This window comes from Chelonia mydas, chromosome 2 (assembly GCF_015237465.2).
Source record: "Chelonia mydas isolate rCheMyd1 chromosome 2, rCheMyd1.pri.v2, whole genome shotgun sequence".
NCBI lineage: Eukaryota > Metazoa > Chordata > Testudines > Cheloniidae > Chelonia > Chelonia mydas.
In genome coordinates this window covers 130,165,380-130,237,468 of record NC_057850.1, presented here as the reverse complement: position 1 = coordinate 130,237,468, position 72,089 = coordinate 130,165,380, and the positions used below count along the sequence as shown (strand labels likewise).

Genomic DNA, 72,089 nt, shown 5'->3' with positions numbered 1-72,089 from the left:
ATATTGTGTCCAGTTCTGGGTTCCACAGTTAAAGAAGGCTGTTGATAAATTGGTGAGGGTTCAGAGAAAAGCCATGACAATGATTAAAGGATTAGAAAATATTCCTTATAATGATAAGCTAAATGTATTTAGCGTATCAATGAGAAGGTTAAGGGGTAAATTGATCATAGTCTATCTACAAGTATCTATATTGGATGATAGAGTGCTCTTTTGTCTAGCAGACAAAGGTATAACTGATCCAATGGCTGGAAATTGAAGCTAGACAAAATCAGACTGAAATAAGGCACACATTTTTAACATTGAGGATAATTAAGCATTGGAACAGTTTACCAAGGATTATGGTGGATTCTCCTTCACTAGATTTTTTTTAAAATTAAGATTAGATTTCTCCCCAACCCCCCACCCCCTGCGCCAAAAGACATGCTGTAGTCCCAACAGGAATGAATTCAGGAAAGTGTTATGGCCTGTTTTATGCTGAGCACCAGACTACATGATTCCAGTGGTCCCTTCAGGCCTAGTAATCTGTGAGTCCCATGCCCAGGAGCAGCAGGTAGCCCTAGCAGAGTTGTCCTTCATTAATTACAATCCCTTCCTGTAGTGGATAGGAATAGTGTAGTATCACTTTAAACATATCAAGAGCCTTCTGTGTACGTCTATGTTGCTTCAGTCATTTTTGTTCTCCTACTCTTGCCCCTTTGCTAGTGCTTTTATAATAGAGAGACCAAAACTGAACACAGTATTGTATTTTATGATGTGCCGTTAATTTATGTTGTTATATTGTCAGAATTTCTATCCCTTTGTTTACGCAGCCTAAAGTTTTTGTATTGCAGGCTCTGTGCACTGAAGAGGGTTTTCAACGATCTGCTTACAACCATACCTTTTTTCTGAGCAGTTGGTTAATATAGAACCTATCAATGTGTTCAAATTGTTCCATCCAATGCGCATTGCTACATCGAGCTTCTCTGCACTGAATGTCATCTGCCATTATGTTGCCTAGCTTTCTTAGGTCCTTCTGAAGTTCTTTGATTCCTCTGTAGTCTTCAATAAATGAAATACTTTTGTGAGTCAGTTTAAGTAGCAGCTTTCGCATTTGCATGCATTATTTTATAACTGAATAGGCAATTTTCAAAACAAAGATCCAGCGTTGCTGCTGGGTAGCCTGATATTGTGCTCCTGTGAACAACTGTAGCTTTGCACAATTTGCATTGCATTGCATTTTTGCAGGACTGCTATTACTCACTGGAAAAACTCCAACATTACAGTGGTCTCCATTATAAACAATTTCCATTTACCAACAATTGCCACAGATGACATCTGAAATGTGACTAGAGTGTCCTACTCTAAATACAGGGGAAAACTGTGGTATCTCAGACACTGGCCTGTGGTAATTGAGTTGACTTTCTGATGGTGACCCATATGTTGCATTTCGTGTCACAGCTACAGCTTTTGTCCCTCACATAGTTGGGGGAAGGGGGGTAGCTCATATCAAAGCCTGTCTGATTGGACGTTCAGCAATACGTGACAGGATTCTGTAGACTAGATGTGCACATTTGTTTATGTTAAGTCACCAGAGCATCATTATCCATATTTTTTACAGGACACTAGACAAGCGGTTCTTGATATGCTGCCTTGGCTTTCAGGAGATTTGTGTACAACTGAATGTGAATTGGGGAGTCATCACATTCCTAGTCCCTATGACAAACGGAATGGCTCAGTATTGTTCTTGTGCCATTCAGTTTGAATTAGATCCTGCAGCAGTGCAAATTGAAATCGGTGGAAAGGAACTTTAAATGGATAAGGATGTTAATGTACAGTACATTTTTAAAAATGAGGAAAAAAAATCCTTCAAAGGAAGTAAACAGCTCTATTCCATGACAACAAAATTTCTGATTTATTTGTAACTATTACTGAATGCCTGCAAATGTAATTTAAGAAAAGTCCAAGAGTCTCTGGTCACATACAACCTTACGAAATTAAAATGAGTAATTACCCCCCCCCCCAAAAAAAAAAAAAAAAAAGACTGATACAAAAATGAACAAGACAAATCAATATTAATGGGCTAGATTCATTAGTGCCCTCTGGCTACTTTGGTATTGAACTTTGCTATTTTCCAGCTTCCCGCTGTCTCATTTTACACAGATCACATGGCATTATATGATGCAAGTACCTGAATGATGCTGCCTGATGTGATGTGATGTGCCAATTTATGGGATACTGCATGTGAATACAAACTTTTCTGAACACTGAAGTTAAAAATATTGCAGAGGATTTTTCTGATCATCCCTTCGTCTTGTAAAACAAGCCAACAAAATGATATATGTTCTATATTTAGAATACTGGATATGACTTTTTTCATCTGTTAGTATGGATATAAGAACCTATCTTACCGTTAATTTGGGAAATCATATTTGAATGTCAAATATACCATCTGCAGTCTCCTAATTAAAAAGATCTAGAGAATTACTAACAAACAACTTAAGTATCATTTGTGTACACTGTATTCATTATTGCACTAAACATCATTTGAAAGTGTTTCTACTTCAAATTCTAAGTGGTAGGGCCTAAATGGGAGCTGTTAATGCAAAGTGTAATTGGTAACAAAACATAGTGAAAATGGTTTTTCTTTTTTATTGCATTTAAACAAGATATCAGCACACAGCTCTGCACATTATCAATTGTGTATTCCAGATAAAAAATTGCAGACATACAGATGTCTATATACTAGATTATCGTTTGATACAGTTGTGAAAAGAGGTAAAGTAATGAATAAGAGAGATGTTTAAATAATGTAAAAGTATGTTTCCCTTTAATAAATTAATAAAATGCTATGGATTGTTGATCTTATGGATCCATGGGATTTTTATAAGCAGAGTTGCTTTAAAAAAATTAAGATTTAAGAATGAAAAATTGGCTTCTCATATTGAGTGAAGGTTTTCAGGGTGTTTATGTATTAACAACTTTTCTAGCTTTGAGGTCAGGCAGGAAAGAAATGAAGAGCAGCTGAGTATGAATTTTAACTGTAAAAAATTAGTAAAAAGAAACTCAGTAGGGCAGGGATGAGAAGGAGAAATACTATAGGAGTACAGTGCGAAAAACATTCTTTTGATAGTCACACAAGGAGTATTTTACGGCAAGTAATTTGGACTCCTCATACTACATAAATGCAACTTCTGAACTGAATCTAATTTAAGACTAATGTGAATCTTTTGAAATCGTCTGTAAAGACTAGGATTATTTTACATTTTTATCCTACTTTTAAGAAAGGAAATGCTAGATTAATGCTAATTCATTGTGCTACCTACAAAGGTGTAACAGGAAATAGGAAGAAAAAGCCTTGGGGGTAACTCAATTCCTAACTTTGATTCTTTAAAGGTAAAATTCTGAAAATGGACATAAATCATAGAATCTTAGAATATCAGGGTTGGAAGGGACCTCAGGAGGTCCTCTAGTCCAACCCCCTGCTCAAAATAGGACCAATCCCCAACTAAATCATCCCAGTGAGGGCTTTGTCAATCCTGTCCTTTAAAAATATCTAAGGAAGGACATTCCACCACCTCCCTAGGTAACGCATTCCAGTGTTTCACCACCCTCCTAGTGAAAAAGTTTTTCCTAATATCCAACCTAAACCTCCCCCACGGCATGCCACTCTCCAACATGTATGAAAGAAATGGAAAACATTCCATTGCCACCTTCAAACTATCGGTCTGCTTTGCAGCTTCTTCAACAGCACTCTGTAGCTCCTATTTAAATCACTTTAATTAGTAGTCAATGTTCTTCCATGCCCTTCATGAAGGGGTTCCCAACCACTGGATTTCATAAACTGTTTAATCTATTTAGGAATATCCCATAGTTCAAAATCAGTTATGAAGAAAGATGGTCTCATGGTTAAAAGGCCTGGACAAGGGCTCTAGAGATCCGGGTCCAGTTTCCAGCTCTGCCATAGATTGTTTCTGTAATCTTAAACAGGTCACTTAATCTGTGTGCCTCAGATCCCCATCTGTAAAATGGGGATTATAATCCTTCCTTTCTCCCACCTAGCACAATGGGACCCTGATCCTGTTTAGGGACTCTAATCACTACTGTAATGCAAATAAATAATAAATCAAACATGGTGTTAACCTTCAATAACCAACTCCTAGACTGGCTTTTCTAGCAAGACTGCCCTTTTCCGTATATACCATTGTAAAACTAACTTCCAAGATATCATTGTGGCACCTGCACCATAATTTCTCAAGTTTGTACTAAATGGTTCAGTTTAAGTCAGTAAAACCTAGTCTATGAAAGCTTGCTGTATTTAGGGAGTGGGAGAGGGAAAAGAGTGTTTAGGAACCATGCAGAAAATTTGATGAAAATAGAGCTGGAAGTGTTTATAGCACAAATCCATGTATTTAAAGCTTTTAATCTTTATATAATTAACTAGCAAGGGGACTTTTGTATTATGGATGTAAAATGACCTTTTCCCTTAAATGTGAAGAAAAGAGGGGAGGGGAAGGAGGCAGCAATAATATAAACCAAGTTTTTCTCTTTGCCTGAAGATGCCCCTTTAAACTTCCATAACACCCTGAAAGCATGGCCTTTCTATCTGATTTAAAACTTAATGTCAACAGAAAATGCCTAAATGTCAAGACATTTTCATTGAATTTGCACTAATGCAATCCTATCTGCTTAGTCTTCTATGATTAACTATGTGCAGGCAAATAAAACAAAACCATATCTCACATTATTTCCCATAACTATTCACTTGCAGACTGTAAACTAATACATCAACAAAGGGAAACTTTTAAAGCGTATGTAAATATAACATATGCATATTTTTAATGTCCCAGTACTAATTTCTGGCTAATGAAAAGTCTTCTCTCACACATTGAAAGCTAACCAAGTAACTTTCCTCACTCACCTCCATGAAAGAGAAAAGAGTACAAGGGCTAAGATTTTCAAAGATGCTCTATGAGATTTGGATACCCAACTTGATTGGAAATTGGGCATCCAAATCCCTTCCAGCTTTGACAGTTTTCAGTTTGAAACCCCTAAAAAGTTTTTTCTTTGTGTTATTGACACAGGTTTACCCTCCTAATCCATATAGAGTATGACTTTGGCACTTTAGAGCATAGATAATAGCAATTAGTCTTCTGCTTGGCATGTTCCAAGTAATAAACAGCATCTCTGATCACATTTTTCAAAAATACCTTCGGGACATCTCTCCCACACAAGACTCTTTGTAAATCAGGAGAGCTTCACACTCCATGATGAGCCAAGTGGCAAACAGTTGGTTTCATAAATCCCTAGATGTTGTTTCTGAGCAGGTTTCTATGTCACTTGGTGTTTCCTTGGTGAGCCTTGGTGATGTTTCCCTTGCCATGACCAGATATGTTAGATAGGTTTATAGACAATGTTGCATGTCAAACCTAGAAAGTTCTTGCAGATATCCTAGAGGTCCCATTAAAAGTTCCTCCTGGTTCTAGAGATAGTGATTCTAGTGGTATTCCTCATTTTAAGCATAGGTAGTAGCTCTAAAACTGAAAGGAACTTTTAATGTGTTCCCACTGTATTGGTATATTTACTGTGTTTAAACATCAAGCAATTCAGAATCCCATCATTATGGAATTTTGTGTTATTAAAACCATACCAGTCTTGTTTATCCATCTTGCTATTTTTCTAGTATATACCTTTTCTATGAGCCATAAGGTATGAGTAGAATTTGACTGATTTGCATGATAATAGATTTGAAGGATCTTCATCCCAGTTCCTTTACATATTTTATTTCTCTGATGGACTATTATGAAAAAAAGTTACCATGATCCAAGAGAGACACATGAAGGTTATGCCTACACTTCAATCGGATTGATGCACAAGTAGACATATCCATGCCATCATGGCTAAAATAGCAATGTAGATGCAGCGCCTGGGGCTTCAGCATGGGCTAACAATGCAAGTAGGTACCCAGGATCCCTAGTGTGCTTGTACTGCTTGTGCCACAGTGTCTATTGCTAGTTTTAACTGCATTAGTGCAGGTATGGCTGCCTGTGCTGCAATCAAACTTGATATTGCAGTGTACACGTGCAGAAGGGCTTCAATCCTGTAAACATCTCTGGAAGTGATTAACTTTATGTATGCAAATAGTCTCACTGAAATTGACAAGATTAGGCATAAATGTTTGCAAGATTGGGACCTAGACGTGTACAAAAATGGCTTTAAAAAAAGAAAAAAATGGGTTTTTCTTAGGCCCATATCTGGGAAACCTTAACACACACTTGCTTTCTTAGCTGACCAAAATATCTCTTCTGCCAACTTGTTTTCTATATTTGTTTGGTGAGAACTGGGCTCTTAAAAATGTAGTTCTTAAGTTTTGTGTCTACTTCTCCTGTTCCTCTAGTGAAACTTTGAGTGAGCATGAGGATTTTTGAAAAACATAATTTAGAGTCATCAGCCGACTGGGAGCCATGTTGCCCGTAATTTCATCTGCACAGTTAAGGATTGTTCTATTCCTCACATGGATCCCCGAGTTTCTATATTTTTCCTCTTATTTAACTCAGAATCTTTTACATACTCTTTAGATCAGCAAACGGTTCTCTTTTGATTCAAGGATAAAACCTTTAAAGCTTTCTGTGCCACATTTAGCAGTATGAAATAGGATTGCACATTTATATGGATAACAAGAATATCCAAAGTTAAATAGTTCATCTTATAAATAACCACACTCAATCAGGAATGGATTTAAGCCCTCAAACTTCAGGGCTTAGCCACGTTGAACATAATAATGACCATACAGGGTCAGACCAATGGTCCATTAATCCCAGTTTCCTGTCTTCCAACAGTGGACAATGCCAGATGTGTCAGAGGCAACAGAACAGAGTAATTATTAAATGACCCATTCCCTGTCATGCAGTCCCAGCATCTGGCAGTCAGGGGCTTAGGGACACCCGGGGTTGCATCCCTGACCATATTGTCTAATAGCCATTGGTGGATCTATCCTTCATGAATTTATCTAATTTTTTTTTGAACCCAGTTCTACTTTTGGCCATGGCAGTGAGTTCCACAGGTTGACTGTGCATTTTGTGAAGAAGTACTTCCTTTTGTTTGTTTTAAAACTGCTGCCTATTAGTTTCATTGGGTGACCCTTGGTTCTCATATTATGTGAATGAGTAAAGAACACTTCCTTATGCACTTTCTCCACATCAGTCAAGCTTTTATAGACCTCTATCATGTCCTCCCTTAGTTATCTCTTTTCCAAGCTGAACAGTCCCACTCTTTTTAACCTCTCCTATTATGGAAGTTGTTCCATACCCTTCATCATTTTTGTTGCTCTTCTCTCTACCTTTTCCAATTCTAACATATCTTTTTTTGAGATGGGGTGACCAGAACTGCGTGCAGAATTAAAGGTGTGGGTGTGCCATGGCTTTACATGGTGTCATGATGCTATGTTATGTCTTATCTATCCTTTTCCTAATGGTTCCTAACACTCTGTTAGCTTTTTTGACTTCTGATTCACATTGTGCAGATGTTTTTTAGAGAGCTATCCACAATGACCCCACGATCTTTCTTGAGGGTTAAGAGCTAATTTAGATTCCTTCATTTCATATGCATAGTTGGGATTATGTTTTCCAATATGCATTATTTTGCATTTATCAACATTGAGTTTCATCTGCCATTTTGTTGCCCAGTCACACAGTTTTGTGAGGTATCTTTGTAACTCTTAAATCCAAAGCAAATTGCTATCTTGAGTAATTTTGTATCGTGTGTAAACTTTGACACTTCACTATTCATCCCTTATTCCAGATAATTTATGAACATGTTGAACAGCACTGGTGCCAGTACAGATCCCTGGGGGACCCTGCTATTTTACCTCTTTCCACTGAGACAACTGACCATCTATTACTACCCTTTGTTTCCTTTCTTTTAACCAGTTACTGATCCATGAGAGGACCTTTTTTTGTATCCCATGGCTGATTAAGAGCCTTTGGTAAGGGACCTTGTCAAAAGCTTTCAGAAAGTCCATGTACACTATATTTGCTGGATCACCCTTGTCCACATGTTTGTTTGACCCCTCCCCCCTCAACGAATTCTAATTGGTGAGGCATGATTTCCCTTTACAAAAGTTTTGTGTAGACTTTTCCCCAACATATCGTGTTCATCTCTGTCTGATAATTTTGTTCTTTACTATAGTTTGCCTGGTACTGAAGTTAGGCTTACTAGCCTAAAATTGCCAGGATCCCCTTTATTAAAAATTGAAGTTACATTAGCTATCCTCCAGTCATCTGGTTCATAGATTGATAGGTTACATACTACAGCTAAAAGAAAAGGAGTACTTGTGGCACCTTAGACTAACAAATTTATTTGAGCATAAGCTTTCGTGAGCTACAGCAAATTTGTTAGTCTCTAGGGTGCCACAAATACTCCTTTTCTTTTTGCGAATACAGACTAACACAGCTGCTACTCTGAAACATACCATAGTTAGTAGTTGTGCAATTTCATATCTGAGTTCCTTCAGAACTCTTGGGTGAATACCACCTGGTCACGGTGATTTATTACTGTTGTCACCTAAAAGGAATGGCTCAGTTGTGGGAATCTCCCTCACATCCTTTGTAGTGAAAACCAATGCAAATAATTAATTTTGCTCCCCCATAATGGCCGTGTCGTCTTTGAGTGGTTCTTTAGCACCTCAACTGCCCAGTGGCCCCACTGATTATTTTTCAGACTTTCCATTCTGATGTACTTTACTTATTCTTTGCTATTAGTTTTGTGTCTTTTTCTAGTTGCTCTTCAAATTCTTTTTTGGCCTGCCTAATTATACTTTTACACATTAATTACCAAAGTATATGTTCCTTTCCGTTTTCCTCAGTAGGATTTGACTTCCAATTTTTAAAGGATGCCTTTTTGCCTCCACCTTTTTTACTCCATTGTTTGGTCATGATGGCCGCGTGTGAGTGTGTTTTCTTAGTTTTCCTTTGTAATATACATTTAATTTGAGCCACTATTGTGTTTTTTTTAAGTTTCCATGCAGCTTGCAGGCATTTCACTCTTCTGACTTTTCCTTTTAATTTCCATTTAACTAGCTTCCTCATTTTTGCATACTTTCCCTTTTTGAAGTTAAATGCTACTGTGGTGGGCTTCTTTGGTGTTTACTCCCACTCCCCTACAAGGATGTTACATTTAATTACATTATAGTTAATATAGTTAACAGGGAGTTTCAAGAGGGAGTTCTCCAGGTGAAGGAGGAGAAAATACAGGACCCTTGGGGTAAGTGGCTGTCTGTAGTGTGTGTTTGGGGGTTACTTGCTATGTGCTGAGCATCTGTCTGTCTGTCTGTCTGTTTTTGTTTGAAGGACCATGTGCTGAGGCTGGCAGTTGGAAGCTGTGAGCTTCTAAACAAGGTTTGAAATCTAGAAGACTCTGTTCATTGGCTGAGCCTTAGTCACGGGGAGGGGGCAGCTATCAAGAAGGCCAGGTCTACCGGGGAGTTTTGAGAGGGAGTTTGGAAGGGGAGTGGAAAGGGGGTGGGGAGGTACACTTGTCATTCTTTAAAACAGTTAAACTAAACTATAATCAAACTAAACTTCTTGATTTAAAGAAAAACCCTATCATTAACCTAGGTAGCTGTAGGAGAGAATGCAGGCAGCAGCAGAGTGGGGGCTATCCAGTTTATTGCACTGAGTGTATGATTACCTGCCCTGTGGGTGGGTGGTGTATGTATGCATTCAGTGCAAGGAGCTCCTAGCCCTCAGAGACTGTGTATGAGCTTTGGAGGCCAGGGTGGCGGAACTGGAGGAGCTAAGGGAGGCAGAGAGGTATGTTGATGAGGCTTTCCAGGACACTGTAGATTTGTCCCACCTCTGGTCAGACAGCCCCTGATTTGTTAAGGAGGAGGAAAAGCCCAGGGAAGGAGAGCAGTCGATGGGAGCAGAGGGAAACCTTCCCATAGTTGGGACCCTCCTTCCAGATGATGTTGCGGTATCCTCTCGCACTGAGGTTACCTCCTCGAGGGAGGGAACTCCAGTCATTAGGAAAAGGCAGGTGTTAGTAATGGGAGATTCGATCATTAGAAACATAGATAGCTGGGTTTGTGATGACCGGGAAACTGTATGGTGACTTGCCTCTCTGATGCGAAGATTGTGGATCTTTCGAGGCATCTAGATAGACTTATGTATAGTGCTGGAGAGGAGCCGGTGGTCATGTAGGTACAAATGACATAAGGAAAGGTAGGAGAGATGTCCTGGAGGCCAAATTTAGGCTGCTAGGAATGAGACTAAAATCCAGGACCTCTGTGGTGGCATTCTCAGAAATGTTTCCAGTTCCACGCACAGGGCCAGGTAGGCAGGCAGAGCTTCAGAGTCTCAATGCATGGATGAGACTATGGTGTAGAGAGGAGGGGTTTAGATTTATTAGGAACTGGGGAAACTTTTGGGATAGGGGGAGCCTATACAGGAAGGATGGGCTCCACTTAAACCAAAGTGGATCCAGACTGCTGGCACTTAGTTTAAAAACTGCTCTGCAACCTTTAAAATGTTAAGAGATGGGGGAAAGCCGATTGCTGCAGAGGCGCACATGGATCGGACAGAGACTTCTCTTAGAGGAAAGTCTATTGATAGAGATTCTCTAGGTTTTAGTCAGGAGGAGAGGATGGAAGAGGATTAAGTATGGGCCAGATCAGACGAGAAACATTCACATAAAGAGTCTGACACATCAGAAAAGGGCAGACAAATAAACAGTGACAAGTTTTTAAAGTGCTTGTACACAAATGCTAGAAGTCTAAATAAAATGGGTGAACTAGACTGCCCCATGTTAAAGGAGGATATTGATATAATAGGCATCACAGAAACCTGGTGGAGTGAGGACAATCAATAGGACACAATCATTCTGAGGTACAAAATATATCGGAAAGACAGAACCAGTCGTGCGGGGGGTGGGTGGGGAGTGGCACTATATGTGAAAGAAAAGGTAGAATCAAATGAAATAAAAATCTTAAATGAATCCACATGTTCCATAGAATCTCTATGGATAGTAATTCCATGCTCTAATAAGAATATATCAGTAGGGATCTATTATCGACCATCTGACCAGGACAGTGACCATGAAATGCTAACAGAGATTAGAGAGGCTATCAAAATACAGAACTCAGTAATAGAGGGGGATTTCAATTATCCCCATATTGATTGGGTACATGTCACCTCAGGACGAAATGCAGAGACAAAATTTCTCAATACTTTAAATGACTGCTTCTTGGAGCAGCTGGTACAGGAACCCACAAGGGGAGAGGCAACTCTCGATTTAGTCCAGAGTGGAGCACAGGATATGGTCCGAGAGGTAACTATAACAGCACCGCTTGGAAATAGTGACCATAATATAACAACATTTAACATTCCTGTGGTGGGAAGAACACCTCAACAGCCCAACACTGTGGCATTTAATTTCAGAAAGGGGAACTATGCAAAAATGAGGAGGTTAGTAAACAGAAATTAAAAGGTACAATGACTAGAGTGAAATCCCTGCAAACTGCATGGATACTTTTCAAAGCACCATAATAGAGGCTCAACTTAAACGTATACCCCAAATTAAAAAACACAGTAAAAGAAGTAAAGAAGAGCCATTGTGGCTTAACAACCATGTAAAAGAAGCAGTGAGGGATAAAAAGGCATCTTTTAAAAAGTGGAAGTCAAATCCTAGTGAGGTAAATAGAAATGAGCATAAACACTGCCAAATTAAGTGTAAAAATGTAATAAGAAAAGCCAAAAAGGAGTTTGAAGAACAGCTAGCCAAAAACTCAAAAGGTAATAAAATGTTTTTTAAGTACATCAGAAGCAGGAAGCCTGCTAAACAACCAGTGGGGACCCTGGACGATCGAGATACAAAAGGAGCACTTAAAGATGATAGTCATTTCGGAGAAACTAAATTAATTCTTTGCTTCAGTCTTCACGGCTGAGGATGTTAGGAAGATTCACAAACCTGAGCCGTCTTTTGTAGGTGACAAATCTGAGAAATTGTTACAGATTGAAGTGTCACTAGAGGAGGTTTTGGAATTAATTGAGAAACTTAACAGTAACAAGTCACCGGGACCAGATGGCATTCGCCCAAGAGTTCTGAAAGAACTCAAATGTGAGATTGTGGAACTATTAACTATGGTTTGTAACCTGTCTTTTAAATCAGCTTCTGTACCCAATGACTGGAAGATAATGTAACGCCAATATTTAAAAAGGGCTCTAGAGGAGATCCCAGCAATTACAGACCAGTAAGTCTAATGTCAGTACCAGGCAAATTAGTTGAAATAATAGTAAAGAATAAAGTTGTCAGACACATAGAAGAACATAAATTGTTGCGCAAAAGTCAACATGATTTCTGTAAAGGGAGATCATGTCTTACTAATTTATTAAAGTTCTTTGAAGGGGTCAACAAACACGTGGCCAAGGGGGATCCAGTGGACATAGTGTACTTAGATTACCAGAAAGCCTTTGACAAGGTCCCTCACCAAAGGCTCTTATGTAAATTAAGTTGTCATGGGATAAGAGGGAAGATCCTTTCATGGATTGAGAACTGGTTAAAAGACAGGGAACAAAGGGTAGGAATAAATGGTAAATTTTCAGAATGCAGAGGGGTGTTCCCCAAGGGTCAGTCCTAGGACCAATCCTATTCAACTTATTCATAAATGATCTGGGGGAGAAAGGGGTGAACATCTCTCCTTGGGGGTTCCAGGACTAGCTGCTTCAAGAAGCAGTCATTAATGGCTGGGGTTAGGAAGAAATATCCCCTGCACACAGATTATACCATAACTGCCTTCTTTGGGGTGTCTTGCATTTTCTTCTGGAGCAGCTGTGATTGGCCCCTATCTGCTACTCTTGGAGGCAGAGTAATTGGAAAAAGAAAAGGAATACTTGTGGCAACTTAGAGACTAACAAATTTATTTGAGCATAAGCTTTCGTGAGCTACAGCTCACTTCATCGGATGCATTCCATGGAAAATACAGCAGGGAGATTTATATACATAGAGAACATGAAACAGTGGGTGTTACCATACACACTGTAACGAGAGTGATAACTTAAGGTGAGCTATTAAGCAGGAGAGCGGGGTGGGGGGGACCTTTTGTAGTGATAATCAAGATGGGCCATTTCCAGCAGTTGACAAGAACGTCTGAGGAAAGGTGGGGGGTGGGGATAAACATGGGGAAATAGTTTTACTTTGTGTAATGACCCATCCACTCCCGGTCTTTATTCAAGCCTAAGTTAATTGTATCCAGTTTGCAAATTAATTCAAATTCAGCAGTCTCTCATTGGAGTCTGTTTTTGAAGTTTTTTTTGTTGAAGAATTGCCATTTTTAGGTCTGTAATCGAGTGACCAAAGAGATTGAAGTGTTCTCAGACTGGTTTATGAATGTTATAATTCTTGACATCTGATTTGTGTCCATTTATTCTTTTACGTAGAGACTGTCCAGTTTGACCAATGTACATGGCAGAGGGGCATTGCTGGCACATGATAACATATCATATTGGTAGATGTGCAGGTGAACGAGCCTCTGGAGTGGATGGGTCATTACACAAAGTAAAACTATTTCCCCATGTTTATTCCCCTACCCCCCCCCCCCCCCCCACTGTTCCTCAGACATTCTTGTCAACTGCTGGAAATGGCCCACCCTGATTATCACTACAAAAGGTCCCCTGCTCTCCTGCTGGTAATAGCTCACCTTAAGTGATCACTGTTCTTACAGTGTGTATGGTAACACCCATTGTTTCATGTTCTCTATGTATATAAATCTCCCCGCTGTATTTTCCACTGAATGCATCCGATAAAGTAAGCTGTAGCTCATGAAAGCTTATGCTCAAATAAATTTGTTAGTCTCTAAGATGCCACAAGTACTCCTGTTCTTTTTGCGAATAGAGACTAACACGGCTGCTACTCTGAAAGCTGTCATTGTGCAAGGATAATTGGAGTAGATTAACTACTGCTATGATCCAGTATACATTTTCTTCTGTCCCTGTACTGACTGTGAAGTGTACATTAATTTAATAATTGTATTTTAGGAGGTCTTGACATTGAAGAACATTCGACTAATTCATCTCTGATGTAGCTCTACTGAAGTGGTGGGGTGAAGTTGCATCAGGAATACATTTGGCCTTTTTCCCCCTACCACTGCCTCATGATCTTGTCCAAAAATAGCATAATATTCTTTCACACAAGATTTATATTATGAAACCTTGCTCATATTTCCTCAGATGCTTTATGATCTCATCCTTAAGAAATGTCTGGGATCCTGCATAGCAAAGGTTAGACTCATAATTTCCTGTGCCCTACCTAGTCTCTCTTCTTCTTTTAGATTGGGGTGATGTGGATTATCTATGACATCTCAGTAATTCCAGTCTCAAAGAGCTGTTAACATTTTCAAACCATCTTTTGCTTCCTTCTTCAGCATTCCATGTTCCAACACTAGAGCTTTCACTGTTTTCAGTCCTTTTTACATTTCAAGACTTTTCCTGCTGTGATTGCCTAATGACCTCAGCTTTTCAGTTTTGTTTGTGGTATCTCTTCTCTAGTTCTCTTGTGAGCTATAAATAGAAGAACTTAGTGATTATGTGGAATTTAATTACATGCATTTTTATTAATAATTTACATGTATATAATAGTGCCTTTCATCCCAAATTATCCTAAAAGGCTTCAGAAATTAGATATATTCAGCCATTGCATTGGTGATGGGCAACATCCATGTGAATGAGTGGTATACAGCTGACCAGATAACAGGGAAATTTTGGGGAAGTGAAGACGTACAGCCCCCTATTCTTATAACTATCATGGTGGTACTTTATACATACAGCAAAGAGCACTTTCAAGGCCTTATCACGATAACACCATACACAGTAAGCTTATGACACTATGTAATTCAGATGGCTGAAGAGCTGAGTCGAGTCTCCTGCTGGCAGTGTGAATCTAGCATAAAAGAAAGATTTCAAAGAGGGTTTTCAATAAAATTTAGGGCCCTAATCCTGCAAAAAAAAAAATTATATATATAGGTGCTTAAACTTTATGCATCATGAGTAGTCAACTTGGCTTCAATTTTGGTGCATTAATAATTGCTGATTTAAATAAATACATCAAATATGAGCCCTTTGTAAATCTCCAAACAAAATGTTGTTTGAGCAATGGAGAAAACTCATTATATATTGTCCCTCAACTCCTTCTTAAAGGGATCAGTTTGGGATCAATATGAAAAATATTTTGCAGACCATTCCGAAGGCTTCAATTCAGCAAGATACTTAAACACATGCCTATTCTAAACATGTGAGTAGTCCTCTTGAATTCATTGATTGTCCTTTGATGAATTGGGGCCTAATCTACAAAACGTTAGATTTTTTTTTCCATACCATATACTATCACAATGTAGAGATGAAAAGTAAAATAAATGCAAGCGCTAGATTTGCATTTTTCAGAGGATGACTGGATCAACATTCTACCTTCAAATTTAAAATCTGTAAGGGATAAAGTCTTAAAACTGACACATTTTAGGATCTCAAATAAGTTATATATAACAGTGGTTTTCAAACTTTTTTTTCTGGCGACCCAGTTGAAGAAAATTGTTGATGCCATGACCCAACAGAGCTGGGGAGGAGGTGTTTGGGGTGTGGGAGGGACTCCGGGTTGGGGTGGGGGCAGTGGGGCTGGGAATGAGGGGTTCAGGGTGTGGGATGGGACACTAGGCTGGTGCAGGGGGTTGGAGTGCAGGAGGGAGTCAGGGCTCTGGGCTGAGGGTGCAGGCTCTGGGGTGGGGCTGGGGATGAGGTGTTTGGGGTGCAGGAAGGGGCTCCAGGTTTTGGGGGGCTCAGGGCTGGGTCATGGGATTGGGGCATGGGCTTACTTCAGGCAGCTCCCAGTCAGCGGCACAGCGGGGGTGCTAAGGCAGGCTTCCTGTCTTTTTTGGCACTGAGGAGCACGCCACGCATGCGAAGCAGCCAGAAGCAGGCCCAGCTCCTAGGTGGAGGCATGCAAGCAGCTATGTGCGCTGTCGCCTATAGGCACCCCCCACCCCAGCTCCTATTGGCTGGTTCCCGGTCAGTGGGAGTGCGGAGCTAGTGTTCAAGGTGGGGGCAGTGTGTGGAGTCCCATGGTCCCCCACCTAGGAGAGGGACCTGCTGCTGACCGCTTCCGGGGTGCAGCGCGGTGCCAGAACAGGTAGGAACTAGCCTGCCTTAGCCAGGCAGCACCACTATCAGAAGTGCTGACCAGAGCCACTGCAACCCAGTGACTTACACCCACTTGAAAACCACTGATACAGAACATCCAAGAGCATGAAGAAACTGAAGCTTAGAGTGTCCCGTTTATGCTGATGTTGTTCCAAATGTCCTGTGCATTCATTTTTCAGACTTAGTGAAAGTAAGTAATGTTTGGAAGCAAGTGTTAGAAGAAAAGATGAATGGATTTTTCAGTACACATACACAAGAGTCCCTGTGTGTTTTATGTCATTTGACAAAGCTTGACACATCTTTAAAAGGGGAAACTTAGTGGTTAAATACAATTTGATGGAAAAATATAAAAACTAATTATTAAGCACAAGAGGAATTCATCTCTACCTACCCTGAAAGACTGCATATTAGCAAAAAGAAAAGGAGTACTTGTGGCACCTTAGAGACTAACCAATTTATTTGAGCATAAGCTTTCGTGAACTACAGCTCACTTCATCGGATGCATATTAGCATTATCAGATGTTGCTGTTAATGAATGACTAGCTTGAAGTATGCAATATAGCAAGGAAAAATGTCATGAAATCTTATAACCCTGAATTGCTGTGTCCCCTTAGCTCTCCATCCAGGGATGCCTTTTGCACTGCTTTGCTAGTGAACAGAAAACTCTCCAGGCTCTGCTCACTCACAGCTAGCAGCATGCAAAGTCACTCCCAGCTGAGTATATGAATGCTGTGCCCAGCCATCCAGGAATTGACACATGGAGACACCTGCATATACCCGAGTCCTAGCCTTGCCCCCCAGAAATGTGGATCTTGTACTGTTCAGTAGCCCACTGGATGGTACAAGCTCATTAGCTCATCATTATAACAATGAGTAATGAATATGCACCAGCCTTGTTGTCTAGCATGGAGGTTTCCAAGACACTTCAATCAAACACATTGGTTTAGATAAAACAATAAAACAGATGATTAACTAGCGAAAGATAGATTTAAATGATTGTAAGTGGTAAGACATAAAAGTCAGAATTGGTTACAAAAGAAATAAAAAGATAAAACCACAAGCTAATTCCCAAACTTTACCAAGCTAAATAAGATTTGAAGAAAACATTATTCTCAATAAATCAGATGCTACATGCACTTCTTAGTTCACGGTTGTCAGTTTACAGTTCTGAATTCACAGGCTGGATTTCCCTTCAGCCTGGGACCACTCCCCTTAGTTCAGTGTTCTTCAGGCAAGGGGGAGACGAAAGGTACCTAGAGGTATTTTTTCTCCCCTTCTTATACCCCAGCCCTTGTGTGCTGGAAAAATCTTTGCTGGGTCAGGTGGGCAGACAGTGCCATTGCCTGCTTGAGCTGTAAACTCTCTTTCAGATGAATTGTAAATTTCTTGTTTACAATTCCCCTGCTAGTGAATCTCTGATTAAGCAGGTAATGGCTCTTTAGCACTTTGCTGGCATGCCAGTGTGTCTTTCTCTCTGAGGAATTGGCTTTTGGGTCTTGTTCAGAATTACAACATATTTCAGCAAACTCACTGAGCAAAATCTCATAATTTCACATGCTGCGTTGTTATATACATTTCAACGGGATAATAGCAGATCATGAGTTTTCAAATAATACCTTACAATGCATACTTTGTACAAAATATATTCTAACCACATAAAAGTGGTGAACATGGAGTAAAGTGTCACAGTCCCTTTTAAGGAATGTATCCAATCAATTGCAATATTAACATAAGGACTGGACAATCAAACAGTAAAATTGCTATCTTTGCCTTCTTTTCTATCATTTTCTGTTTTTATTTTGTTTGCTCTCTAATATTTATTATTTCAACTTATTGTTTAATTTCATCTTGTTTATCTCTATTCTACAATTTATAAAAAATAGGTTCATTACTTGTAGTTAGAATAATAATAATCAGAAGCCCACTCCAGGACACGAGAGGATCCTAATGTTACCAGCTTAGTAATGGCTAGGTAAACAGAGAGCTGAGATTCCTGTTACTGCTCATGATTACACAGAACATTCTAAAAAAACCCCTCTAAACTTTTAAATCAGGAGTCTCAAACACACGGCCTGCGGAGTTATTTGCTGTGGCCCACCAAGCTCCCCTCCCCTGCTGCTACCCCTTCCCCGCCCCAATGTGTCGCATCCCTGCTCCTCTGCCTACCTCCAGGCGCTTCCCACTGCCAAACAGCTGTTTAGTGGCGCTTAGAGCTTTCCAGGAGGGAGGCGGAGGAGCGGGGAGCCATGCATTCAGGGGAGGAGGCGGAGAAGAGGCAGGGCAAGGGCGGGGATTTGGGGAAGGGGTTGGAATAGGGGTGGGGAAGGGGTGGGAACAGGCAGGTCAGGGCCTCATGGAAGGGATGGAGTGGGGGCAGGGCCGGGGACAGAGAGGGGACTTTTGTATCTTTATATGAACAGGTGTCAGTGATGCAGCCCTTGGGCCAATGTACTGGTCCTCACGTGGCCCTTGTGGTGATTTCAGTTTGAGATCCCTGCTTTAAATTGTGCACATTGTAATCTACACAAAACTATATTCTTATCACTGTTGCCTCATACTCCCTCCCTGGCCTCCCAATTGTTTTTTTTTCCACTCGCCTTGTCTTAAACTAAGGCCCTGATCCTGCCATGAGATATGAACTAGAACTCTAGAACTGTGTGCTCTGTAGGCTAGGGACTGTTTCTTACTATATATCTGTATAGCACCTATCACAATGGAGCCCAGGTTCTTCTTTAGGGTCTCTAGATACTACTACAATACAAATAAGTGGTATAATAAGCAAAACGCATGGACTATGTTTAGTGTGGGCTGCACCACTCTAGGAGTGTATTCTCTCTCAAGTTGTTATTGCTTTCCCATACATGTAGGAGTTTATATATACATATGAGAGACGAAAAAAAAATTGGCCAAAGAAGTTCTAACATAAGCATCAGCTAAGCATCCAAAGTTTACATGTTTACAAGCCTACATTTTGGACTTTTGGATGTCCATCACCCATTGAATGCTAAGGATGTGAGGTAAGGGTGCTGATTATTTTGAAGTATTAGGACTTACCGTGTATAAATAATTATACAATGTCAACTATGCTTTCTTCTTCAGACATAATAGCATTTACTTTGTTTGCCATATACAGAAGAATGAAGCTAATATTTTATATGGGGCATGATTTTAAACCAAGGGAAAAATATATCTGCTAAAATGTGCTGTTTGATCAGGTATAATGGTATAATAAAGAAGGCATCTGTGTCAGCTCAGAAAGGCATCCTGGGACACAGAGATAACCATGTTCCTATTGTAATAAATGTAACACCAATTCAATGAAAAAAGCCAGGATATGATATCCTCTGATCAGAACCCATGTACGATGAATTTCTCCCCTTTTTAATAAATAAAACATCAAAAAGTACACACTGCAATTTGTTACAGCTGCTATCACCTTATGTATTTTGTATAAAACCTGGCAGGTCATTTTTCAGAAATATTTTATTATACATAAATTATGATGGGCTCCCTGCAAATGACTTAATATGGCTTTGTCCTTTTGCAATGTATTGCTGCTAAATTAAGTTAACAAATCACCTACTAGTGCAATTGATCTAATCTGATTAATTTAGTCTCTTTGACTTTTGCTAGTCTAAACTGTCTATACATCCATCTCTTTATTATTCTACAGTGCAAAAAAGGGGTAAAAATGTCCCCCCAAAACCCACAACCCCCTTCCCTCCCCATCCCACCACAAAATCAGTGTAGATGGCTTTAGTACCATAGCTCTTAAAGTTCTTACTGTATCCTTAAAGGGTACTTTTTAATGGGGCATAGAATTAGTCAAATGTGTTTAAGTGACATGTTCAATATAAATTAACTGAACTAATTTACTATTACTCTGTAAATTAATTCTCGTGAAATAAAAAGCCTTTGGGGAAAATTAGTGTTTCATTTTCCACATGCATGAATATTGCATTAATTTCTTTTCCATTTTAAGTGACTCATGCTGTATTCTGTACAACACATACAGCAACACCATTCAATATAAATGACAGTACAGTAATTTAGATTAACTCATGGTATTCTATGATTATCTTTTTGTTTCTTTGTTTGTTTTTAAATCATGCTACTTGGCTGCTATAGCACCTATCACAATGGAGTCCGGGTGCTTATTTGGTGTCGCTAGCCACTACAAGAAAACAAATAAGTGGTATAATAAGCAAAATTCATAGGCCATGCTTAATGTGGACTGCACCACTCTCCCTTTGAAATGGAGACTCTGAAACTGTATTTTATGTTAATGTTGTTTGCAGTGGTGTTATAGCAGTGTTGGCCCCAGAATGTGGGAGAGACAAGGTAGGTAAGGAAATATCTTTTATTGAACCAACTTCTGTGTCCACAACACATACATGTGGGCAAACACATCTCTATTGTTGCCCCCTGTGCCAGGGAAGCATTCTAAAGTGACAGAATTGAGTAGAAAGCTGGTGAGTCAAAGGAACATAGACACATTACATTGCAGCAAAATGCAGCTGCCAGGGCATTACATACCTTGAAAGCTATTAAAATTAACCTAAAAATGTAACAATTGTTCACAAGAGCAGCTTGGGCTAAATGCATTAGTGTGGAAGCTGTCACAATCACTTGTAGTTCATCTGTAATCGTGGGGAATCTCTGTAGCAGATCACCATTGCCCTTGTTGATAGAGTGTGGAGGGCAAGGAAGTCTAACAAGACTGTTATTTTTTTAATGTGCTTATGTTTAATGAATGTGGAACCCAAGAAAAAATAATGGAACTTATAGAGGGTACAAGAAGGAAAAGCAAAACATTTAGCAGCTTGCAAATTACTAAAAGTTTCAAAATGGTTATAGCATGTAGCCAGAGACGGTTACTTGAAAATGGGTCCCAAAGTTATACTCCATTTAATGCTTCCATTATAGCTTTAATGAATAGAATAATAAATTAGTCATTATTGTCTGGAAAGGCTCTAGGCCATTTTATGGTTCTAAGAAGACTCCATAAATCTCTTTTTATTTTAAAGAGCTCCATGCAGTCCTGATGTCTTAGTAATTTAGGAGAAAATGACAAATGCACCAATAGAGAGAATGCTGAGATACAAGCTCCACCATCCATCCCTCATGTAGCGTTTTCAAAACCAGTTAAAAATACATTTGTCTCATGATCCCCATTTTGGAAATCCACAGGAACATGTTTATTGGCAATTTGAACCACCCTGTAGTTTTCTGTTGCATAAAAAACAAAGGGCCCCCAGGATTTGTATGAGCTTTTGTCTGCTGTGTTTGACAACTGTATACTAAAATATCAAAAAGCTAGACTGATGAATCATTTGGCATACTGCGTATCTATTACTCAGCAAACTTAAGCCACATTTTAACACCCTTCAAACTATATCCTTGAAATCAATTTAAGTAAGGATGCTAAATTCAGGCCAAAATCTTGGAAATATAGGATTTGTTCCTAGTGTCCTACCTTTGGTTAATGAAACCAGACTCAAGGGAGTCATGGTTCTATGCTGACTATTCCAGCATTAAACCAGCTACTATGTTTGGGTGTGACTCCATTACCCTTCTGCTGAGTGGTCTCTTACCTTGAGTAGTTGCCTTGAGTTCAGTGGCATTACTGGTAGGGTAAGTTACTATTCATTTGGGAGTCTTGATGGCAGAATTCGGCTACTCCTAATTTGAAGTTTCATTGTTTATAGAATTAGTTCCAGAAAGAAACACTGTCAAATAATTCAAAGGAAGATGAATGTTTGGGGGACATCAAGTAAAGTATTTTAAGACCTTAAGAGAGAGAATGAAGTTATTAGTTCATTGATAATATTATATTCCTACCTAAAAGTCTGAGGATTGTTGGTCTCTCAGGTTATCTTGAATTGTCTATTAATGTCAAAATCTTGTTTTTGTATGGGAAAATAAGTTTAAACTGTAAATTAAAATCTACACAAAATAAAAGCAAGGGCACCAATGTCATAGCTTGTGAGTGACAGTCTGGACAGGAGAATTAGAATACAAGTCTATCTTACCTCCTATTGTATATTCTATTTCTAAAGGTTTTGTCATTTTGATATCTATGCATTGCCTCAAAAGCAGTGAATAGTGTACACTGAAGTAGGTGTGCTGTCATGCAAACCACTTGCAAATGCATTCTAAACCAAGAATTCTTAGCAGAAATTTATTTGGCATTGACAAATTCAGGACAAACACCATCTGTTTGCAGTGAATTTGTGAACAGTGAACAAGTGAAATTTATTGAATAACTCAGTCATTGTAACTTATTTGCCCAGTTCTGTTAACTATTGATTTGGAGGCTAAATCAAGAGGAAGAGAAATGAAATAGAGAAAGGCACAATTTCCCCCCAAAGCCTGTAAAAGCTTTGCTCCAGATTGCCGCTGGCTCTTGTGGATGTTAGTGGTGTGGAAGGGCACATGGAACCTTTCTTCCACTCTGTGCAAGGGCTAGGACCATCACCATCAGGAGCACAGTGAATGTTCACCCCCAGGTGTGTAAACTGTGCCAAAGATAGCAATGAGGAAGTGGCCCATGGGTGATCCTTCTCTGTCCTGGCCTCTGGAGTTAACCAACTGTAGAAAGGGAAGCAAGGGACAACACCACCTGAGGTCATGCAGTGTGCACAATGCCTCATGTTGCAAGTAGCTTGCAGAGCAATTGTGGCACAGTCCCTCACTGAGCTTCCTATGGGGTAGAATATGTATGCTCCACCTCTAAAGTGAGCCCGTGGCTCAATGCCACAATCTGGCCCATCATTTTTGGAGAGTGAAGAGAAGCAGATTGTGTAAATGACACAATGGCTCACGCTGGGGCCAGGAGACATAGTCCCTCCTCATTTCACAAGGTGAATGTTCACACTTTCCCACACCTTTGCAGTATAACACACAGCCCCCAGTATTATTTAACTCTACTCAGGGGGAAAGTTTTTGGTACCAGTATACCATTGTCCTTCCTCTTATGTTTTCATTTTTACCAGTGCAAAGCATGTGTGAAACAATACTACTTTGACTGGCTAATGTCTTACACTTGCTTTGCACTGGGATAATGGTCCGATCCAATTTCCATTGAAGTCAAGAGGAAAATGCCCATTTAATTTCCACTCTGCCTCCTGTTTGCTCCATCAGGAGCATGTTGCGTCTCCAGAGGGATGCAAAAAAGGCAGTCAGTGTATTTCTGCAAGCACAGGGAGTACAATTATCTCTACCCCTTCCATAGCAAGGACAGAAGGGAGGGGGCTGAAAGCTTCTTGTGCACTTCCTCCTCTGCACTGAGTCCTTCAAAAGAGCCAACGAAAATCTGGCCTACATGTGGTCCAACCAAAGTCAATGAGCAGACTTGCTATCCTCAGCAAGTGTTTGCTGGGTCAGACCCTAATTTCTCAGGTACACCCTGACTTGCAACACTGCTGGATCTGGAATGTTGAATGTCTTAAACACACACTTACTTCTCTTGCATTATTCATGATTATTCTTTGCTTTGTTTGCTCAGTACCTCAGAAAAAGCAAGGGAGCTTTCAGAATGTTTTATAGCTCAGTAAAACTGTTACTATACTCACCAACTGAACAGGTACTAAGACAGTCATACTGAGCCGGGGCATTAAATATTACAGAAAGTTATTCTTATCCAACTTGATAAGGTGCATGCTATGTATTAAAAATACCACATAATGGTTTTACCTCTCAACATACAGGATGAGGTAATCATTAGTGGCTTCACAGCTGGTGAGTTATGAATATATTAGGAATAGACAGTCTATTACATGATTTCCATCAAGTAGAATGTCAAGTTTATGTTTTTGTTTTTGTTTTTTTTTTAATCTCTCTAGCTTCACTGGCTTTGGGTTTAAAAAAACTCCCTCAATCTTAACATCAGCAACTTGAGCCATTTATGTATTTCTGTGACATCATATGTTCAGTGAATGCTGATTTTAATTTTAACAGTCCGCTCAGGCAAAGTGATGTGATATTTTACTTATTAGAAACATCACACAGATAAATCATTTTTCAGATTAATAACAACCCTCACCCCCTAAACCCACAGAAAATCCATTGATTTACATTTCACCAAACATTAAGATACTCCGTTGAATTCCAGTAATGAACAAACTTTCAGTTTTTCAAGGGAAGATTCTAACGTTTGGGTTACAGCATGCAGTGCGACCGACTCCACGCAATACATTCTATAATAAGCTACTCCTAAAGGTACACAGTGTAAAGCCATGAGTGGCATTTTATTTATCAATGCTTTAAATGATCAAAGACTAGTTTAAAGAATGTATGGCTGCAATTTGTATACATTCTTTGTTTGTACTTTGTATAGAATTTTATAAATGTTGTATAAGTTGATTTCCCCATCTGTTTTCCAGTATATACTATCTGATACTCCTCACTCCTGCCCATTTCCCACTGCAGACTATCATGTAATTTTAATGTGGATGAAAAACTCCTAAAAAATCATCTTTCTGGAGGCAGGATCAGCTTCTTTCATTGAGCTCAAAGTTGTGTAATCCTTTTAACACCATTTCCTCTCCGTGGGCTGCAGGCAAGGGCCTAAGGCGCTGTTCCTGCATTGGAATCTGCTAGTTCAGACCTCTCCACTGACTTAAAAAAAAATATAGCTTTGCACATATCTGGGATATGTAAATGCATGTTCTTGATACTGCTTCTCTTGTTCACCCTCCCCTGTTCCTTCTGGTTGGTTTATACTCACTTGTGCTTTGTGTTTTAATTAGACCCTAAATTATTCTGGATAGGAATGATTTTTTATTCAGTGTTTCTTATAATATTTTGCAAAATGTCCCATGGTTGCTCTGCTGATGTTAGCACAGTTCAAAGCCCTACTGTATATGAGCTGGCAGCTGCCAGTAGTATTAGAAGCTCTATGTGCCCATTGCAGGTTTTATTGACACAGTGTTTAAAATGACTGTCTACCTTAGGGCTCCTGCTTTGTTAACAGTCATGGAACTGAGTGAGTGGAGTTGCAAAATTGATGGAGCATTTTGGGTAAATAATGAACCCGTGTTATAATTGTTCTGAGAATAACCAGAAAATGTTATTAAATGAGGTTTTCAGTTTGGCACCTTTCACGAGCAGTAAAAATCTGCACAGAAAATCAAATATCAGTCTATTTTTGAACATATTTGAGATCTAACAACTCGTAAATATATATTGTATTAATTCAAGTGAAACTGTCTTTAGGTTATAACTCACTGGGACCTTTAGTTAAGTAACTTTCTGATAGGACTGAGCTGCTTTTCATTCCCTGCTGCCCAACCTTCAACTCTGTCCCCATATCTTAGGCATGTTTTTTTTCTTCGCAGCCTGAAATTGTCTGGAAGAGTTCAGTAACTCCTCTATAACTACTCCATGGAAGTAGTAAGAGATGATGTTCCTCCCTTCTGGTCATCTCCCCTTTATACAAATCAATAGTATTCCACCAAAATTGTATGAACAAGGCCGCTGTATTTAGAGGGGCAGTCTGCCAGCCATAAGGGTGCTGGTTTTATTATAAATACTACACTGCGTTGAAACAATTACAGAAGAATTGTAATACATTTAGTGAAATCACTGCCTGCAACTCAGTGAAAGAAGCTGGATGCAGATGGCGGCAGCATGTGGAGCAAGAGGAATGTGTAGTACAATTACCCTTTCTTAAGTGAATTTAGTGGTCAGGAATGATGCTGCATTGACCATCCTAAAAGCTAAAGCTCTGTTTATCTGCAGTGGAGGTACAGCATAGGTAGCAAGAGTACAAGCTATTCCGCTGTCCTGCCAAAAGATCTCTAATTTAAAGTCTTTCTATTGACTTCAGTGGGCTTTGGGTCAAGCCCACAGTGCTTCAACCTTTGTTCTGTAATGACCGAGGGATGAGAGTCTCCATTCCATTCAATCCTTTGCTGCTTTGGTGAGAATGCAAACAAGGCTGCCACTAATAGCATAGGCACCTGGGTACTAGAAACTGTAACAAAGTTACCAACACTTGAGCACATGAACCACCAAACAGAGAGCAGATGTTAGCCACTTTCTGTCTCAAACAACCTGGGCCAGATTGAAAAGAGTGACCAAAAATGAAAAGCTTCCTCTCCCGTTACCAGTCCCTGTATATTAGACAAGCTGCTATCATTATGTGAAGAGGGCAAGGAGGAGAAGACATTTTTGTTTAGCTTAATTTACAATTATATTTACTTTTAAATACAGTAGTTCCTTTCTTGTTACAAGCTATCCTCCAAATAGTTCATGGGCTACAGCCCACTTCATTGGATGCATAAAATGGAGCATATAATAAGAAGATACATATACACACATACAGAGAAGGTGGAAGTGCCATACAAACTGTAAGAGGCTAATTAATTAAGATGAGCTATTATCAGCAGGAGAAAAAAACTTTTGTAGTGATAATCAAGATGGCCCATTTAGACAGTTGACAAGAAGGTGTGAGGATACTTAACATAGGGAAATAGATTCAATATGTGTAATGACCCAACCACTCCCAGTCTCTATTCAAACCCAAGTTAATGGTATCTAGTTTGCATATTAATTCAAGCTCAGCAGTTTCTTGTTGGAGTCTGTTTTTGAAGCTTTTCTGTTGCAAAATTGCCACCCTTAAGTCTTTTACTGAGTGGACAGAGACGTTGAAATGTTCTCCTACCAGTTTTTGAATGTTATGATTCCTGATGTCAGATTTGTGTCCATTTATTCTTTTGCGTAGAGATTGTCCGGTTTGGCCAATGTATATGGCAGAGGGGCATTGCTGGCACATGATGGCATATATCACATTGGTAGATGTGCAGGTGAATGAGCCCCTGATGGCGTGGCTAATGTGATTAGTTCCTATGATGGTGTCACTTGAATAAATATGTGGACAGAATTGGCATTGGGCTTTGTTGCAAGGATAGGTTCCTGGGTTAGTGTTTTTGTTGTGTGGTGTGTGGTTGCTGAAGAGTATTTGCTTCAGGTTGGGGGGCTGTCTGTAAGCAAGAACTGGTCTATCTCCCAAGATCTGTGAGAGTGAGGGATCATTTTTCAGGATAGGTTGTAGATCTTTGATGATGCACTGGATGTAAAGATATAATGTGGTTTTGTACTCTCCCTGACCTTTCCTGACAGCCTATGTTAAAACAAAAGGAAACAAATGAACCTGTATACAATATCAAACATATTTTGTTGGGAACAATTCTGCATTGCCGGGGCGTTAATCTAGATAACCCAACTGAGATGGAAAAGACTTACCGTCTACAATCATATGATTATAGTGGCAATGTTCATGTAGAGCACACTGAGATATTAATACACTACATGTTTTCAGTGGCACATGGTATTTCTGAAATACCTGTAATTTGGCCCAGCGTATCCTCTGTGTAGATTGTTTCTAATGTAATTTAACTAAGTATTATGAAACAGATGATAGTGGCACAGAGTGTGATTTGTCCTTTATTCATTACCTCCTATATGTAATCTTGTACACATGCTATGGAATATTTGTCTTGGTTTTATTTGGCTTTCATTCTCATATCACTGTTTGGTCTTATTGTAATGCACCACGTAGAAAATATATGAATATGTCTACATATTGTTTTCAACAGAGTGGACTGAATTAATCTGTGGTAGTTCCAATGATTTCAGTGGACATTCATTTGATCCACTAGTTCAGTACCTAGTTTTGGTACCTACTTCTGTCCACAGTGCACAGCCCGACTAGCTGAAATGTCCATTAGGGAGTCCCAGGTAGACTGTATGAGAGAGAGCCCTCTCCTTGAGTGGCAACTGAGATTGCTCTAGGGGCAATACTGCTGCCTCATGTCTATAGCAGTCCCTTACGCTCATGCACCACACCTCTGCAGGAGCAAAGATGAGTGGATCCATTTAGGCAAGGGTCCACTGGTCTTGTACCATCATCAGATCCACTCTGTGTGCTGGGGTGAAGGAAGCTTCTGCAGAGAAAATAGCCACAGCACTCTGATATGCCGAGCCCCTGCCTACTGTCTTGTCTTCCTACTCCCTTCCCCTTCTTACTCCCCCCTACATAGCTGAAGCACATTGGTTCTGTAATAGTGAAGGCCTTCTGTGCCCACAGATTTTATAAGCTGTTAAATAGACTAGATTTGTTCCTTAATAAAAAGTTCTATATGTAATTATTTATTACTGAGTGGACAGAGACGTTGAAATGTTCTCCTACCAGTTTTTGAATGTTATGATTCCTGATGTCAGATTTGTGTCCATTTATTCTTTTGCGTAGAGATTGTCCGGTTTGGCCAATGTATATGGCAGAGGGGCACTGCTGGCACATGATGGCATATATCACATTGGTAGATGTGCAGGTGAACAAGCCCCTGATGGCGTGGCTAATGTGATTAGTTCCTATGATGGTGTCACTTGAATAAATATGTGGACAGAATTGGCATTGGGCTTTGTTGCAAGGATAGGTTCCTGGGTTAGTGTTTTTGTTGTGTGGTGTGTGGTTGCTGAAGAGTATTTGCTTCAGGTTGGGGGGCTGTCTGTAAGTGAGACACCTGCACCTTACATCTATTGGTAATTTAAAACCTATGTGTATTATCAAAATTCCTGCTGTTATTAAATATCCTTATGTGCCTTGAGACCTGAGATCCTTTCAGGACCTTTTATTTAAAGACCATGTAGAAAGAGAAAATAATCCTTTCACAGGTCAATGAAATTGTATTTTTCTGTTGATGAACAATAGGGGCCTGATTCAAAGCCTTTAGAAGTTTATTGAAAAGACTTCAAAGGGCTTTGGAGCATGCCCTGAATACACAGTTGAGACACTATATGTAGAAGAGAAATAAGATTTGTAAGCAAAGGTCAAATGCTGGGCCTGATTGACCTTTGTATTATTCAATCTTTGCCATCATAAGCCCCATTAAACCAGAGTAAAGGTTTGCTGAACAAGGCCCAACATTTTACTTGCACTAAAATTTTATTTTTTTTCTATTCAGGTTAAATTTTTACTTTTTTTTTTTTTCCATTGTTCTACAGGACTTTTCAGTCTGCCAGCTGCAAAATCTCTTGCCCTCATTGCTAAATGTCTAATTTTTTTCTTTGATGAAATGCTTATCTCAGCTACCACCCTCTGCCCTCTTCCCCCCCACCAAATCCCCAAAGTGTTATACATCAGTTGTAATAAGGGAATACAAAACACCCACAAACAATGAGGCCGTAACCAAAATGCTTTGTCTGAACTGGGATTTTCTCCATCCACATTTTATGAAGTTTAGACTTCAAATAAAATGTAGTGCCTTTGGGGAAACCAATTAAAATCTGGATTTTATCTTTTTGTTTAAATGTTTCCCATTTTTGTCTCCCTCAATAGATGTTTTAAGATGAGTGCAATATTATATAAAATATTCATTAAAATATCAAAATAAATGTCCTTTAGGCTAATTTTAAGTTCAAGTTTAGCCATTCCCACGTGTCTGTGAAGACACATACAATATTCAGCATTTTCTTTCTTTCTTGATTTCTAATTCTTTCATCTTTCTCTCTTTGGTGCTTTGGGAGAATTAAAATGCACCAACACTTACTTTGTTCAAATGGACACTTGGTGGTTGGTTTTTTTCCTGAGTGTCACCTGTATTGTGAATTGAGTGCTTCCTTTGAGATGTATTATTCACAGTTAAAAATGATGGAAATTGCTGGCATGTAGTGACATCTGAATGGGGTTAACATCCATCTGTATTTGCCTTTCAAATACAGTTGCAACCAACTTGTTAGTCTACTGAATTCACCTGCAACTTTATTTGATTGGTGAGCTGTGTGCTACAGTACTGCAGATGTTGTTGGAGACTGGGACTGTAGACATGCTGTATTATATAATATAATAGCACAAGGTCTTGTGTGCAATCAGTGTCTTTGCTTCAAGAAAATTCTCACCAAAAATACTCTTCCCCCCCCCCAAAGTTTTGTGATATCTATATCGTTTTGTTTTATATGAAAAACAAGAGGAGGCTCTTGCACTACTTGTGAGGGTTTAATTCTCTCCAGTCACATGGTATTCTGCCTTTTTCCCATTCAGTCTGATTCCATGGTGAAGCAGCTTTCTGGACTACTAGTCATACTTAGTACTTATATAGCACTTTTCAGCTGTTGATTTGAAAGGGCTTCACAAGAGTGAATATGTATCATTATCACTGTTATATAGATGTGGAAATGAGGCACAAGAGAGGTTAATTTACTTGCCAAAGATCACATTGTGAATCATGACAAAGCTGGAAATAAAAACTCAACTCCTAATTCCCAGGCCTGCTTCGTATCTGGCTGACAACGTTATATCCTTGCATGCTCCCACTGAAATCCCCCAATGCATTCAGCTGGCAAGCTGACTGGGTTACCTAACTACTTGTGGATAATATGTAGTAGAAAAGCTGTCTCTGTCAGCCTAAATGGCAAAATGTTACTGTAATTTCCATGGTCTGTGCTGAAGTCTGTCTGTTGTACTAGGGCAATAACAATTATGGGCTGATACTGGCATATTAGAGATAAAACATGGAGGTAAGGAAAGTGATTTCTACCTTCACAGTGATGCCGATATCGAACTCGCACAACTTGTGCACAGGCACAAGTAAGAATATCCCTTTGGGATACTCACATAGAGTCATAGATATTAAGGTTTGCCTACCATTTCTACAGTATTTTAAGGGATGGTGAAATTAATACATTGAAAAATAGTCACCAGTGTGACTAGAAGCCTGAAAAGTGAATAAAAGTGAAAAGTTAGTGAATAAGGAATTGATGGCTGAGGTAAACACATCATTCTACTGATCACAAGTTGCTCCCTTCAATTAAAATAATGGCAACATTCAACCTCCCAACATTAAAAAGTTGACGTGACTATCAACTGGTATCCACCAACAGGACCAACAAAAGTTGGTCTGCATGGAGAGAGAGCTTTAAATAAACAAAGAACATCATTTTACTGGAAAGCTTCCAGATATCTTGAAGTGGTCAATTGTGACAGGGCTTGTCTGTTGCAGATGATCCTTCATGTAGGTTTCACAGACACAATATGATATTTTGCATGTTGCTTTTAGAAAAGAATTAAATGAAGGCATACTGTACTTTCCAACACAAGGATGTTAAAATATATTTATCAGTGTCATTCTCCAGCTGTAACAACCAGTGATATAAATACATTTTTAGAAAAAAGTGTGGCTGTCACGGTTCACACAAAATCTGCTTTTTTGTACAATAAGCGTTTGGTGATGCTAAATACAGCTACAATAATAGGCAGGAAAAATACTTTTAAAAGGTAATGGGATGGAAACTTTTATGACCTCTTACTTGGACCTTTTCAGAATGTTTTTATTTTTTCTGTAAATAGGATATTGTCCAAAAGAATTTGCTAGCAAAACATTTCAGCACCCACAAGTGTTCAGCACTCAGACGCTCTTATTATGACACTGAAGGCTAGGCTTATCCAACATGTCGACCTCTTTTGAAACCCTGGCCACTTATTTAGGTGGGAAAATGGGAGAAGAACTCTCTTGAAAAACTTGGCCCCAATTGTTCATGCTAACTTCTTATGAAACTTCTGGATCTGGTCTAATCCTGTAATGTGCCGCACAGCCTACATTCGATCATTGAACCCTCTAAACGCATCAAAGTCGCTCAGCACCTCACATGGCTGACCCCAGGTTGATTTTTCCCAGTGATGATCAACCCTTCTGTTTTACTTTGTTCCTCGTAAAATTCAGTTTGTCCACATTGGAGATCTGTGACCCTTTTCAGAGTTTACCCCAGGTGTCTGGGGATGGATCACTGCCAGCTGCTTACAGAAGGAGGGAGCTCTGTTTGTGCCCACCTAGGAAACTCTCACCAGTCACTGGCAGCACAGGCGCTCTGCACACCCCGCTGTCTCCCCACGCAGGCTAGTAATTTACCCCACCAGTTTCTTGCACTTGATTGCCAGTCCCTTATCTTCTAGACACCCACAATGCACACTGATCTGCCACCTCCATGGTAGCTGTGCACTCCAGTTCACTGCTTTCATCTCAGGTCAATGCTATCCCTAGCGCAAGGCACAGGTTTGTAGTAAATCCCCATTAAAGTTTATTTAACAGAGTGAAGACCTGCAGGTACTTAAAAATAAATTAAGCTCTCTGTGCCAGCTACAGGACAGCCTGATACAAAAACAAGTACATGCCAATGTAGACTTGGTCCAAATTGGTCTGTGTAACCTAAAAGCCCGATGGAATCTTTGGCAATGGCTTAATACTACCACATGGCTTGTGCATAAGAAAAAAAAAATAGAAATTACACAGCCATAGCTATGGAATGCACTGAAATGTAGATACTTGCCCTAGCTACTTTGGAACACAAAATGTTCTGGGTCATATTGGGAAATATTCAGGGTTTGATGCATTTGTTAAAACAAAGAAAGAGATCATTGTTTGATACTTATCAATATGAATGGATGCAATATGTTTCCAGCTTTGTAAAACCAGACTTGTTAATGGGAGAAATTGTTGTCAAAATTGCACACCAACAGTCCCTGGAGGCAAAGGTATTGAAGGTTAGCCCACTCCCCATATTACACATGGGATCCTTCTGGCTACCCTGGAACTTGAGCCAGTGGGAAGCTATTGGACACTAGAGGTTGTACCGAATGGAATCCTCAAAAGTGGGTGTGCCTCACCTTGCCTGTTGCCCCAGAACCTTGTAGTAAAGTATGTGGGATGAATTGGAATCACAAACTCAAATTGCCTCACAGTACCTTCTCTTGAATAGGCTACATAGAAAGTGACACTGACGATTATAAATCTTAGTGTCAAAAGGGGGATTATGTTGGATCATATTAAAGAAGTTCTGTATTAAAATCACAAATGAGTTTGATTCCCCATAGTTTAAATTCCAGGGTATTACTAATTAAGAGGTCTCTTGGTTTTTGGTACTGTTTCTCTCCCTCTGTGTGTGAAACTTGCAAGCTGCTAATTGTGTTAGTACATTCTAAGACAGAGTCTGTTCTCAAAGCAATTCTTTGTAACAACAACTACTCACACAGAGAGAGACTCAAAGCAATACTCTGTAACAACAGAAACAGCACCCAGAGACTCCCCGCCCTTTTGTTGTATTCATCTCGCTTTGTTAACAATTGTGATTAAGATAGAGATAGAGGATGTAAGTGGATGGATGCTTGATGTGGATAATAACTGAATGATGAGGGAGGTGCCAGCATAAGAATGCAGTGTCCATTGGCTGAAGAAGGCTCAAGTGGAAGTAACCAGAGGACCCCCGGAGGGCAGACTGGAATCCACCCAACAGCCTCGAGAATGGGAGAGCCAAAGAACAAGATAACTTCTCGCAGCACGGAGCCGTCAGGAATGTGCCATCTGCTGATTGATTCAACAACAGCATGATGAAGCAATTCCCATCGACTGGCATAGGAAGAAATTCCTATCAAAATGGACTCTAGAAAGTGAGAACTTTGGGGTCTGATTCTGCAAACCAACTTCCAGGAGCATGAGATGTGCATCTGATGAGGCCCTGCTCCCTCCTCATGTCCAGGCCATCTGGCCAGTGGCTTGGCATGAGCAACTGTAAGGCTGGTAACTATGATAACAACCTTGCAGAACCTGCGTGTGTGTGTGTGTGTGTGTGTGTGTGTATGAATGAATGAATGAATGAATGAGTGAATAAATATGAGATTGAATGGAATGTTATAGCTATAACTAACTGCTTACTATGCTTCTTTCTGTATTCGCAATAAATGTGGTATTTTGCCTTTTCCCCTTTAATAAGATCCTGCTGGTTTTTATTTTATTGGTATAACAAGAGCTTGGGATACAGATTTATATAAAAGCAAGTATAAGGGTTTGGAAATGGAAGGTTACAGGTAAAAGAAAAACATAAGATGCAATCTATAGCCTATACTTCTTAACAAGTTACTTTCCTGTCTAATAAGGTATTTCTCACTCAAAGGTTAGTCCTGGCAATGCTTGTCCAGTCCAAAGAGCTGGGATTCTGTTTTCATGAGACACCCCCACTGGCAAACACTCTGTACTGGGTAACAATGTGTGCCACTTATTCTGCTTTTATACAGTTTCAGGCTATTGTCTCTTAGCCCTCTGGAGGCCCTCTTCAAAAAACCCTTTTGGGATTTGTTTGTCATTGCCAATGCTCATGTCTGCATCTGGACCAAACAGTGAATAAAGTGCTGTCTCCACAGATGTCCATTGTTCTCAGTTTTGATTGAGTTAGCCCAGATACTTCATCTTGCCTCAGGTGACAAGTCTCACTTCAACAGTTTTGCAACCTAATATTATACTTTTATATCTCCATAAATTATTTCCATAAAAACACCTTGCAATAACTATGAGAATTAACTAGTTCTTAACTCTTGGCAGAGACCACACTGACATTCCAGGGTACAATTCAGACCATAGAATCATAGAATAACAGAGTTGGAAGGGACCTCTGGAAGCCATCTAGTCCAACCCCCTGCCCAGAGCAGGACCAATCCCAACAAAGTGGACCACAGTGGGGCTGTGTCACCACCAGCCCTGGGGTACCTCACAATGCTTTGCTGCTGTAGTTCCTGACTGAGTTGATCCCAAACAGCCTGCCAGCATGCAGGTTGCACCCTGAGTGCCTGTGTATAGCTACAACCTGGCAAGCAATTCTGACCCCACCAGTCTTTCAGCAAAAAGCAGCCATACTCTGGCTTCCAACAGCCTTGGTTACTATGTCCAGGGTTGCCAACTGTTGCCCACATTTCTAGAACAGACATATTTATTATGTGCCCACCTACTCTGTCGTTCCTCTGTGTTCTGGCACAGCCATTGCTTTTTTGTGTTCCTTGGAGGAGGGTATGGGCCTCCCAGTCACTCCACTATTCTGTTTTCTGAGAGGAGAACAAAGTATGTCTCCTGTTGTGGCAGTGCCAGTGAGGTCAGGAAAAAGGAAGGGGAGGAAAAGAGCTTAGCCCAGGACTCCATTGGTCTTTGCAGAACTCAACTCCTGGTACCATGTTTTCAGGAAAGGAGAGAGGCAGGTTGGGGATGAAGCCATAGTCTTTCATGGCGTATATCCCAATAGTGAGGCAATTGTGCCTGACTCACCTCTGGAAATGATGATAATGTAGCAGCAATGGCGTGGGGGGGGTGTGGAGAAGTAACCTCCAGCCTACTCTCATCTTCTCTAGTCCTGCTTCTTTCACTTTATTCTCACCTGTCCCCTGCTCTCGTGGACTCCCCCAGGTTGAGTAAGAGATACAAGGTGCAACTGGGGGGCTTTGCTGCAAATTTTGCTGAAAATTAGGGAAAGGCTGTGCAGGAGCTCACCAAGTCATCTTCTGAGTGTGTCATGACTGTCATGTGACCAAGCAATCTGTTAGGTGACAAACATCCTTTTCAAGTCATTTCAAAAATTTCAGAAGTGGCATCTATTTGAGTGCCTAGGTTTTTTGGTGTTTGCAATTTTGAGTCACAAAATTTTGAGCACTTCAAATTCAGATTGCTCATGCATGTGGAATTTACACATACTTGACTGTATAGGCACATGTAAATCTCACTCCTATGGCTCCCAATATTGCAAACACAAATATAGAGGCCAGGTGGCAGCCACTTTTCAGTGTTTCATCTTATCTCACAAGATTTCTAGCCTTAAGCAAACACTTTTGGCTAGATAAACTTCAGAAGTCAAATTATTTTCAAAACGTTTCAGTTTACAATTATCAAAGATATAATTCAGCACCTTTCCTCACACGTTAAAATCCAGTTTTGCTTTTGAAAAAACAAACAGGTTTCTGTATTTTTTTCACACATCACACTATTTTAAGTAAATATACTTTTGACATGTTGTGATAAAATGCAGAGAGGGAATAACTACTTCAGGAGTATGAATGATGGAATCTGTCTACAATCCCATTAACAGCAGCAATGAGCCAGGAATAGTGACATGCCTGTCAGAAGGAAAGCGTCTTTGCTATTTGTTAGTCAACTGTTTTATTTTGTATTCAGGTGGAAAGATAAAATTCCAGAATGTTCTCCCATGTATCCCTTTATTTTTCTACACTAACCCATAGATGCCCCAAATTCAGCAGATCACTTAAACACATGCTGAAGGTGCTTTGCTGAATAAAGATGGATTTAAGTATGTGCCTATCTTTAAGCAAAGATCCTTATTGAGATTATCCTTATTCACCAAGGCACCCAGGCATGGGACTTAAGTATGTATTCACATGATTTGCTGAGTCAGTACAAAAGGCTAGGCTATCAAGGGTGGACTGGTAATAGGAAGACAAACAAAGCACTCCCCCCAAAGTGCTCCCAGGCCTAACTGGCCCACTAAGAAAGGAATGACTGGGAGTTTGATTCCTCTTTTCTGTGAAGTCAAATTTCAGTGTCACTAGCCCATGAGAGTAGCCCTATTGCAGAGTCTTTTGTAGGTCTTGTTGAAATTTCCCAAATTTTGATTTAAAATGTTGTCAGCAACACACCAGCCACATCATGGCTTCCACCAGCCTTGGTTACAACCTGCAGGGTGACCCTAATACACTCAGAGTCCTGAATTTTCTGCAAAAACATTTGTTCTACACTGTCCAGACCTCTTCTGGACAGTCCAGGTATTACAGTTCTGTTGTCCTCTAAAGTGTCAATATTCAGCAGTTTGCTACTTTAACTGGAGTTACCCTACAGTTCAGTGTAAACACAACACTAGATTAGTGCAGATTAAAAATAAAACAAGTTTATTTAACTAAAGAGAGATTGTAAATTGAATATAAGTATATGGTATTAAAGTCAGAAATGGTTACCTAAGAAATAAAGATAAAACACTTTCTAGTAGTTAAAACTTAACAAGCTAAACTTGATTCAAGCTAATATCCTCATGGCATGATCCCAGCAACATGACTGACCAAATTCTCAGGTCCTGAACCCCCAAAGTCTAAGGGCTGGATCCTTTGCTGTCTTAGGTGAGAGAGAGAGGGAGAGATATCTTGAGTTGTTTCTGCCCCTTACTTGTATAGTCTGGTCACCCTTTGAAGTAGATTCTCCTGATGATTATCCCTCAAAACAAAGTTTAGTCAAGCAGTAAAGAAGGTGACATGGAGTTTGTTGGTGAAGGTCGCCTCATGCTCTTTCTTCTCTGTGTATGCTGAAATGCAGATTTGCCTTGTCTCCTGCCATTTCTTCTTCTTGCTGTCTCAAGGTTCCCATTTACTACTTATATGAAAATTGAGGTGTAAACAGCTTCCTTCGTTTGGGATAGACCTGTTTAATGACTTTTGCTAAATCAGTGCTGTGTGGGTTTGAACATGTACTAACAGCATCATGCAGGGGGAATTCATAACTTTACATATAATGTTGCTACCTATATTTCACCATGATACTATTGACCAGTGACCTGTTTGTTTTCAAATGATACCTCAAAAGGCATATTTTGTACAAAGAGTATTATAATAGTATGTAGGATGTGAATTCAGGGGTGCTTTCGGTCAGAGGCGATGCCGGGGGCATGCAGGGTCATGTGCCCCCCCAGATTCCTGCCAGGATTTATATGCACTGCCCTGAACCCTGCTGCATACCACCAGGACCTTAAAACAGGGCCTCCCCACATCAACAGTTATGCATTATCTCTGGTTTAGGTCATGCTGTTCCATTGTTTGTTTTAATTTTTTTTGAGCATCACGCTTCTTCAACTATTTGTTCTTTTTGTTAATGAATTAAAAAGCATACAAACAGTGACTTAAACAATAGTTTGAAGCATAACTAGACATAGCGGTGTGGATATCCTACACATGTCTGTCTCAGAATCTTCTCTTCTATCTTAAGCCAGTGATTCAGGTTTCAATTTTCAGTTCTCACAATTAGAACAATCTATTCCACTGGCTCTGCTTCCTGTTAATAGCTAAAAAGAGCTGCTGCTTTTCCATCAGGTCATTTTAAATCCATCTGTCATTTTTTCTATTCTTTCCCTCTGACTTCCTTTCCATTCCCTCTGTTCTGATTCCTTTGTTTGCCTTTTTGGTTTATTTTTTTCTCTTTTTTTCCGCTTTTCCCTGCTGTTGACCAAACTGAGTCCAAATCACATAATGCTTCATGATGCTATTGACCAATCTGAACCAAAAAGTAACATAATGTTTTGTGGCCGGGAGAAAGGCAAGAGGAAAAACACAGCCTGTGAAGTTATAGCAACACTTTGCTAACTGTTGCAATGGCAGACATGGAATTTTATTAGGAATCTGTGAAGCTAACTTGTAAACAGAGCTATTAAGCATGAATGTAAATTGTTCAGAAAACAGATATATTTCAAAATCAATTTCACAGTCAATGTGTATTGATCAAAGCATGAAAATTCTTTGTGCTTCTAACCAAACGTGTGATTTAAAAAGTAGTATGAGATCAACATTTTTAAAAAATCACTGCTAATAAATAAGAAAAGTACATTATATTTAGAATCCTTTACATTCATATAATTGTATAACTTTAAAACTCATGGCAGTTGCTATAATCTTTGCATAATTTCTATTCTGTATACACAGGAAAATACAAACCTGTCAATGTCTGAGACTTGCAAATAGTCTCAATGGTCTTCAGGTATTCGTGCTGTGCCTGGCTTCAGACCCTGTATGTTTTACAAATACGTATGAAGCCAGATAAGAGAGATCCTGTATGGTCTATAGCAGTGGTTCCCAAACGTCTCCCACCGCTTGTGCAGGGAAAGCTCCTGGTGGGCCAGGCCGGTTTGTCTACCTGCCGTGTTTGCAGGTTCGGCCGATCGTGGCTCCCAGTGGCCGCGGTTTGCTGCTCCAGGCCAATGGGAGCTTCTGGAAGTGGCAGCCAGTATGTCCCTCCACCCACGCCGCTTCCAGCAGCTCCCATTGGCCAGGAGCAGCGAACCGCGGCCACTGGGAGCCGTGGTTGGCCGAACCTGCAGATGCGGCAGGTAAACAAAACGGCCCGGCCCGCCAGGGGCTTTCCTTGCACAAGCGGCGGAACAAGTCTGGGAACCACTGCCTTAGTACTTCACAACAGATGGAGTTCTCAGTGTGGTAGCCCATATTGTTTACCAACCTAATTTGTTAGGGCAGGCAGATAACTGACAGAGATCCAGTTAAGAAAGGTAGAGAGAAAGGTGCAGTACTACTGAAAGCATAGACCTCCTCTTAACTTGATCATGACGTGCAATGTATTGTTACAATTTACTGCCTTAACTCCCTCTGTGCATGCTTATCTTAGCAGTAATCACTGCTGGTGTGTGTTCTGTTGCACATAAGCAATCCAATGTCACAAGGTGCCCATGAAATAATATCATATGAGTGAAATTACCATGAGTTTAGCAGCAAGAGGCCGTAGTTTGTTTTTCCAAAGGGCTTCGATTTGCTCAAAAGTCCCAACAAATTATCTGTGTTGTCTTGATGTCGTGCAAGTAGAGTAGGGGCGTTAGGGGACGAGAGCTAAGGAAGTGTTGTTCTAAGTCAGCCATAAAAATGTTGGCATACTGTGGGGCCATGCAGATACCCATAGCAGTGCTGCTGACTTGAAGCTATATATTGTCCCCAAATGTGATATAGTTGTGGTTGAGGACAAAGTCAGAAAGAATATTTCCAACACACCTCTGAACAACGTACTAACCCACAGAATCCTTCCTAACAATACCACCTCTATTTCACGTTTGGGGACAATATATAGCTTCAAGTCAGCGGCACTGCTATGGGTATCCGCACGGCCCCACAGTATGCCAACCTTTTTATGGCTGATTTAGGGGGTGAGAGCTAAGGAAACGTTGTTCTAACACCCCTACTCTACTTGCACTACACTGGTGACATCTTCATCATCTGGACCCATGGAAAAGAAGCCCTTCAGGAATTCCACCACGATTTCAAACATTTCCATCCCACCATCAACCTCAGCCTGGACCAGTCCACACAAGAGATCCACTTCCTGGACACTACTGTGCTATATAAGCGATGGTCACATAAACACCACTGTATACCAGAAACCTATTGACCGCTATACTTATCTACATGCTTCCAACTTCCATCCAGGACACACCACATAATCCATTGTCTACAGTCAAGCTGTAAGATACAACCGTATTTGCTCCAATCCCTCAGACAGAGACAAACACCTACAAGATCTCTATCAAGCATTCTTACAACTACAATACCCACCTGCTGAAGTGAAGAAACAGATTGACAGAGCCAGAAGAGTACCCAGAAGTCACCTACTACAGGACAGGCCCAACAAAGAAAATAACAGAACGCCACTAGCTGTCACCTTCAGCCCCCAACTAAAACCTCTCCAACGCATCATCAAGGATCTACAACCTATCCTGAAAAATGATCCCTCACTCTCACAGATCTTGGGAGACAGACCAGTCCTCACTTACAGACAGCCCCCCAACCTGAAGCAAATACTCTCCAGCAACCACACACCACACAACAAAAACACTAACCCAGGAACCTATCCTTGCAACAAAGCCCAATGCCAACTCTGTCCACATATTTATTCAAGTGACACCATCATAGAAACTAATCACATTAGCCACGCCATCAGGGGCTCGTTCACCTGCACATCTGCTAATGTGATATATGCCATCATGTGCCTGCAATGCCCCCTGCCATGTACATTGGCCAAACCGGACAATCTCTATGCAAAAGAATAAATGGACACAAATCTGACATCAGGAATCATAACATTCAAAAACCAATAGGAGAACACTTCAACCTCTCTGGCTACTCAGTAAAAGACTTAAGATTGGCAATTCTGCAACAGAAAAGCTTCAAAAACAGGGTCCAACAAGAAACTGCTGAGCTTGAATTAATACGCAAACTAGCTACCATTAACTTGGGTTTGAATAGAGACTGGGAGTGGTTGGGTCATTACACATATTGAATCTTAAGTATCCTCACACCTTCTTGTCAACTATCTAAATGGGCCATCTTGATTATCACTACAAAAGTTTTTTTTTCTCCTGCTGATAATAGCTCATCTTAATTAATTAGCCTCTTACAGTTTGTATGGCAACTTCCACCTTCTCTGTATGTGTGTGTATATATATGTATCTTCTTATTATATGTTCCATTCAATGCATCTGATGAAGTGGGCTGTAGTCCATGAAAGCTTATGCTCTAATAAATTTGTTAGTCTAAGGTGCCACAAGTACTCTTGGTTTTTTTGTGGATACAGACTAATACGACTGCTACTCTGAAACCTATAAAAGAAGGTAATATAAGCAATATTCCATCCGGTCCTACAGTACCACCTTAAAAAAAACAATATTTCATTTCTATTTCTCTGACTGTTCTTGTTTGCCTTTGTCTTAGTAGTCAGGACAGGAGAAAACTATAACCTACCCTCACTGGTACCCCTGAGTCCCACTTCATTCTCTCTCCAGCTAATATTAGCTGGTTCTCCCCCACCCTGATTTTTATGGTCCCCTGTCTGAACTCTTTCACTGGCTTTTTCTCACTTTATGCATCATCTTCAAGCTTCTTGTCTTGTCTTTACTGTATAATTGTGTGAAGGGTATATGGGGAGTAATGAATGTAATGGAGAAAATTAAGAAGTGATGTGTAAGGTACATTTTGGTAAATGGGTATGAGGCTAAGGGAATCTAAGTGAATCTAAGGTGGACTATTATGTACTCAAGAGAGACAGAACAAGGTGAAAGTTATACGTAGTTAGGCTGCCTTCAAGTCACTTTAGTCAATTCTGGAGTTAACGATTGAATGAGCAACTTTTGTATTTTGTGTCTTTACTGTAACTCCTGATAAATTCCTCTTGTTTTATATAAACTTGAAGTGATTTGGATCTGACTTCTCTGGAAGAAAGGTTGGGTGCTGTGGACTGGAATGTGAGTTCTGTCCTTTTACTTTAATTAAGGCAAAATTTTGTCATCTGTTTCTGTTTAACATGTATAATAATGTAATTGAAGTGCTGTAATATGTAATGGGCAAGATTCTACATTGGTGTAAATTATAATTCCATTTAAGTCAGTGTATACCACAGAAGATGCAGCCTAGTAATTGTTTCTAAATTCCTCAGATGAAAGATAGTCTATAAGTGCAAAGGTTTATTAATAATAGATAAAGAGGTATAAAATGCACTTATGCAAACAGTTCCTTTCCCCATACCCAATCATCCTAATTCATCACATCGCCAGAGCATTCTCTATAGTAATAGAATCACTGCCCTGAACCATGTCAAAGTAAGAGAAAGCATGGCGGGGGGGGGGGGGGATTCAAAATATTAATAGGGTGTGAGGAAGAATTCTGCTATTTTCTACACAAAACTTAAGGTTGTATGTTTGGTTCTTAGTCATAATAAAAAAAAGGTCAACTCTTGGCCCAGTTATTGTAACATCAGCATTTAGCACCACTGAAAGATCAAGAAGTAAATACCTCATAACCATGAAGATGAGGAGAAAGAAACTGAGAGCACTGGGAAAAGTTTCACTTTGAGTTCCTTGACAATAAAGCTTTATTGTCAAGGTACTCAAAGTGAAACTTTTCATCTTACTATATCATAGTGAGATTAATTTCCCTCTATTTTCAGTAACCCTTGTAGTGGTAGTGGGATCACTATCACTGGAGGTATCCCTGATTAACAGTCTGAACTAAAAGGCTAAGGGGTGAGTGTGTTAAAATCACAAATGAGTTTGATTCCCCATAGTTTAAATTCCAGGGTATTACTAATTAAGAAGTCTCTTGGTTTTTGGTACTGTTTCTCTCCCTCTGTGTGTGAAACTTGCAAGCTGCTAATTGTGTTAGTACATTCTAAGACAGAGTCTGTTCTCAAAGCAATTCTTCGTAACAACAACTACTCACACAGAGAGAGACTCAAAGCAATACTCTGTAACAACAGAAACAGCACCCAGAGACTCCCCGCCCTTTTGTTGTATTCATCTCGCTTTGTTAACAATTGTGATTAAAATAGAGATAGAGGATGTATGTGGATGGATGCTTGATGTGGATAATAACTGAATGATGAGGGAGGTGCCAGCCTAAGAATGCAGTGTCCATCGGCTGAAGAAGGCGTCAAGTGGAAATAACCAGAGGACCCCCGGAGAGCAGACTGGAATCCACCCAACAGCCTCAAGAATGGGAGAACCAAAGAACAAGATATGACAGCATGGAGCCTTCAGGAATGTGCCATCTGCTGATTGATTCAGCAACAGCATGATGAAGCAATTCCCATCGACTGGCATAGGAAGAAATTCCTATCAAAATGGACTCTAGAAAGTGAGAACTTTGGGGTCTGATTCTGCAAACCAACTTCCAGGAGCATCAGATGAGCATCTGACGAGGCCCTGCTCCCTTCTCATGTCCAGGCCACCTGGCCAGTGGCTTGGCATGAGCAACTGTAAGGCTGGTAACTATGATAACAACCTTGCAGAACCTGTGTGTGTGTGTGTGTGTTTGTATGAATGAATGTGTGAATAAATATGGAATGTCATAGTTATAACTAACTGCTTACTATGATTCTTTCTGTATTCACAATAAATGTGGCATTTTGCCTTTTCCCCTTTAATAAGATCCTGCTGGTTTTTATTTTATTGGTATAACAAGTGGATAACGAGATTGAACTTTCCCTATCCCTGGAGGTATACCCCTCCAGGTCAGGATGAAGACATATTGATGGGGGCAGTATGAGGGAGCTTGTGTTGCTACTCCCAAGACTATATTCATTCTCTGGATTCTTTAATATAGGAGTTCAGTTGGCAAGGCTATCAATCTGACAATTTATATTAACAACAAATCACTCAGGTATTTTTAAAACAAAGAACAGAAAAAAATCATTCCCTTATTGCCATTTACTCTCTTCTTAATAATACAAAATATAAAATAAATACTACACATGGGAAAGTCACACATTTTATAAAATCAATATAAACATTTCAGAAAAATCCAGTTCCTTCCAGAAGTTTGTAAATATTCTCCAACCCCCACACAGTTGCTTACATTTGTAAGGAAGGTAGCGGCCTTAACACTTGTAGGACAGAAGAGCCAGTTCTTGGGAATGTTTATGAAAATCTTTTCTCTGTGTGAGTGCCATGGAGTGCAAAGTGTGGGGACCTTGCCTGGCTTATTTTTCAAGGCAATGCTGGGAGCTCTATCCCTTTCTTCACACTGGACTATAATGCCTGCATTTAAGGGCCAAAAAGAATATCATACCTATCAACCTTAGACTCTCAGACTTCAAGGCCAAAGGGAGCATTATGATTAGCTAGTTTGACTTCCTGCACGTTGCAGGCCACAGAACTTTGCCCACCCACTTCTGTAATAGACCCTTAACCTCTGGCTGAGTTACTGAAGTCCTCAAATCATGATTTAAAGATTTCAAGTTACTGAGAATCCACCATTTACACTAGTTTAAAGCTGCAAGTGACCCGTGCCCCATGGCGCAGAATAAGGTGAAAACCGCTCAGGGTTTCTGCCAATCTGATCTATGGGAAAATTCCTTCTTGACCCCAAATATGGCAGTCACTTGGTTCCTGAGCATTTCAGCAAGACCCAACAGCCAGACACATGAGAGAGAATTCTCTGTAGTAACTCAGAGCCCTCCTCATCTAGTGTCCTATCACTGGCTGTTGGAGATATTTGTTGCTAGCAATTGCAGATTGGCTACATGCTATTGTAGGTATTCTAAGCATACCATCTACTCCATAAATTTATCAAACTCAGTCTTGAAGCCAGTTAGATTTTTTGCCCCCACTGTTCCAGAATTTCACTTCTCTGATGGTTATAAATGTTCATCTCTAGCTGCAAAGTGTTCAGTTGATGTATCTGAAAATCTGCTTTTAACACATGCAGGCTCCAACTATAGACAAAATCACAATTCGCTTTGTACTCTTTCCAAATGAATTTTATTGATGCAAACTCACACTAGTAAATCAGTTAGGAGCTAATTCTGTGGTAAAATTTGGAGTCTTCTGGATACTTCAGTGTTATCAGTCACAATAGGCAGGAGGGTTGTGTCACCAACGTCTGAAGCTTCTGCAGTGTCAAAAAATCAGTTTTGTGATATGGGCCCAGGTGATCCCAGCAGACATTGATCCCCTGCTCAGTGCTTCAGTGGAAGGCATAAAACCTCCAAGATGTCGGCAAATCCAACCTGGAGGAAAATTCCTTCCTGACCCAAATCTGGCGATTGGTTTAACCCTGAGCAATATAGCAAGAGTGGCACAGCTAAGCATCAATGGCCATAGGATTTGCTGAACCGCATCAGACCATTGGTCCAGTTATCCTGGTATCCTGCTTCCAGCTGTGGACCAATATCTCATGCTTCAGAGTAAGATGGAAAAAAATCATCTGGCCAATTTTGGACTAAGGGAGAAAAAAAATCCTTCCTGGCCTCTGAGCACATGACCGACTGATGTGCTGAAGCATCAGATTTGATTACTGTTAACTTAGCTACAGAGATGCAAGTGTTAACATTGTGAAAGCAAAGCAGCGATTCATTTTCTTTCAGTCACATGGAAGCAAAGGAGTATGACCTCCTTCCTTGTGTTTAGTCGTACCTTACTCCACAAGTGGCACCTTTCTTACCAATGGCACCTGCTGTGGAGTAGGCCACTACTTAGGCTGAGGAAGGGTGGAGAAGCTACTCACCATGGTGAGCTCTTTCCCACAGAAGCAGTACTGCCCTAGCTAGTGTTTCTATTTGGATGAATAAGTTCTCAGGAGTGGGAGTAATTGGATTTGAAATTTGCAGCTTGTCCCTGATCAGTGTTACTAATGACATCATCGAGCATGAGTTCAGAAAGACCTTGAAATATTCCTTTTCCATCGTGCATATACAGAAAGGGAGAGACCAAGAGAGCTGAAGGGTGGACCACTATTTGCTTCTTAGTACTGTGAGCAAACTCATGAGACTTCTCTGTGGATCATGTGAACTGGTGAGTATCTGTTTTCATGTTCTTTAATATTATCACCATATTATCTATTAGACATGGGTGAGAACCAAACCCCAGAACCCCTGATCTTTGGGGAAAGGGGTGAGATCCAGATCAGGATCTAAATTATTTTGTTTGGGCCTATCTCTAATAGCTATAGAGCTGGGCTGGTAAAGCTCTGGCAGAGCTGGAGAGCAGCTGCCTCTCTTGCTGCCTCTCTCTAACCTGGTGAGGCTGATATGGCTCCTGACAGAACATACTGGGGAGAGAAATCATCAGCCTTTTAACATGCAGTTGATGACTCCACCCTTTATGAATGGCTGCTATCCAGTGAAGTTGCTGTATTTTCATACTGACTGGCCCCCTGGGAGAGTATCTTTTCTCTTATGTATGTGTTTTTATCCCACTTTGGCCCTTACACTTCTCTTAATGCCATATCCATTGCATCATCTTACACACCACCTGTGAATATTATTTTCCGTTACATTATTCATACTAACTTGCCTTTCATAAAAAAGGATTTCTGTCTTGTTTAATGTCATCATCTACTCCTTTTGGTGGGGGAGAAAAGAGGGGGAGAAGTGTAATGACGTGGGAAGGCAGTTTATCAAGTCTCAGATCATGCACAGCATTATTGTGGAAGCTGCCTGGCAATCAGTGAGAGAAGTGTCAAGGAGTGAGACTAATGAAAGCTCTGACAGCAGTCTGTTCTTACCAGTTTACAGCACATGCAGTGTCGACTCTAAAATGGAGGGGCTATAGTAAACTTTTGAACAGTGTTATCGGAAGACTCATTTTTCTACCTAACCCCCAAATTAATTAGAATTCCAATAATCGCAGCGAAGATTCTGGACTCCACAAAGAACATCTTGGGGACTGCGATAGAACTCACAACTAAGCACTTTTGGGTCAGGTCAGTATTTCGATATGAGATGTCCAAGAAAAATCCAAAGTGCTACACAAAGTGATGTTAATGATACATAAGATGGCACTCTTTTCTCAGAAGAAGTACTGAAGCAAAACACTCACATGCTCTTAGGAGATGCTGTACTGTGGAGAGCACCTTCTTTCAGACGAGAGGCAAAGGCAAGCTTTTAACCCTGTGTGGTAATGCAGTATCATATACCTTATTTTGTGAAAATAGGGATGGGGTTCTGACCAAAGTCCAGTTCTGATCAGCCCATTCTGCCTCCTGAAAATTCCCGCTGCTATTTACTTTACTTTATTGGTACTCTTTACTTTTTGCTCCGCAGTGTGGGTTTACACTGTTAATCACATTCTGCGTACCACACCAGAGGTAGCTGATTCATTCAGGTGGGTGAAGTGATGTGCATACAAGAATTCTGAAACTGTGATTTGAGGAGCACTAGAATCCACAGAGCATTTTGGTGATGTTGTGTAGAGAACTGGTTGGTCACCCGGTGCTAGTTATCCCTCCTTTATTGCCAGCTGCTAAAACTGCATTATTAGAAACTAAAAATACATTCAATCTTTTTCATTACCAGTCTTAACAGAGGCCAAGGGCTGAATGGATATAAAAACTCAACATCTCTCAACCCTTTTCTGCATAGGGCATTGCTGTAGTTGTTTCGGGGATGATATGCAATCACAAATGGTAGATCAGGTTGTCTACAAGAAATCTTAATCCCTTTATGATCACTTGACAAGGGAGCAGGTCAACCTCAGGGATATCAGGGGTTTAAAAAACTAGGTCCTAAGTAATCAGAGGAGCTAGCGAATAGGAGCAACAAACGGGGGAGTTTTGTGAGGGAGTTCTTCAGGTGAAGGAGGAGCAGCAAACAAGGAGTTTAGGGGTTTGTGAGGGAGTTTAGAGATGGAGCATGAAAGCCAGATATACGCAACATACATACTCTAAGCTTGGATCAATAAGCTCTCCCCGTATCCCCTTCCCCAACGAACAAACAAAAACATTGAAAGAGTAAAAAGAATGCAGGCAGAAGTCCAGAAGCAGAGTGGGGCTATTCAATTTATTGCACTGAATGCAGCATGTACAATTACCTGCCCACAAGGCATAGGCATGCATTCAGTGAAAGCAACTCATGGCCCTCTGTCAAGGTTCCTTCCCCACTGTGAACTCTAGGGTACAGATGTGGGGACCAGTATGAAAGACCCCCTAAGCTTATTCTTACCAGTTTAGGTTAAAAACTTCCCCAAGGTACAAACTTTGCCTTGTCCTTGAACCCTATGCTGCCACCACCAAGCAATTTAAACAAAGAACAGGGAAAAAGACCACTTGGAGACATCTTCCCGCAAAATATCTGCCCAACCCTTACACCCCCTTTCCTGGGAAAGGCTTGATGATAATATCCTCACCAATTGGTGCAGGTGAACACAGACCCAAACCCTTGGATCTTAAGAACACTAAAAAATCAATCAGATTCTTAAAAGAAGAATTTTATTTAAAGAAAAGGTAAAAGAATCACCTCTCTAAAATCAGGATGGTAAATACTTTACAGGGTAATCAGATTCAAAACATAGAGAATCCCTCTAGGCAAAACCTTAAGTTACAAAAAGACACAAAAACAGGAATACACATTCCCTCCAGTACAGCTTATTTTACAAGCCATTAAACAAAAGAAAATCTAACGCATTTTCTAGTTAGATTACTTACTAACTTTACAGGAGTTGGAAGGCTTGCATTCCTGATCTGTTCCCAGCACAAGCATTGCACAGACAGCCCAAACCCTTTGTCCCCCCATTCAGATTTGAAAGAATCTTGTCCCCTCATTGGTCATTGTGGGTCAGGTGCCAGTGGGGTTACCTTAGCTTGTTAACCCTTTACAGGTGAAAGGATTTTGCCTCTGGCCAGGAGGGATTTTATAGCACTGTATACAGAAAGGTGGTTACCCTTTCCTTTACATTTATGACACCCTCGGAGAATGAGTATGAGCTTTTGAGACCATTGTGACTGAACTGGAGGAGGCAAGGGGATAGAGAGGTTCATAGATGAGACTTTCCAGGATACAGTAGAGTAGTCTGTTGAGGAGCATCAAAGTCTCAGGGAACGAGAACATCAAAGTGGAGTGGAGGGAAATGATCCTATAGATGGGACCATCCTTCCAGATGATGTCATGGTATCCTCTAGCACTGAGAATCCCCCTCATCGGGGGCGGGGACCCCATTTATTAGGAAGAACCGTGTAATAGTAATGTGGGATTCAATTATTAGCGATATAGATAGTTGCATTTGTGATGACTGGGAGAATTGTAGGGTGAGTTGTCTGTTGAGTGCGAAGGTTGTAGACTTCTTGAGACATCTAGATAGACTTAGGTACACTACTAGGGAGGAGTCAGTGACTGTGGTACCACTAGGAACCAATGACATAGGGAAAAGTAGGAGACAGGTCCCAGAGGCTAAATTTAGGCTTTTAGGTAAAAGATTAAAGTCCAGGATCTCCCTGGTAGCATTCTCTGAAATGCTTCTAGTTCCACATGCAGGGACAGTTAGACATGAGAGAGAATGGGAATAAATGATCAGTTTTCCCAAAGGAGAGAGGTAAACAGTGGTGTCCCTCAAGGATCTGTACTGAGAACTGTGCTGTTCAACATATTCATAAATGATCTGGAAAAGGGGGTAAAAAGTGGGGAGGCAAAGTTTCTGAATGATATAAATTATTCAAGATAGTTAAGTCCAAAGTTGGACTTACAAAGGGATCTCTCTAAACTGAGTGACTGAGCAACAAAATGGCAGTTGAAATTCAATGCTGATAAATGCAAAGTAATGCACATTGGAAAACACAATCCCAACTATACATATAAAATAATGGGGGTCTAAATTAGCTGTTACCACTCAAGAAAGAGATTTTGACATCTCTGGAGTCTTGGAGAGCATGGATAATTCTCTGAAAATATCTGCTCAATGTGTAGTGACAGTCAAAAAAGCTAACAGAACATTATGAATCATTAGGAAAAGTATAGATAATAGGACTGAAAATATAATGCCATTATATGAAGCCATTGTACATGCACACCTTGAATACTGTGTGCGGTTCTGGTATCCCCATCTCAAAAAAAGCTATATTAGAATTGGAAAAGTTGCAAAGAAGGCAAGAAAAATGGTTAGGAGCATGGAACAGCTTCCATGTGGAGAGAGATTAAATGATTGGGACAGTTCAAGCTTAGACAGGAGATGATTAAGGGGTGGTGGGTATGGCAGAGGTCTATAAAATCATGATTGGTGTGGAGAAAGTGAATAGGAAAGTGTTACTTACCCCTTCACGTAACACAAGAATCAGCGGTCACACAATGAAATTAATAGGCATCGGGTTTAAAATAAACATAAGGAAGTACTTCTTCACATAATGCACAGCCAACCTGTTGAATTTGTTGAGGGGATGTTGTGAAGAGCAAAAGTAGAACTGGGTTCAAAAAAGAATGAGGTAAGTTCATGGAGGACAGGTCCATAAATGACTATTAGCCAAAACACTCAGGGAAACAGCTCCATGCTCTGGGTGCCCCTAAACCTCTTACTGTCAGAAGCTGGGACTGGATGAGAGGGATGGATCACTGCTGTTCATTTCCTCTGAAGTATCTGGCACTGCTGGTTGTCATAAGATAGGATACTGGCTAGATGGAACATTGGTAAGACGCATTATGGGCATGCTAATTTACTATATATGGTGTACATTGTGAACAAATTTGAGACTTCCTGCTATATTAACCCACTGGTATGTAGCAAGAAGAGAAATGGTGTCCTTTAAACATTTTAAAACCCTAAACTAATTCTTTGTCTTATTAGGCAAACTAACCATGTGGTATCTAGAGAAATATCCAACACATTCAAATATTATTGGTTTCAAAAAGTCAGGAGGCACCTAAAATTTACAGAATTAAATATGTTTAATATACATTAATATTATCATGATTCTTTCCAATCCCCACAGTTGCACATCCAAAGGCAAACTGATTTACTTAGGAAGAGTAGAATCAGTTGATGGGGGACATTTTTTTATTTGATTAGAAAAACATTAAAACCATGACAATTACAACTACATTTGCAGCAGCAGTACCATTGGAAAGCAAGTTTTATATAGTGGCTATTGTAGATATGACAAGAGAACAGTCAAAAGTGAAGTGTTCTCCTTTTCTGTGGTTCTGGTGCTGAGCCGTAGTGTAGTTAATACATGGGAACTACTGAGGGATCCCTGTTAGATCTACGAAGATAAACTGTCAGGACAGGTGAGTGAGCAGGGTAAAGTTGATGACTGTGCGTTTAGTGCCAGATTCTGCAACTCTCACTCTAACATGTAGCTCAGATGGCTAGCTCACAAAAGGGTTTCAGAAAAGGGCCTTTTATAAGCTTTGAAACACCGTCACAGCTCAAATACACACGCAATGAGTTAGATAACACTTCTTAACACCAGAAGAAAAAGGGAAAAGAGCATTAGGTACTCTAACATGGACACAGTCAGCATACCAGGCTCCTCGGGAACTGAGTACATGAGCAATGTAGCAGCAGAGCAGAGAAGAATGTGTGCTTCTAGGAGTCTCCTATCACAGACAAAGGGTTGTCTCCCAAACATGAGGAGGAATGTTATTCTGCAGACACAGATCCTTTATCTCTAGCACCTTCCTTATTTATCATGGAATAATGGCCAAGCCAGCCATTATTAGATTAGTTTATTCCAAGTCAGTGGAACTGGGGGGCATGGAACAGCATTCATATCACGCTCCCCGTCAATACATGACGCGGGCCGGGGAAACTAATGACCCAGCCAGTGGACCAAATTTGGTGATGAATCCTGGTCACATACCACCTGAGGCACATTGTGCATACACCATGAAGAAGTAGAGTGGGTGAGTGCAGGGAGTGATGTTAAAAGACTTATCCCACATAAGCATCTAACTATCCTGTAAAAGGAACTGGGAGAACTAGCATTAAAAATTCACAACAAGCTCAATTGAGATAAGAGATGGTTGGGCACAGAGGCTGAAACATGGATTGTGAGGCAGCACCCCCCACAGCTCCCTGGCCAATGGGACCTGCGAAGCCAGCACTCTGGGCAGAGGCAGCGTGCAGAGCTGCCTGGCCATGCCTCTGCCTAGCAGCTGAGCAAGGGGGATGTCGCCATTTCCAGGGAGCCCCCAGATAAGTGCTGCCCACCTCACCCCGACCCGTGCCCCAACCTCCTGCCCCCTCCCACACCCAAACTCTGCTGCTGCGGCATGGTGGCCGAGACTGCCCAAGCAGCGGGCGGTTTGCCTGGTGCAGGAACTTCCTGAGCTGCCCCTGAGCCAGGCGCACTGGCTGCTGCAGAAGTCATAGAGGTCATGGAAAGTCATGGAATCCATGACTTCCGTGACCTCTGTGACAAACCCACAGCCTTAACGATACTTTCTACCTCATGTGACTATCTTCTTAATACATATAGATCAAATTGTCTTTCAGAATTTGTTTTAGTCTGGTTTTGGTTTCCTTTGACATTTTTTAGTCTTCTAAGTGGAGATAGCAAGTCTGCTATATGGCTCCATCTATTTCTCTGATTGTAGGAATATCTAGGATTAGTAATAAGACATCCTTTGCCAGTTTGTAGGTTATTTGATTTGGGGATGGTCTGCAGGTTATTGAATTGTCCGAGGAAGTTTAAAATTGCCCCTGCTTTATTCTGACACAGAGTATATGAATTATAAATCACTGCTTTTTACGTTGACATTTTTGTTTGTGGAGGGGGAAGGTTGTTTTTCACTTGTGGTGTGCTACATTTATTTCTAGCACCACTGGTATCCCATGGCAATTTGTTTAATTTGATCATAGGATATAGTGTGTCTTCAGCAAGGCACAATGGCAGGAAGTTAAAAACATGGCAACCATTAATAACTAGATTTAATATTTATACCCTTAGCTGTAAATTTACTCTTGAATGTGTTGTGGTTGGACGGAATTGGCTGAAACTTTATCAGTATGTGTTAAGAACCTTATTCAGCAAAGCATTTAGGCATGAATTAAAATGTTTTTTTCTGAATTGGGGCTTATCTGTTTCATTTGTACTCTGGATTTATTTCATTTATTCCAGATTACATTCACTTTAATTTTCACATTTCAGAAGTCACCAGCATATTCAGGTGTGGCACATGAACAGTAACTTCATCAGGACTGAGATCCTAGGCCAACGTATTTTCAAGTATTTTAGTTTAAACTTGGTCATCTCTCTCTTGAAAGTATAATGGGCTACTCTTTGTCACTCCTAAAAAAGAGTGTGTCTGTGTGTCAAGCTGGCCTTGGCGGAAAATGCATGTGCATGTTTAAAGTGAAAATATAAGGTGAATAATTATATTACTGGTCAACTGAAAGGGAAAGCTAATATAGCATGTAGCTGCCTTACAGGAGAAAGTTTTGTACAGTACCAAAGCATTCCTGTCAGTGGAATTCAAGATGGGTTTTACGAGGGATGCAAATATACTATCCACTATTGCCATTCTAAGCTAGTAGTGCCTGCCATATTTTAACTCCGTTCTTGAGAGTACTCTCTAGGAACAATATCATAGAGTCAGCTGATCAGTATTATCCAAGGATATGATGTAAGTCCTAGGCTGACTACATTTTAGGGAAATATTTCCACATAGGATACTCTTTGAAATATGGGCACTTACATTATATCTAACTGACCTACTTCTGAACTCCTAGGAGATGCCCACAGGAGGAGAGAACAGCTTGTGATCAAAGGTATTTGCTTTGCTGAGCCACGTTCAACTCTTTTCCAGTCGAAAAATAATATGTTAGTGTGTAATACTTTAAAGGTTAATTCTTCCCTTCTTTATGTGGTGTTCCATTGTGAGACTGTGATACTGATCCTCTTGTCTGAGGTAAGATTTTTACTATTTACTGTCGTACACCACTGATTTCTAAAAAGAACTCCCCATTGGCTTCAGACTTAAAAACTGATGGCTTGATAATGCCCAAGGAAATTTAATTGTGAAAAGAAGAGAAAGGCACAATGGCAATTGCACGTATCATGCTATAAAACAGAGTTTTTACTATTGTTAAAAAATAAATACATTTTTGCAACAAAAAAAAATGCCCCAAATCAGTACATTTACACCAATGCAACCCAACTGAAGCTAGATGTAAATTAGAACAGAACGCTATGGTAAACCATTCAAATGCGATCATTATCCAGATCTAGTGTTTTGAAATTATTACATTAAAAATGAAAGTGTGAGTATTTTGTATGTAATAACAACAGGAAAAAGTTAACAAAATTCATTCAGCAGGATGGGTCATAAATTACAATGCAAAATGGTGATCCATGGTGATATTGAATAGCCAAATTGAAATTATTCCTCTTTTAGTGACTCCTGTTTGTTAACAGGAGCAGAACATGAGGCTTAATTATACCCTGGTACTGAATAGAGGATCATATGTAAATCTATATTATTCATCATTTTATCTATCACTTTCTGAGGATAAAGTACTATTTTGAAAATATGAACAATATCTGGATGCACTCTACAGTAGACCTGCTCATACCAGTTTTCAAGGTCTCAAAATATCCTCAAATATCACAACTATAATTAAATATTTCATTTTTATGTTAGAAGATGTTTTCTCAAGGTCTCTGTCATTGTAACATATTCTGGTTTGACTTTTATTCTTTTGTGCCTCCAAATGATCATTTTTTCCAATGGATTCACTGGCAGTGAAGGCTAAACCAGCTATAATCTTTTGTCTCTTTCACTATGAATTTAGTTCAAGGACAATCAGTTGTGCTTATGTTAATATTAAGAAACAAGAGATGTGGACCAATAATCCATTGTGTAGATATAACTTCTCTGAACTCAGGAATAAAGTGTCCAAAGCTATCAGCTAGTTTGAGGAAAACTCTGAGAAAATTGCATAATGACAGGTTTCAGAGTAACAGCCGTGTTAGTCTGTATTCGCAAAAAGAAAAGGAGTACTTGTGGCACCTTAGAGACTAACCAATTTATTTGAGCATAAGCTTTCGTGAGCCACAGAATGCATCTGATGAAGTGAGCTGTAGCTCACGAAAGCTTATGCTCAAATAAATTGGTTAGTCTCTAAGGTGCCACAAGTACTCCTTTTCTTTCTGAGAAAATTAAACCTACATTTAAAAATTTCTAAATCACTTCCTGTCAACATGAGTTATAATTTGTGATTTTCTACTATTTTTTGTCGCCCCCCCGACCCTCTCTGGTTACTTTAAAAAATAGTCTAAGTCAAAACATGGATACTGAGAAAGAAAGGAGAGGACAAAACAAGAGTTTAAAGGAAAAAAGTCACAAGGAAGAGAAATGAAAGAAGAAACTTAACATATGTATTGTGACAGGGTCAGGCCAGATGGCTACAGGAGAGTGTGGGTTTTTTTTAAACTTTGAATATGTTTAATATGGAAAACCACAGAAGATGGTTGTGTTACAGCTGCATGTTTTTCACGGAACATAGATGCAATGACACGTTGGCACCTGGATCACCGCAGCACAGTCAAGAAGCTGTTCACTTATACTGTACATTCACAGTAACAGGCAGCAAGCAGCACTTGGAATCCAAAAAGAAACGGCACTGTGTTCCAGCTGAACGATGGAGGCAGATGGTGGGACTTGCTCCAACATTTACTTCAGATTCTTAAAGAGTTTGTGAGCCACACAGTGGTCCCTGGCATGCAGGAAGTCAAAAAGCTCTTCTGTACATTCCTCCTGTGTGGGGGACCTTGTGGACACTCGCGCTTCACACAGCTCTAGCTTCTCCTGTGCCTTCACACGCTTCTCAGTCTGCTCACAGTGCTCCCTTACTGTGGTTAAAGGATCCACTAGCTCTGCTTCCTCCTCCTCTTCCTCTTCCTCAGGTTCAGTGCTGTGGCCCTCCAGCATCTCCTCATCCTGCAGCCCCATTGCCACTTTGCTCTGGCCTCCCTCACAGGCACAGAAGGAGAGTGTTAGAAGGCAGATATATTAGTCCCAGATTAAGCAGGTCCATTTTCCCTGGGTAAGGTAACAGGGGCGGTTCTAGAACAAGAAGGAACTTGCTGGAACAAATTCAGGCAGGCAGGCTAATTAGGACACCTGGAGCCAATTAAAAAGCGGCTAGAATCAATTAGGGAAGGCTGGCTAATCAGGGCACCTGAGTTTAAAAAGGACCTCACTTCAGTTTGTGGTGTGCGTGTGGGGAGCAAGAGGTGCTAGGAGCGAGAAGGTGTACTGCCGGAGGACTGAGGAGTACAAGCATTATCAGACACCAGAAGGAAGATCCTGTGGTGAGGATAAAGAAGGTGATGGGAGGAGGCCATGGGGAAGTAGCCCAGGGAGTTGTAGCTGTCGCACAGCTGTTCCAGGAGGCACTCTAGACAGCTGTAGTCCACAGGGCCTTGGGCTGGAACCCAGAGTAGAGGGTGGGCCTGGGTTCCCCCCAAACCTCCCAACTCCTGATCAGACATTGGAGGAGTTGACCTGGAATGTGGGTTCCACCACAGGGAAAGGTCTCTGGGCTGTTCCCCAACCCATATGGTGGATCAGCAGAGACTGAGGGGATTGTTCTCCTTCCTTTTTCCCATGCTGGCCAGTGATGAGGTTAGCTGAGTGAACGGCAGGTTTGAGCCACTAGCAAAAGTGGCCAAACCTGAGGGCTCCTGTGAATCTCTGAGGCAAGCAAATCCAATACGTGCAGGACCCACCAAGGCACAGGAGGAACTTTGTCACAGTATACATTTATTTATCTATTTTAATTGAAAGTTTGCTTCCAAACAGGAAAGAGTCTAAAAAAGGAAGAGTCTGATTCTAAAACACTTTTGTTGGGCTGAAGTTACTTGTACCAGTACTGACATCAATGGGACTACAAATGTGGGTAAGTGCTACTCAACGAGAAAAGGTTAGAGTCAAATCCATATTTTATGTATATTTGTTCCCCACCCTTTTTCCTAGGGTTCTCTCAAATATTACTCATTTGCATATTTATCATGTGCTCATATGTATGGCCAGTCACAGCATTCAGCAATATTAGAATAGTGAATAAAAAGTGAGCACATTACCAATAATAAGCACTTCTAAAAGGCCCGTGGAAGCAAATACAGAAAGGTGTAAAGCTATAGCGGAGCATCTGCAGAAGGAAACTTTATAAAGAATAATGTACAGAAGGATTCAGAGAAGGAGTTTAATGCCAGAAGGAATCATTAAATCATCTAGTCTGACCTCCTGCATATCACAGGCCATTAAATTTCATCCAGTTACCCTATATTGAGGCCATTAACTTGGGTATGACTAAAGCCAGAAAGGCATCCAGGAAGCAAATTGATCTTAACAAGGTGCTCCACTAGCATCTGTATAGTCATTTGATTTGAAGTATAGCATTAACTGACATGAGGAAGGTACATCTTAATTATACTCTGTTTCTTCAATCAGATTTAATTTTAGCATCTGTTTTTATGTTTATCAAATAAAACATCATGGTTTGAATGCATTACAATTCAACTGATGCATCCTTTTAACTCCCTTACACTGCTATAGTTAAAGTTTGATTAGTGATTCCTCTATAACCTTCTAGTCTATAAACAAATTACACAAAAGAGAGTGTTATGGTCTATCGTGCTGTCAATTAAAGCAAACTGCCTCAGACTCAGACGCAATTGAATGTAATAGCTCCAATGAAGCTGTTAAAATATAGTATATTGTGTAATCTGTGTAAGAATGAATCTGCAAGTAGGGCTCTAAGTATTATATTGTTGCCTCTGTGGCCTGAGCAGTCACCAATATTTGGGACCTTGGGGATTGTTTCCATTAGGATGAGCAGTTGATGATTCGAGCCAGGTATATTCTTTGGTGTAAACTTATTTATTTACCAAAAAAGGTACACAAAGTCCTGTTTGCGTGAACACAGTGGAAACAAACAGCGGCTGGCAGCCTCCTTGGTCATAAATGGTCCAGTCTGCTACTTCAGGAGTCCTGCACCTAAGTGACTCTATCTTGCTGCTTCAACCTGAGTGTCATGCTCACAACTGGTGCTACAGGCTTTCTGCTGGCTTTCTCCCTTTATTACACACAGGCTGCAAGACCAATATCCTAGTCCCTGCGTTTGCAGTGAGGGAAACCCCTTAGCTCACACAGCTTAGCTCTGACTGACATGTACCTTGGGCAATCCCTCCATTGTTTGCAGCTGTTTCTATTACAAAAAGGGAATTAACTGCTCCTTCCACTGAGTCTGAAAGAGTGCTTGGCATGTCTATTGATTTTAACGATGTCTGTAATGGTCTTAGAGTCATATTCACCTGATGGCAGTCATTGGCATTTTTCAGCATAACAGTAGTTTGATAGGTGGATAATGAAGCACATTAGCAACTTTTCTTACTAATTGTCTTTCCATAACTGTAGTTTTACTTAATACTCCAATTTAGATGTTAGAAAGGTCAGTGTGAGTAACTGTATTCGATTTCCATTCTATCACTATGGAATAGCATGTGTAGTGGTGAGAGGGGAACTTGCCTTGCAATAACATTTAGGGAGTAAGCCTAGGGACCCTTCTTAGTGACCACCTGGGGTAAGGTGCCTCAGATCCAAATATATCCTTATCTTCTATGGCTTCCCCAGGAACAGTTCCATTCTGGGGCATCCCTGCGGCAGGTAGCAGCAACCCAGTCTTGGAGGCTATATGCTCTCAAGGTATTGTTCAGAGGGTCTTCAGAAAAACGGCCTGAACACTTTACCTGTTAAACCCATACATTTTGGAGTAACATAATATATTAGAATCTGCTCTATTTAGATTCTAAATATACATTATTTAAAAAGAGTAAATATGACTGTCTCCCTTTAAGTGACTTGCCCAGTGTCACACAGGAAGACCATGAGATAACCTGCTTTCTAGTCACAAGATATTTGCATATACTTTCTCCAAATAGGAAGGCAAAACTGATGCTGCTGTTGCCAAATCTGCCATTGTCCTTTGTAAGCTATCTCTCATTTACATGGAAAACATAGTGCTGCTCTTTTGTTTCTAAACAAATTCAGCATTCAGCTAGTTTAGTGCTTTTTTTCGTGTTTACTTTTCCCTTTATATCTGCTGGGACTCCTTCTGTCTCCCACTCCCCTTTGCCTCAAACTTCATCCAATTTATCTCTTACTATTATCTTTTGTACACAATCACTGTAAGGCAAGTAGAGTGTTTTCCAGTATTTTATTCATAATTTAAAAGTATATTTTATTCTGAACATGCTGAGATTTGTACAGCATCTTGTGAGCATCTAGGAATTTCTTTTTAGACTCCCATCAGGAGGCCCAGCTTTCAGGCTTAGCTCTCCCCACCCTGTCATGCAAACACTGCAGCTGCTAGATTAAAAAAAGGCCGTTTTCATTTAGAATATATAGTAAAACTGCCTTCGGCAAAATCTGAACCTGTGAGCTCTGGTGAATAAATAAATCCATTTCACCTGTTGTAAAAGATATAAGCACAGACACTATATGGTAATGGGGTCATATTCGTAGGGTCAGTGGTAGATCCCACTCCACCAAACAGATCAGAGGGTTCTTACCTCAACATAAGAACATGTATCCCCTCCGGGGTTATCCCTAGTTCCCAAAAGTGGAAGAGACCCTAATTCCTCCCTTCTCAGGGGCTTGGCAACCCACTTTAGGACTAATGGGCCCCAGCTTCTTAGGCTATGTCTGTATTTATGGCAGTGTGAAGAGTACATACCCTGCCCACAACCCTAGAACAGATAGGTAGCAGCGTCGACAGTGAGCCACTGAGTAAAGACAAGCCAGAACATTAGGGTACATACCCTACATGGCTCTCTACTACACACCCAAGCAGAACCTTCCCCCGTCTACAGTGCTATGGGAAAAGGCTCTGGTAGGAGGGAGGCTCTGACAGACCTTTCCCCTGCCTGAATCTTTCACTGCCGCATGTAGCTACATATCGTGGTGTGGAGATAGCTACATGCTGCAGTGAAAAGTGGGCTATCTGTATCCTACATGCTGCCGCTAATATGGACAAGGCCTTGGTGCTTCCCCTGGTGGGTAGGTGCATAAACTGATAGACAACAAGCAATTTATAAGTACTGGAAATCAACAGATAAAGATATAAACAATGTTTTATTCCTTGAAAAGACAGGTAAATTGAAAGAATGGAAAGGGAGCAGGCAATGGAATCAAGGATATCAAATAAATGAGTAACCATTTAGTTGCACAGCGATAATAAAACACTAAATGCCCACTAACTAGACAAAATTATCGAATATTGCAGGCCCAGTGGAGTCTTGTGGCTCAGTCTCTCCTTTGTGGAGCTGGAGCCTCCAGGTTGCTCTCAAACCTCATGGCTGAGAAAGAAAAAACAGTTACTTCCCTTCTGATGCAGGTTGCTGTTCCTGGGCTACTGCACCTCCAGCTGCTGTAACCTGACATTTTGGAGCCAGCTCTCTCCCACAAACACAACCGCTGGCGGAACTCAGCTCATAGATTGGGGTTGTTCTGGCCTTGTGCAGCTTTATCCAGGCCTGCATTTGGTTGCCTGCTCATCCATTGGTCTCTTGGTCTGGCCCTTACAGGCTGTTTGTGTCTTTACGGCACAAGTGAGGCGGGCAGTCTCAGGGCTTGTCTACACTACAGAACCTATGCTGACCTAGCTATGCTGGCAATGCTCCCTACTGTAGGCTCTGTGTAAACCAGCAGGATAAGTTTTTCTGCTAAAACAGCTAAACTGTTTCCCTGAATGACCGCAGGTGTGCCAACAGAACCACTCTTCTTTTGGTGTGGATGTATCTGTTCCTGGGGTTTTGCCGACAGAGCTATGTCAGCTGGGAGATGATTTTTTCCAGACTACCGGTTGACATAGATATACTGGCAAAAGCTCTATGGTTGGACCAAGCCTCAGTTTCACTTCTGTAGTCTCTGTCCTGGGGTCTGTGGGAGCCAACAAACCATAATTAGAACTGCAAATTCAAAGCCAGTTTCAAATCACAGTAACATGCTGCAGCATCTCTAGAGGAAGTCCGTTTTTTTCATCACTGAGAAAAGTAATACAGCCAGGCTTAGGAAATGAACAAAAACCCTAAAGAACTAATGGATGTATCACTGAAGCCATATGGACTGTATCCGATGACAAAAGAACACAATTAAGATTAATTTGGCCACATTTCAACTGTAGTAAATTAATCTTTTTTTCCCTTTCTTTTACCATCTAATCTGATCCTGACAACTTCAATATGCTTTTTTAGGGTGTACCTCTTTTTAATGATATATATTACAGCTAATGCCCTCTGTATTCATCTCTCTTCTCCCTTTTTCCCATATCCCTTTTAATACATTTGCTTAATACTTCTAATTTTTCTCAAATGCCTTTTAAAATAAGGTCTTTGAGTTCTTAATAATACTGCTATATTTGCCATAAATCCTCCTTTTTGTTATGCAGTAGTCTTTCTTTGGCTGCTTTATACATATTTTTTCAAACCCAACTGTATTTATATCTTCATTTGATTTTGAGCATAATAATTTTGCAATTTGGAGGGTTTTCATAGTATAATGATTTAGACTTTGCTGGAAACTGAAGGAGCATGATTGCAGTGTGAGAGCATTTTTTCTGTGGGTTTGATATGATACCATTCTTTTTTTTCCAGTGAATTAAAAGTTACCCAGGAAAAGTATAAAGAAATTCAGTTTTTCAACCTAGACACGTTGTGATGGGTTGGACCCCCATTCTGGGATGCCACCTGATGTTCTGGGGTTAAACTGAGCCTCCCCTGCTCAGTCAGCCTGGGTTCCCTCTCCCTGCTTTGCTGAATTAGGCTCTTTGGCCTCTTGCAGCACACACACACAGGTAGGGACACACCCCATTGCAGACACAGACTGAAGTCAGCTCTGTGTGAGAGGGCTCCCCCAGCACTCACGTGCCCACCCCTTTTGGGAGACAAACACAAAAGACTACTGTCTCGCACTGTATAGAAATATCTGTACAGCCCAAACTCATAAAATGTGCCCTCTTCCTCAAAGTGAAGAGAGATGTGCACAACTTCTTGCCCCCCCTTAGCTAGAAATTACATAAACTGGGTTTTATTATAAACAAGAAATAAGTTTATTAACTACAAAAGGTGAATTTTAAATGAATATAAGAGACAGAACATGGCAGATTACTGACCAAATAAAGCAAAATACGCAAGCTAAGCTCAATATGCCTTAAGAAACAGGTTCCAAAATGTAAATTCTCACCCTAAATGTTATTTTAGGTAGGGTGAAAAGTTTCTGTGGTTCAGAGTTCCAGTTATATTCCTTTTCAAACTGGATCCCTGTCTCAGTCTGGACTATCCCCCTTGCCTTCCCTTCAGGTGGCTTTAGCAGTCTTTCTTCTTGGGCAGCAAGGCCATGGAGAGGAAGAGTCTCATTTAACTTCTTCCCCACCCTTAAATAGGATTTACATAAGTAAGGAAACCTTTGTTTCCCAAACTTGATCCCCCTTCCCTTCCAGTAGAAAGTTACAAGAAGTCCCAGGTAATGTTTAATATCAGGTGACAAGAACCACTGGCTCATGGACTTTCTCTGATACTACAGAGTCAGGTGAAGTATGGAGCAGGAAGGCCAAGCCTATTCACAGTCCATTGTCCTCGCTGATGGCCCATCAGCCCTGACTGGCTTTTCCATTGTTGCACCTGAAGAGTTAGCAGTGGGCCTCACCCAAAGTAGCATGGTTGAAATACATTGTCAATATTCCTAATTGCACATACAGAAATGATAGGCATACACATTGGATAGTCACATTCAGTAAATTATAACTTTTCCAATTATATCTTACAAGACCCCTCTTGCATAAAGTCTATCTGTTATGTCATATTCATATCATAAGCTGTCAAGGTTCCTTCCCCACTCTGAACTCTAGGGTATAGATGTGGGGACCTGCATGAAAACCTCCTAAGCTTACTTTTAGCAGCTTAGGTTGAAACTTCCCCAAGATACAAACTATTTTACCCTTTGCCCTTGGACTTCCACTGCCACCACCAAACGTTTATCTGGGTTTATTTATTAGGAAAGCGTTGTTTGGAAACGTCTTTCCCCCCAAAATCCTCCCAACCCTTGCACCCCACTTCCTGGGGAAGGTTTGATAAAAATCCTCACCAATTTGCATAGGTGACCACAGACCCAAACCCTTGGATCTTAAGAACAATGAAAAAGCATTCCGTTTCTGAAAAGAATAATAGAAGTAAAAAGGAATCACCTCTGTAAAATCAGGATGGTAAATACCTTACAGGGTAATTTGATTCAAAACATAGAGAATCCCTCTAGGCAAAACCTTAAGTTACAAAAAGACACACAGAGAGGAATATCCATTCTATTCAGCACAACTCATTTTCTCAGCCATTTAAAGAAGTCATATAATCTAACGCGTATCTAGCTAGATTACTTACTAAGTTCTAAGACTCCATTCCTGTTCTGTCCCCGGCAAAAGCATCACACAGACAGAGACAGACCCTTTGTTTTTCTCCCTCCTACCAGCTTTTGAAAGTATCTGGTCTCCTCATTGGTCATTTTGGTCAGGTGCCAGCGAGGTTATCCTAGCTTCTTAACCCTTTACAGGTGAAAGAGCTTTTCCTCTGGTCACGAGGGATTTTAAAGGGGTTTACCCTTCCCATTATATTTATGACATAAGCATATTTTCATAAATATCATAACACATGCTTTTCAGATTCCCGGTATATACAATCCAATGGCATATGTCTAGCAAGCACCAGCACTTCTGGAAATCTCCATGTTCTAAACTGAAATAGTGACGGAGGTGAACCTAAGCCAGATTTTATTGATTTTTTTGGAAGAAAAGAGGTGGCACAAACATGGACATACCATTGTAGTTACTCAGTCAGATCCTAGTCCCCACCCCCACCCCACACTGCTCCAACCATTTTGGGGCCATAAAGCTGCCCTAACATGCCAGCTGAGGAGCCCCTTTGTGAGGTAGGAATCTCTGGTTGCTGGTAGAGCCAAAAGAGCCATCTCTGCGATGCATTCCTGATCACCTCGCCACCCCAGCATAGATGGAATATTTCAGATAAAACCCCCACATATCTTAAAAAAATGAAAAACCACTTATATGGGTGCTTGCTTTCCCCTAAGGCTTACCATTTCCAGTATCTGGGAAGTGCCAAGTACACAGACCCTTTCTCTGGTTGTCAGCCTGTCTCCCTGGACTTCTGGCAGGAGACCTCCCACACATCTTTCCCTGAGAAGCGCTTCAGGGTCCTATTTGGGGTGTTTTTAGCTTTGTTAGGCCTCTCTCTCTTTTTCTTGAACATGTAGAAGAGTCATTTGCAATTCTCTCTGTTTTTGCAAGATGTCTATGACAACCATTTCTGTCCCTAGAATTTGTCATTGGATTCTGGAGTATATGCAGGAAACTTACGCTGTGTTTCAGTTCATCAGCGGTTAGATCACTGAAGTTAGGCTGAATCCTGAAATTATTCACCTAGTCATCTACTGAGATAAAATCATGTTGCTTCATAGATTTAAAAACATACCTCATATGTCATAAATAGCAATTTGGTGCAACGTATTTGGTACATTCTTCTTGATCTTGAACAAGTGTTCTGTTTGTATCATATGGCGTTTTTCCCCAGTACTCCCACATAATTTTCTTCCTATGCTAAATAGTAGTACTATTCTCTTTAATGTCTTTGGCAATGTCAATGACTTCTAAGTTGTGGTCAAGTTTTCTAAGCGATTGGCATCATAATTCAGCCGCATTTGGTGCATCCAGAGGAGTGAACAGAGATATTAGTTATAAGAAGTCACTCATTTGGAGCTCGTTGGATAATGGGGAAAAAAATGTCTTGAACCTGTGATGAAATTACCAAAATTGGTAATGGATGTTATTCAGAATGAATTATTCTGCAGTTGTACTTTGTGATGCTTAATTATGCTATTCTTGTTGATAAAAATCAATTTGTGTTTTTTTTTAAAAATGCAAGACCCATCTTCTCCCAACAGATTTTAAGAGATCTACATTCTTATTCTGTTCTCACACTGATTAACTTCACTGACTTCAGTGAAGTTAATCCTGATTCACTCTGGTATAAATCAGATCAAAACTGGGTCTGGAGTGTTATTCATTAACCCCTTCATAAATGTTAAAGGACAGAGCTCCCTCAGGGGAGCCTTCTCCCCTCTGCTGGAGCAATGGTAAGGAGAAAGGAGTTGGTAGCATAAAATGGGTGTGCTAATGACACCAGGATTTGGTTCATTTTAATGAGCCATTTCCTAATGAGTAATTTTCTCCTTTTTATTTGCAAATGTTTTATTGGAAGCTAATTTCCTTTTTATTGTTTGGGTGGAATCATTTCTAATTTGTAAAAGAAAACAGGAACATTTTGGAAACAAAAGAAAAGAAAGCTTTCTCTTATGAGGAACCCTGATGGGTTCTTTTCTTTTCATGACATCCCTGATGCTTTATATGCTGAAATAGGAATCTCAAAAAGCTTTATACGGATGGCTAGGCATTGTTTTCCCCCACCACTTTCATAAACTGGAAAACTGAGAGGTTAAGGGACTCTCCCCAAGTGTCCCTGTGAATAAATGGCAAATTTGGAACAGATTGTTCATTGGACCAGATGCAAAGAAGTAAATTCCAGAAGCACTTTAAATCAGATAATGATTGCATGTTTTTGAACAGTATTTTGGAACTATTTGTAAAATCTAAATAGGCTGAGTAAAATCAAACACTCTTGGTGCACCTTCAGTAGTCCATAGTTAGTGAGTAACCATATCTCCAGGCTAACGCTTCTGTTGCTGCTAAGTTATGATGTTTTTACCAAAATAAATGTCCCTGAATGTTAGCTCATGGGTGCCTATATGAAGATATCCTCCCCTCCCCCCCCTAACAGTTTAAGGGTGTTTTGAGCCAATCTCATCTTATGTCGACTGTACTCTTAAAAAAGCCAATTGGGAAAATGAAAAAAACAAGAAACAGAACATTTGTACATGAGTAGTAGACTTTTGCAATATCAAGTTCAGAGATACTGGTCTCAAATAGGGGGTTATATTTTGATCTAAATTAGCTTTACAATTAAGCAAAGGCTTGTGGTTTGGGGCTAAAACAGAGCTAGAGTTTGAGCTCATGTTTGAGATTTGTCATTGGTGTCATTTTACCATCTGTTTTCATTATATTTGGGCCCTATATGTTGGAAACGATATAAGATTAGTTATCTTCATAAGAATTTTGGTGAATTCAAAACAGGACACTAGGCCCCTTCAATTATCAGATTTGATCTAGAAGTAAAATGGTTTGAACAGGTTCAGGTATGGGGACTTGTATTGGATCCTCTCTCCACAAAAAGCAACGGGGTTTTGACTTCAAAGTTTCTGTGTGAGCCTATTCAGAATAAAGACTTTATAATTTGGTAGAGTTACAAAGAAAAGTAAAGCAGTTGCCACCATAGGTTCAAGTTCATAATTCTCATTTCTGATGAAATTATATGGAGGAATAATTGTCCCCCTTCATTCTGAAAAAGGTACAAAGTTACTGGACCATCATCTTTTGATGGTTGATTTACGCCTCTAATCTTTTAGTCCATATGGTAATTCTGCCTATTGATCATGTCAGAAGATAATGAATCTGTCTTCCTTCTCCTTCCTTTGCTAAAGATTTTTCTTAACTGTTATTAGCATAGTATTATTGCATTTGACCTTGAAGAGTAAAGCCAAAATAGTATTTCCATGCGTGAGTGTCTGGTTCATCAAAGTTTTGTTTGTTTTTGTCATGCAGGATGTTTGACTGGTGCAAGCAATGCTCTTCTCTTCTGAAAATAGAGTCAGAAGCATAAAATAGAAAAAGTCACATGCTGAGACACATTTGAGATTGAACAGAAATAAAACTCACTTTTGGAACGTAAAGCAGAGAGTAACAGATTTGCTCTTTGCAGCATGTTGTCTTTTATGCCAGTAATTTTTCATTCCCTTTTATTATTTGTTTGCTGTTTTACATACAAGCAAAAGACTAATATAAAAGCCACAGTGAACAACATGAAAAACTGCATCAGACAAGAGGAATAAACCACAGAATTCTGCACTACTGACTTTAAGGGTATGTCTTGTCTGCAATCACTGGGTGTAATCACTGCTCAAGCCAACATACCCGAGCAAGCTTTAATCTAGCTACTTTAGGTTCTGGAACAGTGAAGCCACAGCAGCACAAACTAATCCCACAAGTAATTACCCAGGGTTCCAGGCAGGCTTGTACAGCTCATGCTGAGGTGTGCATTGCTTCAGTTTCGCTGTTCTAAGACCTGAGCGACCAAGCTTAAAGGGAGATCAGGTAAGGCAGTTCAAGCAGGGATTGCAGTTCAGACATACACTAATTGGAGGCAGTCCGAGACTTTCAAATGAAAAATGAGAAATATTTTAGATTTAGACCAACCCTAAGATATGAAGTTTGCTGTAAACTATTAATAAAGGATCATATGCATGCACTGTTGCCTTCACCCTGCTCCATTTGGAGATAACCCTGCCTCCTTCCAATTAGAATGTATTTCCCTTGGATTGGGATTCCTAATCTGTGTCCCTCAATTCCCAAACCTGTACATTTTCTGCTGTCTGTCCAACTACATCAGCAGAGAGAGATCACAAAAAGTTTAAAGTGCTATTTCCACTGTTGTTAATACAACCAGAGCTTTTTTTGGAGTGCAATAGAACCACTGCTGATTGGCAGGAAGCAGATGGATAATAAACAGCAGCTGTACTGCAGGCATTAGCAAAAATATATGTGTGTGAATAACATGGAAAACTGACGTATTTGGTCATCTCACCTTGGCACTCTGGTGGTGGTTTCCTTCCCTGCTTTCTTAAAAATGAAGCTCCAGCAGCCATCAGTCAAACTCTACTAATACAATAACAATCAGTCCCCAGCCTCATCTTTTTTTATACAACTTTGAGTTGATTATTGAAATTAGATCAGTGGACTGAGTTCAACAGAAAGAAACATTAACATCTTCCTTTATAAATGTATATTTTGAATAGTCCATCTTTTCCTGTTTTATAGTACGTATTGTGGTCCTGATCCTATTGAAGGAATAGGGAAAAGTCCTGTTCATTTAACTAGAAGCGAAGCAGGATCAGGCCACATTTTAAAATATTATACATGTTGTTCTAACAGAGACCAATCTAATGCCCATTAAAGTCAGTGGAAAGAGTCCTGTTCAATTCAGTGGGGTTTGGATTGAGCTAGTAAAAATAATTTGTCTTTTGTACTTGTGAACATAGAACTTTACAAAAATCATCATATATAAACAAGAAGATCAATATCACATTTTGGCTGGGCAGTCTTAAATGAATTACTTGTAACCCTTCTGCCCGTCAGAGTTGGCAGCAACAAGGGCCGGGTTCAATATCTAGGGGATCCATTCCAATAACACAATGCAAACTGGCTCGAGCCCTCACCCAGTGACCTGGGACAAATATATACCACCCCCGCTGGGCGCCTCCAAGAGGCAATACTTCCCCTCTCGCAAGCACATAGTCTGAGTGTAGCAAAAAGCCTTTTAATAACAGAGAGAAACAATGTGGCATTATGTTGGGGAAACACCACCAACAGGATTCATAACACAACCCATGAGCAAAAACCCATCCCAAGCAAATTGGGGCATGCCCTTTCCCTTTGGTTCTTGAGTCCAGCAACCCCAAATCACCCAAATTCCCAAAAGTCCAATGACCCAAAAGTCTCTGTCCCTGGTCAGGGCAGCCCCAGAGTTCAAAAGTTTATCTGCAGAGTTTTACCTCCCAACCTGGGTGGAGATGGGGGGGGGGGGGAGAGAGAGAGGTAAGGGGCACCTTACATGATCTGAAGCTGACCGCCCCGCAACTCCATAGGCCTTCGCTCCGCTCCGCTCCGCTCCACCAGCTGCCCCACGAACTGCTTCGCTTGGCTCTGCTCTGTGGCCCACAAGCAGCTCCCGCCGTCCCACGAACTGCTCCACCAGCTGGTCCACGAACTACTCCACTCCGCGTCCCACAAGCAACTCCTGCCGTCCTATGAACTGCTCCACCAGCCTGTCCACAAGGCGCTCCAGCTGTCCCACAAACTGCTCCGCCATATATCTTCAGGCTCCCCCACTACTTAACACAACACTCAGTGATTTCAGCTCTTAGTCAGTTCAGCTCTTTGGTGAATTCAGCTTGTAGTAGGGGAGCCTCAGTGCTGGGGCACCATTAGCCCAAAGTGAGCTCAGCAGCCTGTAACTAGACTCCTAACAGAATCAAAATTAGCTCTGCTATTCCACAGTGGAGAGAGGAGGAAGTGCAATGAGCATGTAAGGTCCACTAAGGCCCTCACCACTCATCCCATGCCACCAAGTATTAATACTTGTCCCCAGCCTCTCTCAATTCACAGAGTTTTGGAACCCATGACCCTTGCCTAGCGAGTGCTATTTAGTTGATGGTGAGTCCCTCCATCATAACAAAAGGCCAAGTACAGTTCCAAGCACAGTTCCCATAATCAGGGTAATAACAATTTATTCTTCCTGCCCCAATAACAGAGACACTGGGGATCCCACAGCAGCCAAAGTGACCATTTGGGCAGCTATGGCCTCATTCTAGGCGGGGTGGGTGTGTCTATGCAAATGAGATTGGCCCCTGAAGTTCTTTTCCACAACTTGCCACACCTCATCACCAGATGTCAGGGTGGAGCTTATCCTGACACTGCTTACATACTAAATTATTTATACTTGGAGATTTTTGAAAAGTATTAAATGTTACACTATATTAGCACTGCCGAACATAAAGTATATAGTTTATATCGTAGATAGACAAGATGGATGAGGTGATGTCTTTTATTGAACCAGCTTTCAAGCTAGGCAGATCTGACCTGAAGAACTCTGTGTAGCTTGAAAGCTTTTCTCTTTCATTACCAGAAGTTGGTCCAATAAAAGATATTACCTCTAATATACTGGGTCCAACACAGCTACAAACAACCCTGTAAACAACAGTGATTTATATATTAGATGGCAGGATGTTATTTTGGAGACGATTGATATTGATGATCCATACTTGTGCAATAGAAATTGTTTCAATGTGAAATCTTCATAACATTTAAGAAAATCATATATATCTTGGCAGAATAAAGCTGGCTGCTGGAGCTTACTGTAAGGAAGTTACCATCATACTCATGTCAATAGCTTGGTAATGCCTAGTGAAACGACTCAGAAACAATGGGCACAACAGGCAAAATGAAAGTTGATCTCATGCTAGGTTCAAGGCTTGCAATTCAAGAGAAGATTCTGTTGACATAAGAAATGAGGAGACAGCAGTTCATATGGTTTATGAGGAGCTGCAGAATTTGAAGGCTGACTGATAGCCTTGCTGTGAAGCTAAAGGTTTTAAAATTAAAATCTGTCAGGGAGAAGGTTAAGACTTACATTTTATGAGCTGGGAGGACAAGAAGGTACTGGAAAATATTATGTATGTAAGTAGAAGGCCTGTGCATTTATTTTGCCTTCCATATAAACATAAGATGTATCTTGGTAGCTTGTGCAACAATCTGGCCTCATACCATAAATAAATATAAGGGGCCCGCTACTCCTCTCACTTGCACCAATGTAACACAGTTGAAAAGCAAATCAGCCTCTTTATTAAAAAGTCCATTATACATTTAAAAAGTCATCTTTTTAGTAGACAAATATATTTTTCATTTTTTTAACATTGATGTAAAAAGTCCAATATGGGCTTGTGAAAGGTATTAGACTGACAAGTGTGGAAATAAAAGACTTCAGGATAGCCACATAGAAAAGTGCAGTCATAGTATACACTTCTCTACCCCTGCCCACACAAAGTCTTGAAACTGTGCTAGAGGGGCCATTTCTGTTGGTCACAGGATAAGATTACTCTACTCTACTCTACCTGCCCATTCATTCCTTAGTTATTGCCAGCTATGCCCCTCTGCCATGTACATTGGCCAAACCGGGCAGTCTCTATGCAAAAAATTAAATGGACACAAATCAGACATCAAGAATTATAACATTCAAAAACCAGTCGGAGAACACTTCAATCTCCCTGGACACTCAATAACAGACTTAAAAGTAGACATTCTTCAACAGAAAAACTTCAAAAACAGACTCTAACGAGAAACTGCAGAACTGGAATTAATTGCAAACTGGACCCCATCAAATTAGGCCTGAATAAACACTGGGAGTGGTGGGTCACGACAAAAACTAATTTCCCCCTACTAAGGTGCCACAAGTACTCCTCGTTGTTTTTAGTTATTGCTGGAACTCCCAAGTGGATGTGCTAAGGCTTAGTGTATTCTATAAAAAGTAAAAGGTGTAGAGAGAAATAGAATGCCAATCAGCTCATAATTCATTCACTTAGTGCTGAAAATTGAAAATCTGTTGGGAAGTATTATAATATGGTTTGCATTTCAAATAAATAACAATCACATTTGCATTGTTATAAATAATGGGCTCGAAAAGCCTAGTCTAGTAGTATTTCAGCTGTAAGCCTTCAAAAACAATAAACCCATTCATTAATATTTACTAAAATAACAAAGCATCTGTAGCATGTGATGTGGCAGTTAGATGCTGGGGTAATTGCATTTATTCACAAATAAAGGAACCTCTGAGGAATGCAAGAGCTGGTAGACACTCTTTTACATGAGTTTTTGATTTATTTTTCAAATACAGAGTGTGTGTGTGTGTGTGTGTATAAGAAACAAGTTTTCATTTCCCCTGTGCATTTGGCCACTGTTCAGAAGTTACACTGACAGAACCATTGTAAATATTTGATGTTTTTACAAATGCAGACAGTGTGAAATCAGCCAGTGGGACAGGTGGCATAACAGCTGAAAAATTTTATTGTAGCAGAGTAAATAGAAGCTGACTGATCTTCAAGTGAATATGTAAGAGAGTCAATTAATCTCCTGTATTAACAGTCAGTCACAAGATGTGACAGTGAATGCTTTGGAAAATCTTCTTTGTGTTTTTCATAGTCCTCAACCAATCAAAATATTCTGGCACCACATTAAATATTTATCAGTCCTTGAGGATGAGTGGAATGTACAATTTTAAAAATTTCTTGCCACATATTTGATAAAGTAGATAGATTTCTGATACAGAAAAAAAAAAAATGAAAGTCCTTTGGCAGTCCTGCA

At 40.3% G+C, this 72,089-nt stretch overlaps 1 protein-coding gene across 1 annotated transcript; it reads right to left on the bottom strand.

Moving 5' to 3' along the window:
- Window positions 1-55,367: 55,367 nt before the first annotated feature.
- On the bottom strand, window positions 55,368-55,921 carry LOC102937627 (cytochrome b-c1 complex subunit 6, mitochondrial-like). Its single transcript, XM_037891628.2, has one exon. It carries the CDS (start codon window positions 55,886-55,888, stop codon window positions 55,610-55,612), a length of 279 nt encoding a protein of 92 aa, XP_037747556.1. The 5' UTR covers window positions 55,889-55,921; the 3' UTR covers window positions 55,368-55,609.
- Between the last annotated feature and the right edge of the window lie 16,168 nt (window positions 55,922-72,089).

Excerpts from the sequence above, each read along its gene's own strand:
- LOC102937627 (XM_037891628.2), bottom strand. The coding sequence starts at position 55,888 with ATGGGGCTGCAGGATGAGGAGATGCTGGAGGGCCACAGCACTGAACCT.